We start from the raw sequence: 72,089 nt of genomic DNA, 5'->3' as shown, positions 1-72,089 counted from the left end.
ATATATATTTTTTATAATAATATTTATAAATTATTATATATTTTATTTTGTATAAAATGGAATTTAAATATTTTATGAAATTATTAAAATTTTAAAATATGAATTGTTAATCAAAATAATTTTTATGCAAAATATATTAAATATTCATTATCTGAACATATTTATATAAATCCTTAATTAAATATAAAATATATATTTTTTATAATAATATTTATAAATTATTATATATTTTATTTTGTATAAAATGGAATTTAAATATTTTATGAAATTATTAAAATTTTAAAATATGAATTGTTAATCAAAATAATTTTTATGCAAAATATTAATTTAAATATGTAAAATTAAAAGGGTTAAGATTTTTTCGAAAAATAATGATCAGTTTTGAGACGGGTTGGGATAAGTTCGGGTTTTGATAATATTAATTGGGTTCGAATTTAGATATGGTGATTTTTATGGATACCCTACTCCTTGCCATCCCTAATTTTGATAAGCTTGTAACTTACTATGTATATTTCATTTTTGTCAACTCTAAAGAGAGAATTAAATGATTTCCTATCTCTTGTACTTGCAGGGATGACTCTTGTTTGTAATCCTATGTATCACAGTATCAGATCAATCCTGTGTTTGTCCCCTTTGGCAGCATAAGGGCATCGTTGAATTCCTTTCTTTGACCAAAAAAAAAAAAAAAAAGGAAGGAGAAAGAGAAAGAGAAACAAAGAAGCTGATTTCATTTCGTACCAGTAAGCAGTCCACACCAAAAACGTATGGACTATTGCATCCAAAATTCCATTTCTTGCAGTCATAAGCCGTCTCAAAGAGCATACATGCATCAGGTTGGTTTAAGCCAAAAAAAAAAAGTCTAAAAAAATTTTTCCAGCCAACTACGATGGTGGAATACCGTGTGGTTAGACTAGCCAGCTGCGTGTTTATTGAATCCTATAGACTTTCGTGTAGGCTTCTTCAATGTGGAGAAGGTCTTATTTTAGGAAAGTGGTTGTTCTTCAGGCCGCTGGTCTATTTCAAAAGATAAGCGTAATGACGAGTACCATATACCATGGACCATATTGGTAAGACAAAATTTAGTAACTTGCATGGAACCAGCGTACTAATGGTCGCCGGCCAGGAACCATTGCGCATCCGGACTTCTCAGCAAACTTGCGTTCCAGTGACAAAAGTAACTCGCAAAAATATTAATTAATTTATTAGCACATTACTCATTAATTAAAATTCAACAATTGGCCTCAAAAATGATTCTGATTGATGTTAATGGTGATGATCTCGTTTATTACTCCATCTCTTCTCATTTGTTAATCAAGTAGTATGAATTTTTCTTATTTATACCCAATTTATCATTGACCTAAGATACATTAGCACATTATTCTCATTAAAATTCAGCAATTAGCCTCAAAAATGATTCCGCCTGATGTTGATGTTAATGGTGATGATCTCATTTATTACTGCATCTCTTCTTATTTATTAATTTGGTGGTATGGATTTTTCTTGCCTATACCCAATTCATTATTGACTTAAGATAAGATACAAAATGTATGATAAGACCAACTTATTAAATATATGAATCGCACATATTTACGTTATGAATCCATGATAAATTGAGTTTAGACAATAATTTCTCTTTAAAGTTTATGTCTCTTCAGCCATGCAATTACTCATTAATCTATCAAGTTTCAAAATTGATAGTGGCATAGAGAGAAATAGAGAATGTGCGCATATATATATATATATATATATATATATATATATATATATATATATATATATATATAACAAGCCAGTGAGCAATGATGAGTTAATAAGTTTCTTGATTATTTCAAAACAAAAAGAGTTTCTTAATGAATACAATATTAATTATTAGTATTACAAAGATATTAGAAACTAATAAAATCTCATCGGAACAGGAGACGAGAGACCAAAGGAAGAAAAAGCTAGAAATGATAAATAAACAGAAAGAAGCCTTGGGCATTTTATTTAATGTATCACACAAATTATTGTGCGTTGTGCAAGAAAGATAATCTTGAAATTGGTAAATAAAAAGGAATGGAGTCTTGTACGTAGTTTCTTAATTACAAGTCCAGCGACCGACTCCAACATAAAGAAAAAAAGTAATTAACTAGCTATGGCATAAGCCAATAATAATATAGTGCATGTGATCACAGGGCCTGCAGCAAAAGCTTTCATTTACGGTTAGCAGACATTCCAACTGGAGCCATAGGATGTGGGTATGGAGGCGGAGGAGCCATAGCCCGGCGGCCAGCATAGTTCATTTCATTTTGCACGCATGGACCTCCAGGTGTGGGAACATGAGTGCAGCCGCTGGGTCCAGAAGGAGGAACTGGAGTCACTAGAGACTCTAATAACCCGACGACTTTCTCCGCAATCAGAACTCCTTCTGTATGAGGAAATGGAACTCTAATGGCTTCGTGAGCTTGCATGCTCATCAGAAAAACCAGAGTTGTCGCCAAAATAAGAAGATTCAGATGCCTCATATTGTTTCTTGAAACGACAAGCAAAAGTTCGATAAATATTGAAGAGGCTAAAGCTAATTAATGAACAATGAATTGCATATGGTTGAGGAGAGAAACATGCATATTTATAGCTGATTATAGGGCATGTTCTTATGTACAATTGTTTTGACTCGTGACCTTTTTGAAAAAATAAAATTGAATGAACCTTGAAGGAAGGTATGAAATTGAATCTTATTAGTCATAGTCTGTGGCGTATACGAACTTATGTCAACCCTCAAGTCTGCTTGGCTTGTGTTTTGGGCGGAAAGAATAATTAATGTATGAATACCAAGTTAATTATTATTATTATTTCTTTGGTTTTTTTTTTTTTTTTGTTCGATGTTTGAAAAGCAGATTATCGTTAACCTGATTTTTTTTACTTGAAAAATTCTTAAAACGCGTTAAAACGATGTATGTTTGAATTATCAACGTCCAACACAATGACTGGTCGGTGCTTCTTGTTGCTCTTGGCTCATTAGTTGTAGGAGGGCGTAAGAGGATGTGTAGTTTGTAGGGCTTGCTCTGAGCCCCCTTTTCAATTTCTCCCTGCCAAAAAAAACTATTAACTCAATCATAACCAATGAGTTTTTATTTTTAATGTCTTATAATTTATTTTTTAAGAAAATAATATAAATCTGTAATCTATAATTAACCTATCATATCTATAATTTATCTATAATATATATAAATATTTATTATTTAACATTCAATTTAATTATTCATAATTATTTTTAGTATTTTAATTAATCCTAAATTCTATTACTTAAATTCTATTATTTGGTGGAAAGAAAAATTCTAATTTCATTTGAATTGGCATTAAATTAATTGATTGTTTTATACATTGTAGTTCAAAATTAATTGATTCATACCTAGTGAATTGCAGTTCTACTCTATGAAATGTGATAATTTAACTAGAATTTACATAAATTTAAAATTATTCCATAATATAGTTGTATTAAATTATTTCTATGCACTCACCAACTCCTCTCTGATCCCCCTTTCCAGTCACATTCAAATTCCTTTCATCTTTCATTTTTTTTTTTTAATTACTCACTAAAATTAGGTCTGTGAATTTTAGGGTTTTAACGGATTACGAAGAGAAGATGGTTGTTATGATCATGATCAGTGGACCCATTAGAGGTAAGGAAGTTACAATTTCTTGATATTCAAATTTCTTTTATTTTTTATTTTAACAAAAAAAAAGGGCAGTACTAGATTTAGAATTCTTTCATTTAATATTCCAAAATCCTATTCTTATTAGGGGTGAGCAGATTTCGGTTGAAACTGAAAAATAGAACTGAACTGAATTAATTCGGTTCAATCGGTTCGGTTTGATTTTATATTATAAAAATTTTAGTTATTTCAGTTCAGTTCGGTGTTAAAGAGAAAAAAAATTGATTAAACTGAACCGAATTGAATAGTAATTTTATATATTCAAATCAAACCAAATCGAATTGAATCAATTTTTGAATTGATTTATTTTTATGGGAAATTTATGAATTATATTTAATTATATATATAAATTATTTAATTTTATTTGTAACACCCCAAGATTTTTAAATTTTATTATTTTATGAGCATTATTGGTATTTTAATTTTATTTAAATTTTAGAAAATTTTTTGAGATTTTTCGGATTTTGAAAATCGGGTTCGATTTTCTGAAAATATAAACTTTGATGATTTTTAAAAATTAATTTAAAGATCACGTGGCAAAACTAAAAATATATTTGGAATCTACGAATTTTTCTGAGTTTTCTAGAATTTTTTTCGGAATTTTTGGACCTCGTTTTCGGTCCCGAGGCAGAGTAAAAATTCAAAATTTTGTATCCTGAATCGGACTGGCCGAATCGAACCGGACCGGATCGGACCGGCCTTTTCTTTTTCTTCCTTCTTCCTCCCGCGCGCGTCCGACCTCCTCCCCTTCTCTCTCTCTTTTCTCTCTCCTCCCTCCTCCCCTTGCCGCGCCGCCACCTCCCCTGCCTCCCATTTCGGGCCGACTCTCACCGCCCCACCACCTGCGACCCAAACGGCCAGAAAACGCGAGCGAACGTCCCTCCCTTGCGCGCATGACCATTCGTCTTTCCGGCCAAAATCTGGCCGATCCAGCCACCAATCGGACCGGGTCTTGTGTTTAAACTCATCTACTCGTCGAGAGCTTTCCATAGACACCAAGAACACCGAAATCCATCGAGCGGTTTGTCCAATTTTTGCCCGGGAAGTTTTAGCCCATTTTGACTTTCGGGCTAGATTTCTCGCAAACCGTGAATCCCACGAGAAAACTGAGAGTACCAGAGCGCTACACTCTTCGACAGCTTCGCGGTGACATAAATTTTGAATTTTTTCGACACCGTTTTTCGGTGGGTCCCACGGAACTTCGCAGTGTTTTTCCGAGCATTAATTGAGCTTAGAAAATTTCATAAAATTTATGTACTAACCCCTGTGTTGTGGGCTTCGTGTAGGTATCTTCAATTCGCGGAAATTCGACAGTTGTCCGGGTCTGTGAATTTCTGGGCAGACAGATCGGCTACCGGAAAAGTCTCCGAATTGGAACGAGGTTTTGGCTACCCCACCATTGTCAGACGTCCCGAGCGCGTCCCCGAAGTCGAAATCGGCATAGGTAAACCTGAACCTTACTTTTTCGTAATTTTCTAGTGCTTAAATAGGATTAAAAATCCATAAAATATTCATGGTAGCTCAGAAAATTATGATTCTTTTTGCAATAGCCTAGTAATATTGCTAAGGACCGCAGGGCAAAGTTTTAGAATTTTTAGAGCTTATTTGGGCAGTTTTTGCAAAAATGATAAATTATAAGGACTAAATTGAAATTTTACATATTGTGATGGATGACTGATTTGATGGGCCCAGGAGGGGCTGTGTGATGTGCTTGAGTTGTGGATATATGGATTGTGAATATAGAAGTGTGTTTTGAGCTATTTTGCAGGTTGGGTAGGTCCTAGGTATAGGGGAGACTCTGCCGGATTTTCGGCACGACTTAGGACGTATTTGGTCTTTTCATGATTTGTATTGAGTCAATTGTATTAAATAATTGTAATGTAATTGTCAGGTGAGCCGGGACAGCCTTCTTCCTCCGCCCAGCCGCCACAGTGACCGTTGTCATGTCTGTGAGTAAAATATTAATTTTAATTGTAATTTCACTATTATTATATGTTCAAGCATGCTCATGCATCACTTATATGCATATATCTATGTAGATAAACTTTAGGCACAATTTATGTTGCATTCATAACTGTGAAAGTGCCATGTATGTTGCTGTGGTAATTTGGAGCAGTGTGCGTGCGTTGGCGTGCGTGTGATGTGGTGTGGACTATGGATAGGATGGGTAGTCACGGCTTGAGATCTTCGCTGGGACCCGATCCTTCGGGGGGTAGTCACGGCTTGAGTTCTTCGCTGGGACCCCCGATTTGGTTTATTAAGCGAAAGTCCGGCTTGAGTTCTTCGCTGGCACCAGGTTGGATTTAAGAGAGCTGTATAGGGGATCAGCTCCCATATATTATGATTGATATCACTGGGTGTGTGAGTGCTCCAAATTACCTTTTTGATGTTATGATGTGAAAATGTTGTTGATGTTGCATTTCACTCTACAGGGTGCACTAGTTCTAGATAGTTATAGAGATTATGGTTAAAATTGATATTTTACTCTCTGAGTCGAACGCTCACTCCTGTTCAATATTTTTTTTCAGGCCACAGGAGGATATTTTTGAGATTAACCTGCTTTCTTCCTCGCAGGTCGATTATTAACGTTTGCATAAACTTGTTAAATCTTAGAATTTCCGCATGTGTTAGAAATGTTTATTTGATATGGGTCTGTAAACTAAATTATTATTTTGGACCTGTAAACTTAATATTCTATGCATGTTTGATGGATTGGATGAGGGAGCTGAGCTCCCATTTATTTTTATGCTGATGAGTATGTGGAGGGTGAGCTGAGCTCCCCAATTGAGTATTTATTGTGTTTACAGGTCGGGTGAGTCAAAAACTCCCCGTTGAAAGGTCCATTTTATGGCCGGACTCTGTCCGGTTGATTTCTTGAAATTGGGCCCAAATGGGCCTTAGAGTTGGGTTAAGTGAATAGTTAGGCTTACTACGGGCCTCGGGGGCTTTAGGCTGGCCCAGGTCCTAGTGCCGGTCCGGCCCATAGGTTGGGTCATGACAAATGTGGTATCAGAGCTTAGGCTCCAGATTCTTAGGGATTGTTTGTCTAAAGTGTTAGGAAGAGTCTACTAGGAGTCACATGCGGAAAATAGGGTCCATATTCGTCTTGCATTGTCTTCTTTGCTTCTAGTTTCTGCTTCACATAATTATGTATAAATATGAGTCTATAGAGCTGTGTAACATGTTATTTTGAATATTGTGGGCTAATGCTCCTGAATTTCAGGAAAATGCGTAGAAGCAGGAGAGCTGCCACTGCACCAGAACCAGATGTGCTTGACGAGGTGTCAGCACAAGATGAGGCGACTGCCCCGAGGAGGCGGGGTAGGAGGCCTAGAGCTGCTCAAGTAGAAGAGCAGCTACCAACAGTTCAGGATCGGTCTTTTATGGCACAGGGTCCCATGGACCCCATGGCAGCTACTCTAGCTGGGTTGCAGAGAACCATCGACATGATGGCGCAGTATATGGTCCACCCTCTACAAGAAAGATCACCCACCGCACCAAGAGGAGAACCTTACAAACAGATAATCAATTTCAAGAAGTTGGTGCCTGGTACTTATGATGTGTCAGACGATGCATATCGGTTTTTGGATTCCTGCAGACAGGCAGGAACAGAATTGCAGTTGACTGATAGAAGACTTATTAAGTGTGTGCAGCATGTCATGGGGCCTATGCTAAGACAATGGATGAATGACTACATATTACCTCGGATGGAGGGTTTGTCGTGGACTCAGTTTATGGAACTGTTCATCAATCGGTTTGTACCAGAAAGTTTCAGAGATCAAAAGCAGTGGGTCTTTGAGGCCTTAAGATAGAATGGCAGTGCAGAGATGAATATGCTGCACTCGAATTGAGTAGGTATGCCCCTACAGCAGTAGCTACAGAAAATATGAAGGTGAAGAGGCTCTTAAAGGGGCTTGACAGAAGGTATGCGAACTTGGCCATGATGTCTGATCAGTCTTTTGATGTGGTGGTTGATCGAGCCAGACAGATTGAGATTAGCTATGCTGTGGATGACAGCGGAAGAGCAAAGAAAAACAGAGCAGAGGGTTCTACCGGTGTTCCCCAAATGGGTACTCCAGACAGTGGTGGCCAGAGTAATTACAGAGGAAAAAGTAGGAACAAGAAGAGTCGTTTTAGACATAAACCTCGAGGTTGGACCGGAGATACAGATCCAAAGGTGGTCACGATTCAGTCTGGTCACAGTGCAGCCTGGTACAGGTTCGGGTTGAGATCCTCCTTGGCACCTTGTGCATAGTGTGGAAGAGGACATTCAGGACCTTGTTTGATGGGTTCAGGAGTATGCTTCAGGTGTGGCCAACCAGGTCACTTTGCTAGGGAATGCCCCGTGTTCAGTGAGCCACAGATGGGGTCACAGGGTTCTGTTGCAAATGTTCCTCGCCAGTTGTATCCGGGTGCTTCCAGCATGGCAGGCAGTCAGTTTAGTGGCCAACAGGGCCAAGGACAAGGGGGACGTGGATTTAGAGGCAGATCAGGAGGTAGAAGTCAGTATCAGGGTTCTGCCACTCAGGGTAGGGGTCAAGCTCGGGTTTTCACCCTGACCCACCAGGATGCTCAAGCTTCAAATGCAGTTGTGGCAGGTATTCTTCTGGTCTGTTCCTATGAGGCTCATGTTTTAATAGATCCGGGTGCTACGCACTCATTTGTCTCTCCTGTGCTTGCCATGAGGTTGGGTAGAAACCCTACAACGTTAGAATGTCCTTTGTCGGTAGCTACCCCACTTAGTGACAACATAAATGTAGATATGATTTTTCCAGGTAGCCCAGTAGTAGTGAATGGAAAGGTCTTCCTAGCAGACTTGGTTCCTCTACCAGTGTTCCTCTACCAGTGATGGATTTCGATGTAATCTTGGGGATGGATTGGTTGGCAACTCATTATGCCACTTTAGACTGTAGGAACAAAAAGGTGCATTTCCACATACCTGGTGTGGAAGAGTTTAGATTTGATGGTGATAGGAGCGTGGCTCCATATAATTTGGTATCAGCAATTAGTGCTACAAAATTGTTGAGGCGTGGATGCCAAGGGTATTTGGCATTGGTGAGAGATACATCTGTAGAAGGTGCCAACATGGAAAATGTTCCTGTTGTCAGAGAATTCAAGGATGTTGTCACACCCTACCCCTCTGTAAGGCATAACATGATCCCGTAGTATACCTAATGAATTACCAACTCCGTCTACTGATAATCCATTAAATACACTACAAGGGATTTTAAAAACTTTTCTTACTTCTTTTACAGTGGTGAGCACTATTTACAGGTGTGAAAGACTTTGGTGAACTGAAGTGAAACAACTAACTCATTTGATTTATTTGGAATATCTGTAAAAATTTTGGCAAGGTGCCATTTGTATTTTGGACAAAGCAGTTCTTGAGAAAACTCAGAAAAAGCACTTCAATATATTTTCAAATCTCAACTCCAACATTTTTATCAACACAACACATTTCTCAAGTCAAATCCACAGTGATTTTCAAAGACTAAGATACAAAGATATAACACAATTTTTACAAGCCAAATAACTCATAATTATTTTACAACTTTACTGTACAACTTAAATTTACAACTGCTCAAAACCAAGAACAAAATATACATACAGTGAATATACATTACAATACAAAATGCCACATATGGTATACTCACTATACCCAAAATCTCTCGCTGGCGGTACTAGCAGCCTAGTCTGCTGCCCTGTCTATCTCTCTACCTGCGACAGCAATAAAGCTATCATTTGAGACAATGTCTCAGTGGTGCACAACATTAACCAAATACAAATTTTAAATCACAATTCATAAATCATATCAATAGTGGATACTTAAAACCATAGTTAAATTCAAGACAATAAATGTCAACAAGAATTTAAACTCCATTTGTTAATATCACAATAATTTTCAATAAGTCAGATCATGGTTGAATTCAATAGACAGTATATGTCAATAAGAGTTTAAATCAATTTCACAATCTCACAATACATAATAACACAATTCGATCAAATAACTGAAGAATACAGTGTTGCCAATCTATAACACAATTTAGGCCATGACACACATTTTTCCATATATGCCGTGTTGTACACCACGACAAGACATGCTCACCCCAATAATCGAAATCAATGAGGGAGGAAGCTAGCTATATAATGAGAACTCATCCATACTCACCTCAGACTGGGAAGTCAAAGAGGGAGGAACATAATCATACTCACCCCAGACTAATAAGTCAAAGAGGGAGGAATAATCACACTCACCCCATTAATGGAGGAGGAACATAATATCCGTGTCATGCCAATTGTGAGTCAAAACAATTCCAAACATTTTATTCAAATGATCCGTAAGAATCCAATAAATTTCCAAAGTTATAATTTCATTCACAAAATGGCAACACAATTCGTAATTCACTTCAATTTACACAAAAACCATTTACAGTGCTTTTCAATCAATAAGTATCCATCAATATCATTCAAACAATTTTTCACAGTTTCAAACCATTCACAATGTTTTTCAATCAATAAGTGTCCACCAAACACATTTCCACAATTTAAAACAATAATATACAAATAGTCATAATTTATTTCAATTGAAAAATTCAAAAGAAATAGCCGTTGTGCACAAACCTCTGATATTTGTCTCTGGTCTTGACTCGATTTCTTTCCCTTTCTTTGAGTCCTTGTTAATCGAGAAACACAATTTGAAGTGTTTCAAGACCAAATTAAATTGTCTCTATCGATGGTGTTTGGTAAATAATGCCTCGAACTCAATTATTCACTTAATCACCTAATATACCGACCCTCATTGCGTTTTAGGTAAATTAGGTTTTAGTGTCGTTAATATGTCACATTTGATAGGGTTTTAGGTTTGGTATGTTTTACCAAAGTCATTTCCTTGCTTAGTGCATTTTAATGCAAATTCTTTGGATTAGGGACACTGGTTTGACCTAACCGGACGATCTAGTTCCCTCGGTTTTCGGTCTCGGTCGAAACTACAAACTTGTAGATCTAGGTCTTATTGCACGCGTGCAAAATTTCAGGTCAATCCGAGTTAAGTAGACCAAGTTATGGTCATTACACTATTGCTGGTCAAGTGGTACCATTTTAGGTCAATTTTAGGTCAAATTGGTCAATTCTGGTTCGGCCAGTTTTGGACCCGAACTTGTGAAAGTTGTTTGACTTGCTTATGGTCATTTCTGGGCTTTGGTGTCTTCATAAGACTTGTAGGTATGGGTCTTAACTATTCTTGGTCAAAATTTCAGGTCAATTGGACCTGGTTTGAGTGAGTTATGGCCTAAACACTCACTGCTGCCCAATTGATCATTTTTCAGGTCCTAATTGCACCTAATCCGAATTGGTCAAATTTTTAGGTCACCTTGCAAGCAGAATTTTGGCATGGTTTCTCAATGAAAGTTGGCACATTTTGTGAATAGTATCACCCAAAATTGATCTCATACCAATTGAGGTTACACATTCAAGGTTATAGGCCAAAATATACACTGCCCTCAATATGCATTTCACACCCAAACTTCAAACACACACTTACCTTTGCAAGGTTCACTTCCATACCCTACCAAACTGTTTTGGCACATTACCAACACATTTTCTACATTACATTAGCATTATTTTGGGCAGATTCCAATCACCATCAACACACCAATTATCATTCACAATCACAATTCTAAGTACCATTACAATTACACCTAAACACTACAAACATTACATACACTTTACAACTTTAATTTACATACTTAACATCAATCCTTCTAGGTCAATATGCTGCCCACACTTCCTTCAATATACACCCTTTCTCAAGTGTCCACAAGCTGCCACAAATCACTCATCAACATCACATTGCCGTACCATAAGTTAATTTCCATCAAAGTGCATAATTCACCATATATACATGCATTAAATCACTAGGTTACTAAATCACCATGAACAACATTATTTCTCAACAATTATATGCACAATTTCCTCATCAAAAACGTGACCATGGCTGTCCAAAATGACAACAACAATAACCCATCAAACTCAAAATTTTCCTTCACCAAACTAATACCCATAACATGCACATAAACTTTAACAAAGAAATTCTCAAATTTATGAACTTACCTTATGCTTGGAGCTTGTTAAACCTTGCTTAAACTTCCCAAAATTGGTATCAATATCTTCCTTGTGGTGTGTAGACCATTTTTCATGAAGGAACCTAAGAGATTGGAGTTGAAAATGGGGAGGTTAAGTGAGCTCATGCAAAACGTCCATGGAGTTTCCTCTCCCTTCACTCACGGCAATGTTGAAATCTAAAATGAGGAAGATGAAGTTCAGCTGCATTTTAAGTGTACACTTGTCCCACTAAGTATTTAATTAATCCCCTTAGTGGTCCACTTAAAATTAAATCATTTTATAAGTTAAACTTTCACTTATTCCACAATTAACCCATGATTTTAGCTATTTTATTTAGGTACCACCAAATTAATTTTTCATTTTATTTTCTAAGTGTAATACTATTTATTTTTAATGGACATTTAGGTCAAAAGACACTTCGGGATGTCAAATGACCATAATGCCCCTGTTCGGGTGGCTTTCCCGATTTTTCGGTAACACCGTATTTTGTCTGTTTTTCGATTTCTCACTTTTCTTTGTACTAATTATTTAATTTTTCTTTGATCTTTCTAATGATATCTATCCTTCAATAAGGTTCTATTTATGTCCTAAAAATGTTTCCCAGGGTTCCCCGCAGTCCAGGGCTAGTCAACGGTCCACGCCGTGACTTCCCGGTGCGGTCACCTATCGCTAGGTTTCCCGGTTCACTTACTCGGTTACATTTCTTTACTATGATTTTTCCTTTGTTTTTCTTTTCTTGTATTTCATTATTTTATGTCTCCTTACTCATTTTGAAGTGTGGTTCTAGGCATCCTAGCTGTCCGGACAACACTGGTCACTGGAGCAGCAGAACACACTACCGAACTTAGGGGTGTTACAATTCTCCCCCCCTTAAATAAATTTCGTCCACGAAATTTTACCCAGTAATCATCTTACAATAGTCATACGTTTATTTTCTCCTTTCTATATGATCGTAAGACTTTTAACAATCTAATGCAATGTTTACTTTGTTTGGATAACACCAATCTCCTCTTACTATTATGTTGTCTAATATTTCAGCTCACGTTCCTTCTTGAATGACCCTTGAGGTCATATTAGAATCATTCCTCAGTCATTGGTCCTTTGACCATTCTAATCCATAGTTTTCCTCACATTCGCAATACTTCTTTGTTATATATGAATCAACTGTTCAATTCTCTACTTTCATAACTCTTTTTATCTGTCAATATTCTATAACTTACTTCCTTTTATACTGAACTATAACCTTTCGATATTCTAACTTTTGGAGTTTTAGATCCCTAAGTAGGATTTTCAACTTAATTCCAACAATAAAATTCTGTCCTAGCATAACTATACCAAAACAGATGCCGTTGGCAACTATTCTCAGCTAGGTGTACTATCGGGTAGTACGTAGCTCTACACAATAATCTCAAGTCAGTACTGTAATCTGCAGCTTACAGTATAAACATCAAGAACATTGCATAGTTACTACGATACATCCCAATAGATCAAACTTTGTTATCTTTTATTCTTTTTGAATTCACTGATATTCGAATCTTATTCTGATTACAATATCCATTAGCAATTTCTAACAGTAACCTCCTTGCCCTCATCTAGAGCAATTCCATTACTGCATCTTACTTTTACGTCCTCTTGCCTTACATTAAGTAGGCTCGCCAATTAGCTTTATAATTTATGGTGTGTTAGAAAATACTTTTCGCCGATAAACTCTTTCAAAAGTAATTTCACTTATTATCACAATCCTTATCTCAAGGACTAATCACTAATGCATCAAAATTTATTCCCCTGTAAGGAATAACAACAGAACATGTAGTTCTAACACTAACATAAAAGTATGCAAACTCCAGGTCAAACAATACATATATATATCTTAGTTGCTAATTGAGAAAGTACCAGCAATGATGTCAAAAGTCTCAGTCTCTTTTACGTCAGTATAGCGTATACTCTAGTTGAAACATCACCTGTTTTGGCTGATTCACGATGAGTCTGACTTCTAGGTGTACTACCCCTACCTCTACCTTTGCCTCTACTAACTGATGGTGAACTCTTTGGGGTAGAAACTTGGGTTAATCCCTTTGGTGTAGTAAATGATCCAGAACGACCTGGATTTACACAATCCTTAGCAAAATGACCAGTCTCTCCACAATTAAAGCATGCTCCTACGGCTCTATAACATACCCCACTATGTGGTTTACCACAAGTTTCACAAAGTCGATCTGACAGCGCATTTCTGGGTTTCTGTTGAGTTGGCTGATCGGATCGAGGTGGTTTATGTCCAAAAGGTCTATCTCTACCTGACTTCTTACTACCTGTCGTATCTCCCAAAGTTTTTCCTCTTTCCAAGAGGACCACTAGAACTCTGTCACGACTTTCCCTCTTTTACGCCCTCTCCGATTTCTTTTTCTCGGGGCCACTTGATTCAATTCTTTCTAATTCTAGTGCTTGAGAAATAAGTTCAGAGAAGTTGTTATGTTTGAATCCGACCACTTGTAATCTGATACTAGGCTTCAAGCCGGTTTCAAACCTCTTACATCTCTCCCTGCTGGTAGAAAGTAGACTTACTGCATAATGGCTTAGGCGGGAGAATTCCCTTTCATACTCAACCACCGATCCGCCTGCTTTGGACTTAGGAATTCTTGCGACTTCCGGTCTACATAAGCATCGGGGACATATTTTTGCCTGAATTCCCTGAGGAAGTCATTCCATGTTAGCACTGCAGGTTCTATCAGACTGTGGGGGATGGTTTTCCACCAGTCATAAGCATCCCCCTGTAGCAAAGATACTGAGTACTCAAATCTAAGCTCCTCTGTGCAATGCAGTTTTTTGAATACCCTATCCATCCTCTCTAACCATTGTTCTGCCTCTAGAGGATCTACTGTCCCCTTGAACTCTGTAGCCCCATACTTCATCAATTTGTCATATTGTCTAGCAAAAGACTGTGGTTGTACCACCGGTGTCTGTATTGGGACTTGAGTTGGCACATTACCATCCATTTGTTGGAACATTGCGTCTGTCACGAGCGAGAAGCTGCGATGCTGCGTGGGTGGTGCTCTTGAACCACTGACATTATGTAGGCATGGGGCATCCCCTTGCACCTCAGCCTCAATAGATTGATCGACTGAACGATCACCCTCTTCCATAGTCAATGCGAGGATTTTAGATCTCCTAAACCAATAACACAAGGAGATTTCCTCCCGTTAGTGCATATTTATAATGTAATGTACTGTATGTATCAAACAATGATATTGAGCAGTTGTCTTGTGAAGAAAGAATATTCAAATGACAGTGAAAAGAATTTAAAAACTTTGCTCGATACCACTAAAACATGTCACACCCTACCCTCTGTAAGGCATAACATGATCCGTAGTATACCTAATGAATTACCAACTCCGTCTCGATAATCCATTAAATACACTACAAGGGATTTTAAAACTTTTCTTACTTTTTACTGATGGTGAGCACTATTTACAGTGTGAAAGACTTTGGTGAATCAAGTGAAACAACTAACTCATTTGATTTATTTGGAATATTCAGAAAATTTTGGCAAGGTGCCATTTGTATTTTGGACAAAGCAGTTCTTGTAAAACCTGTAAAAAGCACTTCAATATATTTTCAAATCTCAACTCCAACATTTTTATCAACACAACACATTTCTCAAGTCAAATCCAGTGATTTTCAAAGACTAAGATACAAAGATATAACACAATTTTTACAAGCCAAATAACTCATAATTATTTTACAACTTTATTGTACAACTTAAATTTACAACTGCTCAAAACCAAGAACAAAATATACATACAGTGAATATACATTACAATACAAAATGCCACATATGGTATACTCCCTATACCCAAAATCTCTCGCTGGCGGTACTAGCGAGTCTTAGCCTGCCTATCTCTCTACTGCGACAAAGAATAAAGCTATCATTGAGACAATGTCTCACAGTGCACAACATTAACCAAATACAAATTTTAAATCACAATTCATAAATCATATCAATAGTGGATACTTAAAACCATAGTTAAATTCAAGACAATAAATGTCAACAAGAATTTAAACTCCATTTGTTAATATCACAATAATTTTCAATAAGTCAGATCATGGTTGAATTCAATAGACAGTATATGTCAATAAGAGTTTAAATCAATTTCACAATCTCACAATACATAATAACACAATTCGATCAAATAATTGAAGAATACTGATGTTGCCAATCTATAACACAATTTAGGCCATGACACACATTTTTTCCATATATGCCGTGTTGTACACCACGACAAGACATGCTCACCCCAATAATCGAAATCAATGAGGAGGAAGCTAGCTATATAATGAGAACTCATCCATACTCACCTCGGTGGGAAGTCAAAGAGGGAGGAACATAATCATACTCACCCCAGACTAATAAGTCAAAGAGGGAGGAATAATCACACTCACCCCATTAATGGAGGAGGAACATAATATCCGTGTCATGCCAATTGTGAGTCAAAACAATTCCAAACATTTTATTCAAATGATCCGTAAGAATCCAATAAATTTCCAAAGTTATAATTTCATTCACAAAATGGCAACACAATTCGTAATTCACTTCAATTTACACAAAAACCATTTACAGTGCTTTTCAATCAATAAGTATCCATCAATATCATTCAAACAATTTTTCACGATTTCAAACCATTCACAATGTTTTTCAATCAATAAGTGTCCACCAAACACATTTCCACAATTTAAAACAATAATATACAAATAGTCATAATTTATTTCAATTGAAAAATTCAAAAGAAATAGCCGTTGTGCACAAACCTCTGATATTTGTCTCCTGGTCCTGACTCAGTATTTCTTTCCCTTTTCTTTGAGTCCTTGTTAATCGAGAAACACAATTTGAAGTGTTTGACCAAATTAAATTATCTCTATCGATGGTGTTTGGTAAATAATGCACTGAACTCAATTATTCACTTAATCACCTAATATACCGACCCTCATTGCGTTTTAGGTAAATTAGGTTTTAGTGTCGTTAATATGTCACATTTGATAGGGTTTTAGGTTTGGTATGTTTTACCAAAGTCATTTCCTTGCTTAGTGCATTTTAATGCAAATTCTTTGGATTCAGGGACACTGGTTTGACCTAACCGGACGATCTAGTTCCTCGGTTTTGGTCTCGGTCGAAACTACAAACTTGTAGATCTAGGTCTTATTGCACGCGTGCAAAATTTCAGGTCAATCCGAGTTAAGTAGACCAAGTTATGGTCATTACACTATTGCTGGTCAAGTGGTACCATTTTAGGTCAATTTTAGGTCAAATTGGTCAATTCTGGTTCGGCCAGTTTTGGACCCGAACTTGTGCAAGTTGTTTGACTTGCTTATGGTCATTTCTGGGCTTTGGTGTCTTCATAAGACTTGTAGGTATGGGTCTTAACTATTCTTGGTCAAAATTTCAGGTCAATTGGACCTGGTTTGAGTGAGTTATGGCCTAAACACTCACTGCTGCCCAATTGATCATTTTTCAGGTCCTAATTGCACCTAATCCGAATTGGTCAAATTTTTAGGTCACCTTGCAAGCAGAATTTTGGCATGGTTTCTCAATGAAAGTTGGCACATTTTGTGCCTAGTTTCACCCCAAATTGATCTCATACCAATTGAGGTTACACATTCAAGGTTATAGGCCAAAATATACACTGCCCTCAATATGCATTTCACACCCAAACTTCAAACACACACTTACCTTTGCAAGGTTCACTTCCATACCCTACCAAACTGTTTTGGCACATTACCAACACATTTTCTACATTACATTAGCATTATTTTGGGCAGATTCCAATCACCATCAACACACCAATTATCATTCACAATCACAATTCTAAGTACCATTACAATTACACCTAAACACTACAAACATTACATACACTTTACAACTTTAATTTACATACTTAACATCAATCCTTCTAGGTCAATATGCTGCCCACACTTCCTTCAATATACACCCTTTCTCAAGTGTCCACAAGCTGCCACAAATCACTCATCAACATCACATTGCCGTACCATAAGTTAATTTCCATCAAAGTACATAATTCACCATATATACATGCATTAAATCACTAGGTTACTAAATCACCATGAACAACATTATTTCTCAACAATTATATGCACAATTTCCTCATCAAAAACGTGACCATGGCTGTCCAAAATGACAACAACAATAACCCATCAAACTCAAAATTTTCCTTCACCAAACTAATACCCATAACATGCACATAAACTTTAACAAAGAAATTCTCAAATTTATGAACTTACCTTATGCTTGGAGCTTGTTAAACCTTGCTTAAACTTCCCAAAATTGGTATCAATATCTTCCTTGTGGTGTGTAGACCATTTTTCATGAAGGAACCTAAGAGATTGGAGTTGAAAATGGGGAGGTTAAGTGAGCTCATGCAAACCGTCCATGTAGGTTCCTCGCCCTTCACTCACGGCAATGTTGAAATCTAAAATGAGGAAGATGAAGTTCAGCTGCATTTTAAGTGTACACTTGTCCCACTAAGTATTTAATTAATCCCCTTAGTGGTCCACTTAAAATTAAATCATTTTATAAGTTAAACTTTCACTTATTCCACAATTAACCCATGATTTTAGCTATTTTATTTAGGTACCACCAAATTAATTTTTCATTTTATTTTCTAAGTGTAATACTATTTATTTTTAATGGACATTTAGGTCGAAAGACACTTGGGATGTCAAATGACCATAATGCCTGTTCGGTGGCTTTCCGATTTTTATTAACAAGTATTTTGTCTGTTTTTCGATTTCTCACTTTTCTTTGTACTAATTATTTAATTTTTCTTTGATCTTTCTAATGATATCTATCCTTCAATAAGGTTCTATTTATGTCCTAAAAATGTTTCCCGAGGTTCCCATGATCCGAGGCTAGTCAACGGTCCACTGTAGTGACTTCCGGTGCGGTCACCTATCGCTAGGTTTCCCGGTTCACTTACTCGGTTACATTTCTTTACTATGATTTTTCCTTTGTTTTTCTTTTCTTGTATTTCATTATTTTATGTCTCCTTACTCATTTTGAAGTGTGGTTCTAGGCATCCTAGCTGTCCGGACAACACTGGTCACTGGAGCAGCAGAACGCACTACCGAACTTAGGGGTGTTACAGATGTCTTCCCTGAAGAGCTTCCAGGGTTGCCACCAGAAAGGGGAATAGAGTTCTGCATTGATGTTGTTCCGGGTACAAACCCCATATCAATGCCACCTTACAGATGGCCCAGTGAGAATTGAAAGAGTTAAAAGAGCAACTACAGGAGATGTTGGACAAAGGTTTCATAAGTCCGAGCACTTCACCCTGGGGTGCTCCTGTTCTATTTGTGAGAAAGAAGGATGGGTCATTGAGGTTGTGCATTGACTATAGACAGCTGAACAAGGTGATCGTGAAGAACAAGTATCCACTTTCTCAGATCGACGATCTGTTTGATCAGCTCCAAGGGGCTAGATTCTTTTCCAAGATAGACCTGCGATCAGGCTACCATCAGTTGAGAATCAGGAATGAGGACGTGTCCAAAACGGCATTCAGGATAAGATATGGTCATTATGAGTTCTTAGTGATGTCTTTTGGACTCACTAATGCACCAGCAGCCTTCATGGACTTGATGAACAGGGTGTTCAAGCCATTTTTGGACCGTTTTGTCATCGTATTCATAGATGACATTTTGGTATACTCTCGGACCGAGGAGGAACACGTGTGGCACTTGAGAATGGTGTTGCAGACTTTGAGGGAGCACCGGCTGTATGCCAAATTTTCAAAATGTGAATTCTGGCTAGAAAGCATCTCATTCTTGGGACACGTGGTTTCTAGTGAAGGCATTCAAATGGATCCCAAGAAAATTGAAGTTGTAACTGATTGGCTTAGGCCTACAACAGTCACTGAGGTGCGAAGTTTTAGGCCTAGTAGCTACTATAGGCGTTTTGTGCAGGACTTTTCCAGGATAGCAGCTCCCCTAACTAAGTTAACTCGAAAGAATGTTCCATTCATTTGGACAGATGACTGTGAGAAGAGCTTCCAGAAGCTTAAGGAGTGTCTAACCACTGCCCCTGTGTTGACACTACCTATGAGTGGTGAAGGATACAGGTGTCTTGTGACGCCTCCAGAGTTGGCCTAGGGTGTATTTTGATTCAGAATGGAAAAGTAGTGGCTTATGCTTCAAGGCAGCTGAAGAGGCATGAGCAGAACTATCCCATCCATGATTTGGAAATGGCGGCTGTAGTCTTTGCACTAAAAATCTGGAGACACTACCTATATGGTGAAGTGTGCGAGATATACACCGACCACAAGAGTTTGAAGTACATCTTCCAACAGAGGGACTTAAACTTGAGACAGAGGAGATGGATGGAGCTTACGAAGACTATGATTGCACCATCGGTACCACCACAGGAAGGCCAATGTGGTAGCAGATGCTTTGAGCAGAAAATCTTCTGGCAGTTTGGCACACATCCCAGTAGAGAAAAGACCATTGATTCAGGAAGTACATGAGTTGATGGATCAAGGTTTAATCCTAGATCTTTCAGATGAGGGGTATTATTGGCTCATTTTTCAGTAAGGCCAGACTTGCGGGATAGAGTTAGAGTTTCCCAGCACAGAGACCAACAATTGATGAAGATCATAGAAAGAGTACAGCAAGGTGAAGGTAGTGAGTTCGGGTTTGCCAATGATGGCGCCCTTATGCAAGGTTCTAGGATATGTGTGCCCGATGTGGACAATCTCAGAAATGAAATCATGCAAGAGGCACACTATACACTGTACAATATCCACTCAGGCTCCACCAAGCTGTACCATGATATGAAAGATAGTTATTGGTGGAATGGCATGAAGAGAGACATAGCAGACTTCGTGTCCAGGTGCTTGACTTGTCAGAAGGTGAAGTTTGAACACTAGAGACCGTTAGGGAATCTGCAAGAGCTCCCTATCCCAGAATGGAAGTGGGAAATGATCACTATGGATTTTGTGACTGGGTTGCCTCGTACCACGCGAGTATATGATTCGATATAGGTAATTGTAGACCGTCTAACCAAATCAGCTCACTTCTTGCCTGTGAAGACTACATATTCGTGTACGATGCGCCCGACTCTACATTCGAGAAATAGTCAGATTGCATGGAGTTCCGACTTCCATAATATCTGACAGAGGGCCCCAGTTCACTTCTCGGTTTTGGAGGAAGTTGCAGGAGGCACTTGGCACACAGTTGAACTTTAGTATGGCTTTCCACCCTCAGACAGACGGACAGTCCGAAAGGACAATACAAACACTGGAAGACATGCTTCGCATGAGTGTTTTGGATTTTGGAGGTCAATGGGATGATCAGCTAGCTTTGGTGGAGTTTGCCTACAACAACAGTTACCATTCCAGCATAGGGATGGCACCCTATGAGGGACTATATGGAAGAAAGTGTAGGTCTCCTCTGTGTTGGATGGAAATGGGAGAAGCGAAGGTGCATGTTGTAGTGCAGTACACTTCAGAAATAGTTCCTTTAATCAGGCAACGATTGAAAATAGCTTTCAATAGGCAGAAGAGTTATGCAGACCCCAGACGGAGGGATGTGGAGTTTGCAGTAGGCGACTATGTATTCCTGAAAGTTTCTCCGATGAAGGGAGTCATGAGATTTGGAAAGAAGGGCAAGTTGGCACCTCGGTATATCGGACCTTTTGAGATTATGGATAGAGTTGGAGCAGTTGCCTACCGGTTGGAGCTACCACCCAACCTTTCTCACATTCATCCCGTATTTCACATCTCCATGCTCAGGAAATACATTCCAGATCCTTCTCATATACTACAGCCAGATGTAATAGAGCTAAAAGAGAATTTGACATTTGAGGAGCAACCTGTAGCCATAGTGGACTATCAAGTGAGACAGCTAAGATCAAAACAGATCTCTATAGTTAAGGTTTTGTGGAGGAGCCAGTCAGTGGAAGAGTGTACTTGGGAGTCAGAACGGGACATGCGTAGCAAGTACCCTTATCTGTTCAATGTATAATCATGCGCTTTATTCTGCCTTGTGTAAAATTCGAGGACGAATTTTCTGTAAGGGGGGAAGAATGTAACACCCCAAGATTTTTAAATTTTATTATTTTATGAGCATTATTGGTATTTTAATTTTATTTAAATTTTAGGAAATTTTTTGAGATTTTTCGAATTTTGAAAATCGGGTTCGATTTTTCGAAAATATAAACTTTGATGATTTTTAAAAATTAATTTAAAGATCACGTGGCAAAACTAAAAATATATTTGGAATCTACGAATTTTTTTGAGTTTTCAGGAATTTTTTTTTCGGAATTTTTGGACCTCGTTTTCGGTCCCGAGGCAGAGTAAAAATTTAAAATTTTGTATCCTGAATCGGACAGGCAGAATCGAACCGGACCGGATTGGACCAGCCTTTTCTTTTTCTTCCTTCTTCCTCCCGCGCGCGTCCGACCTCCTCCCCTTCTCTCTCTCTTTTCTCTCTCCTCCCTCCTCCCCTTGCCGCGCCGCCACCTCCCCTGCCTCCCATTTCGCGGCGCCGACCCCACCGTCCCGCCACCGCCGCCGCCCCAAGCGGCGAGCGAGTGAACGTCCATCCCTCGTGCGCGTGACCGTTCGTCTTCCCGGCCAAAATCTGGCCGATCCGGCCACCAATCGGACTGGGTCTTGTGTTTAAACTCATCTACTCGTCGAGAGCTTTCCATAGACACCAAGAACACCGAAATCCATTGAGCGGTTTGTCCAATTTTTGCCCGGGAAGTTTTAGCCTATTTTGACTTTCGGGCTAGATTTCTCACAAACCGTGAATCCCACGAGAAAACCGAGAGTACCAGAGCGCTCCACTCTTCGAGAGCTTCGCGGTGACATAAATTTTGAATTTTTCCCACACCGTTTTTCGGTGGGTCCCACGGAACTTCGCAGTATTTTTCCGAGCATTAATTGAGCTTAGAAAATTTCATAAAATTTATGTACTAACCCCTGTGTTGTGGGCTTCGTGTAGGTATCTTCAATTCGCGAAAATTCGGCGGTTGTCAGTGCAGTGAATTTACGGGCCGACAGAATCATTCTGGAAAAGTCTTCGAATTGGAACGAGGTTTTGGCTACCCCACCATTGTCAGACGTCCCGAGCGCGTCCCCTAAGTCGAAATCGGCATAAGTAAACCTGAACCTTACTTTTTTATAATTTTCTAGTGCTTAAATAGGATTAAAAATCCATAAAATATTCATGGTAGCTCAGAAAATTATGATTCTTTTTGCAATAGCCTAGTAATATTGCTAAGGACCGCAGGGCAAAGTTTTAGAATTTTTAGAGTTTATTTGGGCAGTTTTTGCAAAAATGATAAATTATAAGGACTAAATTGAAATTTTACATATTATGATGGATGACTGATTTGATGGGCCCAGGAGGGGCTGTGTGATGTGCTTGAGTTGTGGATATATGGATTGTGAATATAGAAGTGTGTTTTGAGCTATTTTGCAGGTTGGGTAGGTCCTAGGTATAGGGGAGACTCTGCCGGATTTTCGGCACGACTTAGGACGTATTTGGTCTTTTCATGATTTGTATTGAGTCAATTGTATTAAATAATTGTAATGTAATTGTCAAGTGAGTCGGGACAGCCTTCTTCCTCCGCCCAGCCGCCACAGTGACCGTTGTCATGTCTGTGAGTAAAATATTAATTTTAATTGTAATTTCACTATTATTATATGTTCAAGCATGCCCATGCATCACTTATATGCATATATCTATGTAGATAAACTTTAGGCATGATTTATGTTGCATTCATAACTGTGAAAGTGCCATGTATGTTGCTGTGGTAATTTGGAGCAGTGTGCGTGCGTTGGCGTGCGTGTGATGTAGTGTGGACTATGGATAGGATGGGTAGTCACGGCTTGAGATCTTCGCTGGGACCCGATCCTTCGGGGGGTAGTCACGGCTTGAGTTCTTCGCTGGGACCCCCGATTTGGTTTATTAAGCGAAAGTCCGGCTTGAGTTCTTCACTGCACGAGTTGGATTTAAGAGAGCTGTATAGGGGATCAGCTCCCATATATTATGATTAATATCACTGGGTGTGTGAGTGCTCCAAATTACCTTTTTGATGTTATGATGTGAAAATGTTGTTGATGTTGCATTTCACTCTACAGGGTGCACTAGTTCTAGATAGTTATAGAGATTATGGTTAAAATTGATATTTTACTCTCTGAGTCGAACGCTTACTCCTGTTCAATATTTTTTTCCAGGCCACAGGAGGATATTTTTTAGATTAACCTGCTTTCTTCCTCGCAGGTCGATTATTAACGTTTGCATAAACTTGTTAAATCTTAGAATTTTCGCATGTGTTAGAAATGTTTATTTGATATGGAATTACGTAAACTAAATTATTATTTTGGACTGTAAACTTAATATTCTATGCATGTTTGATGGATTGGATGAGGAGTGAGCTCCCATTTATTTTATCTTTGATGAGTATGTAGAGGGTGAGCTGAGCTACCTAATTGAGTATTTATTGTGTTTACAGGTCGGATGAGTCAAAAACTCCCCGTTGAAAGGTCCATTTTATGGCCGGACTCTGTCAGGTTGATTTCTTGAAATTGGGCCCAAATGGGCCTTAGAGTTGGGTTAAGTGAATAGTTAGGCTTACTACGGGCGTCGGGGGCTTTAGGCTGGCCCAGGTCCTAGTGCCGGTCCGGCCCATAGGTTGGGTCGTGACATTATTGATTAATGGTTATGAGGTTCAAATCAAAGTCAAAATTAGATCAAATAACTTGAAAATCAAGTATAAATTAAAAAATCAATCAAAAATCAAAACAGATCAGTTTGAACGGAATCAAATCAAAATAGAGTGGTTCAATTCATTTTGATTTTTCATCCATTTCGGTTCGATTCAATTTCTAAAATATATAATTCAATTTTCATAATTTAATTCGATTTGATTCGATTCAATTCGGTTTAAACCGAATGCTCACCCCTAATTCTTATTGACCGGTAGTCTATGGTTCACCATCATATTTTTGCTTGTAGAAGGTTTAGTTTCATAATTTTGCTCATTCTTTTATTGTTCTTTTTTGTGTTTTTCATTATTATTATTATTAGATACCAAATTTAACTCCAATTTTTTTAATTGAATTCTATGAATAGTGGGAATTTACTTTATATGTCTCTTTAATTTCTAATAAACTCAAAGTATATGTAAGTTATGTCATCATAACTTCAGTGCACTATATTTAATATCATATATGGTTTATGGAGATTTTGGTGGGTAATTTAGTTTTATTTTTTGTTGTTTCCTATTACTGTAGATACTTGAAAAAGGATAAACCCCATAGTTTTGCTGGCAGTCTTTACTATTTTAAAGACATAATCATGAAGACAGTCCGGATTGATCTTTGCACTTATTGAGTTTGTAGTATGGTTTTTGTTTGCCTTTTTTGTATATAATTTCCCGACTTTTTTTGTGCTCAACTTAATGAGAATTCATTATAATCAGTACATATTATATAAGGCATTGCTAATACTATTTATAAAAGCAACATAATAAGATTAAATTTAATTAATTATTGAAAATCAACATATCATGATAATATTATATCATATATATATATATAATTATATATAAGAAATTAAATTACGAATATGTATATAAATATAAAACGTACAATTCAAATTAAAAAAAAAAAAACCAGTTATCTTGAAACAAGAACCATGAGGAGGGGAGATGCATTAGCTTAATTAAAAGATAAACTTGCTTAACAGTAGTAGAATTGTGCCACCCACGTTACTAAATGAAATTATAAAATAAAACAGTGATTTCATGTGAAATGTTTTATAATGATAAACCAATTATAGATAAGTATATATAAATGAATTCCATCAAATAATAATAGTTTGATAATGAATTTTTGAAAAATAACTATTCAATCATTTTAAATATTTATTTATATTTGATTGGTTTATCCTTTCATTAAATTGCTGGGTTGAAATAAATAAAAACGGATTTAGAGACACTTGATTTATTACTTAGTTTAAAGGTTATGAAACGTTGAGAGAATGCTGTAAGCAGGCCTTTCCTTAACCTTTGCAAAGTCTAAATGCTATAAACATGGTTAATTAACGTTTTGATTAGACTTTTGCTGTTTGTGATAAAATAAAAATGTACATTTAAAAATAAATTCTTTTTATTATGTCGCCATCAACGCAACTTTGAGCGATTGCGATTACAAAGTACAAACTTTTATTATTATTATTATTTAAAAAAAAAAAAAGACAGACTACAAAACTAAACCACTCAGGCTAAAAAAAGTTACTAATAAGGACTTGACACGTAGCTCAGCTCTTACATGGCCTCCATCCATTACCAATTCCTTCTCTTTCTGTCCGCAGGCAAACGCAGAACCACGTTAACAGCGGCATTCCACGTGTTCATTAACCGTAAACGGCTGATACACGAGAAAGGCCCAAAAAGGCCCAAGTGCTTACTTTCCTTGATCTCTGGAAAGTGCAGCAAAAGCTTAGTCGATAAGCAACAGAAACGCCAACCAAATCATCTCCTCCGGGTCGTGCTTCTCTATGAAGATACGAGACTTCCCATTTTCAAATTATAATTTCCATGTCCATAAAGAGAGCAACAGAGAATTTTAGATGACTTAAGCTTCTTAATTCATCTTGCTCGTTTATTATTGAATTTGTCAATTCTTTCAGACCTTTGATCGCTTGTGTATAGTGAATAGATATTCAGATTGGGAGGCTGGTGGGAGATGGATGTGTATGCCTTGGCTTGATTTGATTGATTTTGATTTTATCTAAATTGAAGAAGAATAGAAATGGATCAATTTCCGTCCTTGTCTTCTTCATATTCGGCGTCTCCGCAACTGCTGTCAATCGACGAGACTGTGACTCTAATTCCCGGCCTCCCAAACGACATCGCAGCCCAAATTCTCTCCATGGTCCCTTACTCTCACCATTCTCGTATCAAATGCACTTGTAAGGCATGGTCCGCCTTCCTCTCCTCCAAAACCCTAATTTCCTTCCGCCATCACCTCCACCATCTCAGTCATCTCCTGTGTATATTCCCTCAGGACCCTTCCATCTCGTCCCCTTACCTCTTTGACCCGCATAATCTCGCCTGGCGTCCGCTCCCACTCATGCCCTGTAACCCTCACGTGTACGGACTCTGCAACTTTACCGCCATATCTCTTGGTCCCAATCTCTATGTTCTTGGTGGGTCTCTCTTCGACACTCGGTCTTTCCCTATGGATCGCCCTTCGCCTTCCTCATCCGCTTTCCGCTTCAATTTCGTCGAATCCTCGTGGGGCCAGCTATCTCCGATGCTCTCCCCTCGCGGTTCCTTTGCTTGCGCTGCAATCCCTAATTTGGGAAAGATAATCGTGGCTGGTGGAGGGTCGAGGCATACGTTATTTGGGGCAGCAGGAAGTCGGATGAGTTCGGTGGAAACATATGATGTTGGGAGGGATGAGTGGGTAGCAATGGACGGGTTGCCCAGGTATAGAGCAGGTTGCGTGGGGTTTTTGGTAGAGAGTGGAGAGGAAAGGGAATTTTGGGTGATGGGAGGCTACGGGGAGTCCAGGACAATTTCTGGAGTGTTTCCCGTGGACGAATATTATAGGGATGCTGTAGTCATGGATGTGAAGAAGAATGGTTGTGGCAAGTGGAGGGAGGTTGGGAATATGTGGCAGGAAGGCGAGAGAGCAAGGCTTGGGAAGATTGTGGTTGTTGAGGACTATGATGGGGACGGGCCTGGTGTTTTTATGCTCGACAATAATGACATTTTCAGGTGAATTCGTCTTTTTTTTAGTACCTTTGTGTTGAAGCCTTTATTTTAATATTTATTCTGTTCTAGAGGCAAGAGTTGCTTCTTATTTGACTCAAGTAGTTCACTTACCGATTAATGTTGCTACTAAGAGTTTTATTTTGTATGTTGTGCTTTGGCTTGCATGTTTTATTTGATCTGGCTATGACTCTTTGTTATTATTTGATGTCGTTACTGGATTCAATTTATTATCATTTTATCATGAAGTAGTGATAAGTACTAGTTTGCTTTCAATACTCTTAGTACCAATGTTGTTTTTTATTCAAATTTTTTGATAGTTATGCTTTTGGTATGGTTATGGACTGGTGTGCGTGTTTCAGGTAATAGTGAACAATCTTACATAATGTGCAACAAAGTTAATAACCCAAGCATTGCTTTACATATTGGGTAAAGCAAGAATAACTCATAATAGAATTTAGAATGCTACATGAGTGGGCTATATCTTTTTTCTCCCTTTCTGTGATGAAGTTTGTTGATTAGCATTTTAATGATTATAAAAAGGTGGGGAATTAACATTTTTTCCTCAAGCCTTTGTTGATGATCACTGTGAGGATAGTTAGCTGGCGACTGTCAGCCACCGGTAAGGCGTCCCCCTGGGGAAGGGGGCAGCGCTGCTATTCATACAGAATGTGTTAGTCCTTTTCGTATTTTCCACTGTACAATGTGTGGTTGTATTTTTTTTTTTTTTTTAAGTTAGGATCATTAGTATCAGGATAACACTAGATAATTTCCGTAATTCAAAAATAAATTCTAAAACCACTCCTGTGGGTTTTCACTTGAGCTCATCAAATTCTTTGAAACTTTAAATACCGTATGCGAGAGGTAAGTTGAGAAATATTGGCGTGATCTATGGTGGATCATACCTTTCATATACATGCAAATTGATAATGTTTAGCTTCAATTATGGATTTTGATGTGAGCTCTCGTCCTTTCCTCTCCTCTGTTTCGAGGTGGTGTTTTAGTTTCTGTTTTCATTATACTGCTGCCTCTTTAGTTACAAAAGTATTAGAATGCTGAAGTTGAAATTCTCAGATTATAACTTTTTACACAATCTACTTGGTGGCAAAATTTGCTTGGCTTTTTATTCTTCAAATGTCTTTAGTAGTAGATGATTTGAGGGTTTTTATCCAATTGTATAGTAAATTATGTTATTACGATTACATAGAACAACGGCAAGGATTATGTGGGTAGCGCGAGTCTCAATTGAAGAATTTTAAGTTTTTTTTGGGGAAAAAAAAATCTGAACTGAGAACATAACTGCTTGGAAAACTGAAGATTAGGTAAAAGTTTTTTTAATTTTTACACACCTAAAAGTCCTCTGGCATCGCCTGGGGCTGAATTGCTTGCTTAACATGAAGAAGCTTTATTTTGAAAATTATCATATCATTTTGATAAACTGAAATTGAAGGAAATTATATGGATATAGATATGGTGTTCCAAACCCAACTTGGACCCTGAGTCCAAGTACAAAACAAATAAGATTAAGTGGTTTGATGCAAGACTGCTGAGAGCATGCTAATTGCAATGGATTGGATATGTTAATTGTCTCATGGTTACCAGTGAGGCAAATATCTGTGCTGATTTATTAGTCAAGCAAAGTCACTTGCATAATTGGGTTATTCACACATGGGAGTCACGTGTGGGAGACCCTTCTGGTGTCTTTGAGTCAGTATTGCAGGTCAATGTGGTTGCGGTAGGGTTTTGTAGTTAGTTTTCTTGCTTCCTTGATTATACGAAAGACTACAGTACAAATTATGAGACACAGGACTAGCGATTAGTTTTCTTGATAAAGTTACTTATAAGATAGTAGAGGCACTAGAAATTGCTCAATAATGTCCTGAGTAAGACCTATGTACAATCTATACTGTAATATTAATTTCTCTAGTCTCGCATCTTCTCAAGCTTTTCGTTATCTGCATTATACATTGGTTAAACCTTGAATGATGAGGGAAAAGATGAGTGATGCATAATTTATGGTATGGGACTGGTACAAACTTTTCATGTGATTACTTTTCTGTTAGTTATAAATGCTTAGTTTTGGAAGTTATTGGTGATACACAAATTACACATTCATGTTTTTCTGCATTACAGATATGACATGGTTTCAAACTCTTGGCAAAAAGAGTCTGGCGTACCAAGAAAAGCTCCTCGCAACTCCTCATGTGGTTTTGTGGTGTTGAATGGGGAGCTGCTTGTAATGACTTTTCTGAAAGGAGGTGATGCAACAGAAAGTCGAAGGCCACGACAGCAAAAGAGGGTAGGATCACTTCTCATCCAAATTTACAATCCTAGGAAGAAGACATGGAGATCACTCATTACAAAACCGCCATTTCATTGCCTTTTGGATTTTAATACAGCAGTTATGTGCACCATTCAATTGTAGACAACTACATTTTGCTATTATAGAAGTCATTAATACCTAAATAGTTACCCATTTGATGTGACAATTTGTATGTTATATGAACCTTGGTTTTTCGCTTCCCTTATAGCAAATGGTATGGGTTGATGTACAGATAGATAAGGTGTTAAAATTTGATGTATCACATTTCATTTTTAAATGGATGCAAGCGCAATAATTGCAATGTTGTATTTGTTACTTGAACAGAATATCACTTTTGGTATGAATGTTGGCGGCTTGTGCCTGTAAGCGCTTCAATCATGTCTGATAAAATGTATAAAAGAAAAATGAAACGAAATCTAAGCAACATATATATTTACTTCAAGAAAACAAGACATCCATGTTGACATTGGTAGTCATTGTTTGAGGGAATCCTGCCTTGTCATCGGTGGATGGCTGCCAGTAGCTAGGAAACGAAGGGAGCACTTGACAGCACTGGGGAAACATGGGAAGCTCTTATGAATTCACTGGTTCTCAAATCCTGGTGTTGATAGCGAACAAGAACCCCACAAATCTAGATTCCTCGATCCCATGCATAATACATTGTCTTCGTCTTGGCGAACACACTGGCTGTTAATAAACTCTCTGATCCTGCTTGATAAGCCCCTCCAACTTTCTTTAACTCCCAGTATCTTGCATAATGTTTGGTTCATTTCGACCACACTTTAATTGAATTATAGTTTTTTGATTAGACAATTGAATTATGATTAGAATTCATTTGAAATGAATTTCACTATTTGATATTATATTTACTCTACTAATGATATAGAATTTAATTGAATTTCATATAATTCACGCTTTTCTATTTAAAAATTAAAATTTTATTTCGTGGATAAAGAAATTCTTTAACTTTTAAAAATAAATAAAAAAAGATTGAATTATAATTTGTCTCTAATATAAATTTAGTTAAGACCGTACACGAAAATCTTCTAGTACACAGAATCCTCGTCAGCATATTTTTATCTATAGTTCAATCCTTTTTATATTTATTTTTAAAAGTTAAATATTTATTTATCCACAAAATAGTATAAGGGTTTATTTAATCTTTTTTTTTTTGTTTATGTTGAAGGGTTTATCTGGATTTCCAAACATTTTAAGGACTTATGTGACTATTTAGAATAACTTTTAAGAGTCTAAATAGCATTTTGTCCTTTTTTTAATTTATTTAATCTCATGTTTGTAATGAAAAGAAATCAATTTTTTTTGAAATTTCATTTCAAAAGAAATAAAAATCAAATATTAGTTGAATTTTTTTCTTATAAATGATTTTTTCGGTTTAATTGTATTCTTTTTTTACAAATAATTTCATAATCAAAATTATTTGTCCCCAATTTTAAATTACCGTCAAAAGTAAAATTAATAAGTCGCAATTATCTTCTTTGTCAATAAATTTTTTTACCTAATTTCCTATTTGGAATGAAAAAATTCAATCCCTTAAAACTTAAAAAATTTTCAAAATTTTCATTTTTAAAAAAATAGAAATCAAGTATTATTATATGAAAATTTATTTGAATTCTTTTATTTGAATTCTTTTATTACAAATAATTTATTCTGAAAAAAGTGATTTATAGCAATTAATAAACATGTAAATCAATTAATAAATATAAAATAAATTTATATATCTCAAATTTATATAAAATCATAAATAATGTCATTAGGAATTCTTATTAGACCACTTCTAATATTTTTCTTAATTAATTAATGATATTTAGTGGGTGTAGTAAATTATTGTTGACTACATTAATAGTCAAGGTTTCAGAGTTAAAAATTTTAGCTGATATATGAGAAAATGGATGATTGAGTGAATTTTTGGCATGGTCATTTAATTAAAAAATATTGTTATGTAAATTTTGTAAAATTTCTTTTAAATTCCATTAAATTCTATACAAATTGATTTTTTTTTTTATAGAAATAAAGAAAATATTTCGTTGATTTTGCTACACGCTCAAGGAAAAATTATATGCTGCGTGCAATCATATTGGAGAAAAAGACCATGTCGACCCATTACTCCTCAGTATTCAAATCTTCAAAATCAATTCCAGTGTTCTTTAAAAACTGATTGAGATCAGAAACTTTCCTCTTCATTAAAAACGTGAAAATAAATTCCCATTTTCCAGCATTAATTCCATACTCATCAGTGTATGACCCAATTAGTGTATATTGAAAACTCATTCCAGCGTTGAGGATTGTTACCTAGAAATCCAGGGAACTCGTTGCCCATGGAAACCATCCGGTGTTGATAAAAAGCTGCATCGATAAAGTTAAGCTCTTCCATGAAATTGGAAGCCCCCTAATCTGTCACATTGCTCAGTTTTTAGCTTGTTGCTTTGTTGCTTTCTTGAAGAGCTTGGCTTGTTCTTTGAAAGAAGACGTTCCATTCTTGTTGTTATTATTCTTACAACGTAAGATATCTCATTTTGTATGAACCGCCAAAAAGGATCGAAAGACAGACCACAAGATGGCGAAATCGATGGTCTCCACAAGGATCGAAACACGAACACAATTTCCCTGCGAAGAAAGGATGCAAGAAAAATGCAATTTTTTTTTCCTCTTTCCTTTCTTTTTCCCTTACTTTCAATTCTTCTGCTTCACCAAGAATCTTACGTCGTTTTGGCATCTGAGTTGGATAACTGCAAGATCACGGTACGGCGATTTATGTGAATTCGGTGCAGCATTGGAGTCAGAATCGTCCTTCTCGGAATTAGAATGGTAAGTGATTAGTTTTCATAGTAAATTTCTCTGCGAAAATGTGGGTCAAATTTGGCATTAATTTGATTATTGATGATTATACATTGATCTCTGATTTAAAAAGTTGGTTATTTTCTTTATTAGGAGTAAGAATCAGTAGACTAGTTTGCAACATAGGTGAGCAATAATGGTTGAAATGAAGATATGCGCTAAGCATTTAGATGGGTTTGTGTATGAAAATTGTTTTTTAACAATCAGATAGGCTTTAAGGTACTCATAGTTTGATGGTGTCGCCTGAAGATAATTGAAGTTGTTGATGGCAATATCCTATAAGGTAATACTAGTGAGGCTAAGCACAGCTTTGGGCAAATGACACTACCTTAAATTATTACTATCCAATACATATACAAGTACATGCAGGTTTGTTACAAAGTGATAAATATAAGATACATAGGGATAGCTATCCTTATCAGACTTATGTACAGATAGAATTACATGAGATGTATCCTTATCACACCCCCTCAAGTCGAATCACTGGTGTATCGAATTGTAAGCTTCTGATGTTGCAATTCATGGTGAGTTCTAGACACAGCCTCGGTGAGTAAATCTGCGATTTGACGATGGGAGGAGATGTGCTTAACCTGCAGTTCCTTCTTGGAGAGGAGATGTACTTAACCTGCAGTTCCTTCTTGGACACTTTACCACAAACGAAGTGATAGTCGACCTCCATGTGTTTTGTGCGACCGTGAAATATTGGATTTGCTATGAGTTATGTCGCCCCTATGTTGTCACACTACAAAGTTGGTGTTCTACTTGGTAAGTGACCAGTTTAACGCAACGAGGTTTTATTCCAAGTGACTTCTGTAATAGCAAGTCCAGTGGTCCTGTACTAGCAAATCCAATGGTCCTGTACTCAGCTTCGGTGGAAGAATGAGCTACGGTTCGCTGCTTCCTAGAACTCTATGACACTAAATTGTCTCCAAAATATATAGCATACCTGGAAGTTGATGGTAAAAGCAACTCAATTCTGGTCAGTGGTGAAAGTGGAGCTGGAAAAACTGAAACTACTAAAATGCTTATGCGCTACCTTGCTCATTTGGGTGGCCATAATGCCTCTGAAAGACGGACGATTGAACAACAAGTCCTAGAAGTAAGTTGATGATATAACTATGGTTTAAAATAACTAATGCTTTAACACTTCTTAGGGTTTAAATTCATGGAGTGTTTCTATACATTGGTTAGACCTGACTGGTGGTTTGGTGTGGGCTGGTTTCAGATTGGAAATGCAGGTTCTGGTTCTAAGGTTAGGGCTAACCGGGACTGAACCAAAGGTTCCATCCCAGTCCTGGTTCTTTTTTCGATTTGATCCTACTCCGTATGATTTTGATCAAATCAACAGTTGATTTTTTTTTTGTAATTTTTCTTCTTTTTAATGAAAAAACCAGTTTTGGCTCGAACCCGATGACCAGTTCTGGTCCAATTTTGGTTAAACTAGGTTTGACAGGTTTCAGTTCTGGGTCGGTTTCAGTTTCAAACCGGACCCTGGTTTTCTGTTGTTCACTGTAGTTTCAATGTGTAGTATGTTTTGTATCCTTGTATCAATGAGCTGCATGATGTAGACACTCAAGGAATCTAGAACTACATTTATCTAAAACTGTTATAAACTTTCCAACTTTTAAATTTTGAAATATGAAATATGAAATATGATTTTGTAGTACAATACAATATCAACTTTCTTAATACTTGCTATGAAGAGATCTAGAGTCCTTTACGCCTTTTCATTTGTATATTTGAAGTTGAAACAAAGACTACTTGATTGCTTTCTGTTATCTGATTTACATTATTTGAATTTTAGCTTTGGCAAATGTAGAGATTTTTATTCTAACTAATGTTATGCAGTCAAATCCTGTTCTTGAAGCATTTGGCAATGCAGAGACTGTTAGAAATAACAATTCCAGGTGAGAAACTATCTAGCTCTGCATTGTCCTTTTTCTTTCTTTCTTTCTCTCTCTCTTTAGTTTAGTACTTAGCATGACAACAAGCCAGATTTTTTTTGTTTTGTTTGACAATGACAGATAATTTAATTTCCATTTCATTTCCGGGTAATAATAGTAGATCCTTTTAATGTTATCGTTTTTGTGATCTAAAGAAAAGAAGTTGTCTAAAGGATGGGTTTGCATGTAGAAGCACCAAAATGGTTTCAATACTGAAAACTTTTATATTTTCATGCTTTCTAGTTGAGTTGTGTTGAGAATTATGTACTCAGGAGTATGAATATTAAACTAGCAGGCTACATATTGAATTGGGCTTGAAACTAGGCTCCTCATCACCAAAATGGCTAAGCCTTTTTGGTATGCCCTTTAATTTTCTTGTATACTGCCGATGTGGGACTTGTTCCCACAAGTGATATTCCAACACTCCCTATCAAGTGGCAATTGAGACAATTGAACTGACACTGAAACCATGCATTGACCTATTCTGATACCATGTTGAGAACTATGGACCCAAGAGTGTGAATATTAAAATAGCAGGCTACACATTAAACTGGGCTTGAAACTGGGTTCCTCATCACCAAAATAGCCTAAGCCATTTTCGTTTAGTTTGCCAACACTTATATGTCCTTTAATTTTCTTGTACACTGTCGATCTGGGACTTATTCCCACAAGTGATATTAAAACAAGTTGCAAGATAGTAATCAATCTAGAAATAATAGTTATATTTATTTCACTTATCCTGTTTTAAAATTTTCCTACTGTTAAGAGGGCATGATTCAATTTGAACTTTTTTGCTAATTCATTATCGGCAGTTTATAGACACTTACAATTTTTTGACTATATTGGCACAGCCGTTTCGGGAAATTTGTTGAAATTCAATTTGATGAGAGTGGAAGAATATCAGGGCAGCCATCAGAACTTACCTTCTTAAGAGATCTCGAGTTTGTCAAATTTCAGATCCTGAACGCAACCATCACTGTTTTTACCTTTTATGTGCTGCACCACAAGAGGTATATATAACCTATATATATGTATATATTCCTTAATTAAACGCTTTAGTCCCTTACTCCAGCTAATAGATTTTGAGTCTTATCAAGGAGATTGAGAAGTATAAGCTGGGAAATCCTAGATCGTTTCATTATCCTAACCAATCCACTAGCTATGAACTGGTTGGTGTTAATGATGCCCATGATTATCTCGTCACTAGGAGAGCTATGGATATTGTTGGAATAAATGAGGAAGAACAGGTCTGGGCTTTCTATGTCTATCAAGTTTTATGCTTTTCATGTTATGTGTTTTTTTATATTTTTCTAATTTAGATTTTTTATTATAATTTATATAATGAGAGTGATATTATGTCCTTGAGGCAGGGTTTGTGACTGCTATTCCTCATCTTGGTAATATTGATTTTGCAAAGGAGGAAGACATTGATACATCAGTTGTAAAAGATGAGTCCAAATTTCATCTTCGAATGACAGCAGAGCTTCTCATGTGTGACTGAAGCCTTGAGGTCACAGTTAGATTTATAATTCGTACATCAATGGTGGCATTAATAAGTCTTATACTTATTTCAGGTGTGATCCTCATTCATTGGAGGATGCATTATGTCAGCGTGTAATGATAACCCCAGAAGAAATTATCAAGAAAAGTCTAGATCCTCTTGGTGCAGCAGTAAACAGGGATGGTTTAGCCAAGACAATATATTCTCGGTTGTTTCATTGGTAAGATGCCACTGTCTGGATTTCTTCTTTTGTAGTGTAATAGAATACAACAATGTTTCATATTTTCTAAATTTTCTTTCTAAGGATCAGCTTTTTTTGTGTTAAGGTTAGTGGATAAAATTAATGTTTCCATTGGGCATGATCCCAACTCAAAATATTTGATAGGAGTGTTTGACATTTATGGTTTTGAAAGCTTTAAAACTAACAGGTAATGTTTGTCCAAACAGGTACTTGATGCACAGATGTGTCCCTATATGTATATATATATATACCAAGATCCTTTCCAATTTACCTATCATAGAAATCCTCATCTTGGGTAAGTTATATATATATATGCACATAATATGTTAAATGTGAAAATTTTCACGTTTAACATATTATGTGTGTAATAGGAGTGTTTGACATTTATGGTTTTGAAAGCTTTAAAACTAACAAGTAATGTTTGTCCAAACAGGTACTTGATGCACAGATGTGTCCCTATATGTATATATATATATAATATATATACTTGATGCACAGATATATCCCTATATGTATGTATATATATATATATATATATATATCTATAAGAAGAGATGAGGATTGATATGATAGGTAAATTGGAAATCTTGGTATCTCATTGACTGACTTGTGACAGTTTGGTGTCTTGTAGGATCATTGGAAGGTCTTCTTTGAGTTATATATATATATATATATATATATATATATATATATATATATAACTTACCCAAGATGAGGATTTCTATGATAGGTAAATTGGAAAGGATCTTGGTACACCATCTTGACTTGTAGCACAGTTGGTGTCTTGTAGGATCATTGGAAGGTCTTCTTGACAACTGACATATGTTGCTTCATTAAAAATCTTAATATCCCAATGCAAGATCACAGTATGATCTTCTGGTTTTAGCCCCTGTTTGGCCCAAAGCTTTGTTATTTGTAAAGTGTCTACATCATTTCTAGTATGGTTCATAATTTATCATAGAAGTGAAGAAAAAGAACAAATTTTCTGAAATGCAAAAATTAGTTTCTTGGAACAAAAGTACACCATGTTCCAGATCTTTTTTTAATCTAAAGTTAATACATGTACTAACATCCTGGATTGATCATTCGGAATCGTAGTTTCTAGAATATATTTTCTTGCCCAACTTGTGATGAAGTGCCTTGAGCTTTACCTCCTAAACTGATGGAACTTGGGACCAAAAGATGTGACTATAAGTAGTTATTGGTATAATGAATTCTAATACTAAATTTACCTAATGAAGTATTGTAAAATTCAGATCTTTAATTTAGATTTTTTAGTATAAGGAAGTTTAAGAATTTTATTATTATTTAGGAATTTGTATTTTGTTTTATCTAGGAAGTTTGAATTGGTTTAGGATTCCTATTAATATTTGTTTAAGTGTCATCTTCTTTAGTAGGATTAACAATTCTATTATAAATACCTGTGTCCTCTAGGTATTTTGGTAGACTTTTATTATTGAAAATTTGAGAATTGTTTCTTATCCTTACATCAATTTAATGTCAAAATCAGTTTGATCTGTTGCTTGTGAGCAATTAGAACCCAATCTAAGTTGTTGGTTTCCTTCCCTTAGTTGACTATTCTTTCTTCTTCTTCTTCTTCTTCTTATTATTATTATTATCAAAAAAAAAAAAACCTCTCCACTACCATCACTACATAGAGCCTCTCGACAAGGCCAACCATTGTCCTTCACTATATCAACACTCACTGGTCATCAAACCATAGCAACTCCATTGCCAAACCCTTTCCTGGCATCAAATTATCCTCTTGAAATAAGTCTAGAAACCAGATATTTCTTGAAAACTGAGATTTGATTGGGTCAAATTTCAACCAAATGACAACCCGACCAAAACTTAATAGATTTCATCGTCTATACCTTACTTGTGTTTTTCCATTCACCAATGATGTCATTGCTACTGTTCATAGTTAGGTGCAAGGCGCACGAGGCTCAAGAGTTTGTGCCTAGAAACCCTCTAGACGGGCGATATGCAAAAGGTGCGCCCAGGCACAAGGTGTGCCTTGGCGCTCCCCAGTGAGGTCAGCCTAAGTGAATGAGAAAAAAGAAGAAGAAGAAGAAGAGTAGGAGAAGAGACGTAAGTGGCTGCCTACTTCTCAATGTAGGCTGCTAAGTGGTGAATGTCTTCTATTGATATTTACTAGGCTAATGGTAATCGGCTTTCTTAGTATTTAGATCTTTTATTGGTATTTAAATGGGTTGGTGGTAATGGGCTTATTAGTGTTTAGAGCTTAGAGCTCTAAATTGAAGTGTAGGTTATTGGGCTAAATCTAATTTAGTGCTAATATATTTTATTAGTATTTTTTTCATGTATTTTTTTATTTAATTTTTCATAAGTTAGAAATATTAAAAGTAAATTATTTTTAAATGAATAAATAATTACTCATAATAATTTTAGAGAATTCGATTTAAATAATTATGATATTAGTTATGTTTAGTAAAATATTTATTAAATTAAATATACAGTAACAAATTAAAATTTTAGTACAATAGAAAACTAAAATTATAATTTTAATATTATATTTTATTAAAAATAAAACTCATATAAGCATTTTAATGATAATTTTTACTCATGTATGTAATTTAATAGAAAATGATAGTGGTGTGATAAAATAAAAATAAGTAATAAAATAAATAATATATTGCATATACTTTTATATGTAATTAATATTATCTTAATTAAATTTATAGTACTTATATAATTTATTTTTATGAATTTTTTTTTCAATTTTTGTGCCTTGCCACTCTCAATTGCGCGCTTGCGCCTTGCGCCATGCACCTATCTCCAGGACCCCTCGACGCCTTGGTGCGCCTTGAGCTTTTAATAACTATGTTACTACTGGAGCTCATTGAGTCGTATTTTGACCCATATAGTCTCCTGCCTCATTCCAATAGTGTAATACTTATTGGAGCTTCGTTGAACGCCAACCAACGTGTTCCTGCTATCAGATTGCACTTTAGACCACTCATGCACTTCACAACATCAGGTCGGGTAGACATCGGGTCGGGTAGACCTAGCCATGGCCTTGCTATGGTCTGATTGCAAGTTGAAACCACTAGCCTTATTAAGGTAAGAGGCAAGGTGAGGCGCCATAGTCTAAATTGCCTAGACTATATATATATATAGTCAAGATCGAATTGCACATTTTTTAGTTAAAATCACTACCTTAACAATTCTACCAATATTCGGTGGATGTCTAGATCTACCACTGGGTGACCAACCAAGCATACAAAGAAAATACTCAAGTTAAAATTAAACAGAAAAAAAATGCAGATGGCATGAGTGAGAGAAGAAGAGAAGAGAAAAGAAGAAAAAAAATTACAAAGAAAAAAAGTCCAGATGCTGTGCAGATGTCTATATCAAATTGCACATTTTGTAATTAAAATCACCACCTAATAATTCTACTAATATTCGGTGGATGTCTAAATCTACCACTCGGTGACCAACCAAGCATACAGAGAAAATGCTCAAGTTAAAATTAATCAGAAAAAAAATGTGCAGGTGGCATGAGTGAGAGAAGAAGAACAGACAAGAAAAGAAGAAAAAAAATTACAAAGTGCAGATGCTATGCAGATGGCGTGAATGAGAGAAGAATAGGATAGGAGGAGGAGAGAAAAGAAGAAAAAAATTACAAAGAAAAAAAAGGGCTTGTGCAAGTGTTGTTTACTTGTTTTGCTGCGCCAAGTGAGAAGAAGAGAAGAAGAGGAGAGGAGAGAGAGGAAAGAAGAAAAAGATGAGAGAAAGGGAGAGGAAGGATGAGAGAAAATTACCTGTGCAGGTGTTGTTGTGGTCTGACCTTGTTTTCTAGCTGCTAGTGGTGTCAAAATGAGAGGCTAGGGTTGGGCTTTTTTTAATCTTTTTTTTTTTTAAAAAAAAAACAGAATATGTTAATTATATGCATGAGACAGCACCTCCCAATACCTGGCATCTCTTGCCTTTTCGAGTTCGGGCGCGCCTCAGAATGGAGACGAAAATGGAAATTGAAGATTTATTTAATTCTCTTGTTCTTGGTGAATAGAAGAGTCTTTCAATTGTAGTTGTGACTGATTTTATATGTTTAGATGTTTCCAAGAATGTAAAGAAAAGAATGATGTTTCAATCTTATTGCAACCATCCAAGAAGATAGATTTGCTTGTTCTCCTAATTTAGTTCTTGATTATTCAACACTATAAAACTCAAGGTCGAGTTTTCTCCAATTAGGGGAGAATGTTGCAGTCAAGGAAGATTCAATTAGGAATTATTTTTATTTAATTTTGATTGTAAAATTAAATTCTTTAATATAGATGTTATTAATATTAAGAAGTTCAGGAAGTAGTATTTTATTTTTATTTAGGAAAATTAGTTGGCTTGGAATTCCAAATCCTGGTAGTAGCAAAGTTAAGTATTCTACTGTAAATGCCTATGTCCTTTAAGTATTTCGATAGACTTTTATTATTGACAATGAGAATTGATTTTAAGAATTAATACAAATTTTGAGAATTGTTTCTCATTCTTTTTGTGTGTTCTATTGTGTTCTACATCATTACCTCTTTTGGCTATATACTCATTCTAACTTGATTACGTTTATTATCGTGGACAGTTTTTAACAGTTTTGCATTAATTTAACAAATGAAAAGCTGCAACAACATTTCAACCAGGCATGAGGGTAGTCATATTTGACTACTTTGGAATGCTTATGTCTGTCACTGTATAATCTTTGTGGTTGTGGTGCCATTCAGCATGTGTTCAAGATGGTTCAACAAGAGTATATAAAAGAGGAAATTGATTGGAGCTACATAGATTTTGTTGATAACCAAGATATTCTGGACCTTATTGAGAAGGTTTCCACACTATTCTTTTTCACCTTCTATTGGATAGGTCTCATCGCAATTTTGTTACAATTTTAACTGAAGCAAAGGTTCTGTTTCTGAAACTTTATTCTGGTTGTGGTGCTTCTTATAATGCAAAGTGCAGTTAACCAATAAGTTGGTGATTTGGTGGCTGGACAATTTAAAATATATTTTATATGATGTTCTCAAATATAAAGACATTTACTGTTAAAAGTCTTAAGACTTGCAACCACAAGGGTGCAGGTTCAAGTCTTGAGAATACTCACTACTGCAAAAATGCTCAAGGGTAGGACTCCTTCCAAATTCTCCCTTGAGGCCCCATTTCATTGGGACCTTAACCGGGTGATACCTTTACCATGCTGTCAAATTGCACATTATTTTCCATGTAAATTTTATTCTACCTGTTCTTGTTATATTTGGACCATCTATATATTTTTGTTTAGATTTCTACTTCATCAAAAGGTACAGGGCATAAGTTTCAACAAAAAAAAAAAAATGCAGTCAGTAGCTTTGGCATTAACTTTTTTTTTCTGATCTGGATGTATGGATAATTTCTTGAAATGATGCATTCTCTGTATCAATATTGTTTTATTCTATGACTGAATTGCTTAGTCAGCATTTCACTTTTAATGGATGAACTACAGAATTGGTTTTCATGCACAGATATCTAATTCATAGTGCTTTTGCAGAAAACAGGTGGGATCATTGCCCTGCTTGATGAAGCATGGTATGATAAAATTCCTTTGTCCTTGGGCTGTGATATTTAAGGGATCTGTTTTAGGGAGTTTAAATTTTCTTTGTCATTCTCCAGTTAAAAGGTATTTCCGAGAAGGCTCTGGTGTTTTTTTTTGTTTTTTAATTGACTGGATGTGGTGAACGTTTCTTGCTTGCAGTATGTTTCCAAAGTCAACTCATGAGACATTTGCAGAGAACTTGCAAAGATCACAAGCAATTTTTTAAGCCAAAACTCACTCACACAGATTTTACCAGTAGAAGTAAGCTGCTGTGCCTATATTTGGCCGTGTGATTTAGTGGATGCATCTAATATAAGTTCAACCTCATATGAGAACGAGTTTAATAACCGTTAGATCAAAGATCAAATATTTGTATTGAGATCTGTGCAAAATTAATTAAAGTATATATAATGAATGCGGTAGGTGACAACCAGCGTAAAAATTTCGTCACACCCTATGATATGGATTCAAATGATATAAATGTTGAGGCGTCCTCTACTAATGATGTAGTTATAAATATGCAAGGGTGTTGTGGTGTTAAGTGAGCAAGGGTTCCCACATCATGGACGAGTGTGGGTAAAGAAGTTAGTCCATAAGACAGATAATAGAATAAATAGTGGAACAGAACACAAGATAGACATAGAAAATAATAGAAGATATCATAGAAGGAAACCAATTAGGAAGGAGCAGGATAGGAGGAGGATCAGGGTTGGTACTTGGAATGTTGGATCACTTACAGGAAAATTAATGGAGCTTGTGGATACCTTGGAAAGGAGAAGGGTGAATATTGCTTGCATTCAGGAGACTAAATGGGTAGGAGAGAAAAGTAAGGAAGTGGGTAATTACAAATTGTGGTTTGGAAAGGAGAGAAACAAGAACGGAGTGGGTATAATCATAGACAGGACATTGAAAAAAAGAGTAGGAGATAGAATTATACTAGTAAAGCTAGTACTAGACGGAGAAACAATAAATATAGTTAGTGCTTATGCCCCACAAATAGGACTAGAGAGTAAACAAAGGTTTTGGGAAGATATGGATGATTTAATGCAAAGCATACCGAATGAAGAGAATGTTTTCATTGGTGGAGATTTAAATGGACATGTAGGAAGTGATAGGCAAGGTTATGAGAATGTTCATGGAGGTTTTGGTTTAAATGAGGAGGGCAAAAGCATAATGGATTTTGCTATGGCATACGACCTAATACTAGCAAATACCTACTTTATAAAAAGAGAGTCACATTTAGTGACTTTCAAAAGTGGGCAACATAGAAGCCAAATCGACTTCCTCTTAACCGGAAGACAAATAGAGCTCTATGCAAGGATTGCAAGGTCATTCGGAGAAGCTTTAACAAGTCAACATAGGTTGGTGGTCTTGGATGTCAAGTTTAGGAACAATTCAAGTAAGGTCAAGAAATAGTGTAGCTCGAACAAAGTGGTGGGAGTTCAAAGGAGTAAAGCAAGTGAAGTTCAAAAATGAGCTTCTGAGTCAAGTATGGAAGCTAGATATTGAGGCCAATGATATGTGGATACTGTTGGCATCAAAGATTAGAGAAGTAGCTAGTAATGTACTTGTGGAGTCTAAAGGACTTGGACCACCCTCAAAAGAGAGATGGTGGTGGAATGAGTAAGTACAAAGAAGAGAAAAAGGGAATGGTATAAGAAATTACCTAAATGTGATAATAATGAGGCATATGACAAGATAGCAAAGAAAGAGGCAAACCTTTGAAAAGTTAGATGAGAAACTTGGAACTAAAGAAGGGGAGAAAGATATTTATAGATTAGCAAGGAGTAGAGAAAGGAAATGTCAAGATCTCAATCAAGTTAGGTGCATTAAGGATAAAGAAGGAAAAGTGTTGGTGAAAGATGAGGACATTAAAGAAAGATGGAGAAATTATTTTAATGATCTCTTTAATAATAGTCAAAATGGAAATAGCATGAATATAGATTATAGAACAATAGAAAAGAATGTAAATTATACTATAAGGATTAGATATTTATAAGTAAAGGAAGCACTAAAGAGAATGAAAGTAGGTAAAATGAAATACCAATTGAAGTGTGGAAGTATTTGGGAGATATGGGAGTGGCATGGTTAACTAAATTATTTAATAAGATTCTAAACTCAAAGAAAATGCACGATGAATGGAGGAAGAGTATTTTAGTACCTATTTTTAAAAATAAGGGAGACATACAGAGTTGCTCAAACTATAGGGGAATTAAACTCATGAGCCATACTATGAAGTTGTGGGAGAGAGTTGTGGAGCATCGACTACGTCATGATACTTCTATCTCTCTCAATCAATTTGGTTTCATGCTCAACTATGGCGATATTTCTCATTAGAAGCTTGATGGAGAAATATAGAGATGGGAAGAAAGATCTACACATGGTTTTTATTGATTTGGAGAAGGCTTATGATAGTGTTCCAAGAGAGGTCTTATGGAATGCGTTAGAACAAAAGAGGGTATCTATTAGGTATATACAAGTATTGAAAGATATGTATGAAGGAGCAACTAGGGAGGACACAAGAGATTTTCCGATCTCAATTGGATTACACCAAGGATCAGCAATAAGCCCTTACCTTTTACATTAGTTTTAGATGAAACATATACAAGAGAGTATTCCTTGGTGCATGATGTTTGCGGATGATATTATAGATGAGACACGAGAAGGAGTCAATAGGAAGCTAGAACTTTGGAGAAGTACTCTAGAGTCAAAGGGTTTTAAGTTAAGTAGAATACATGCATTGCAAGTTTGAAGGCCAAGTGATAGGGAAGGAGTTAGTTTGAATGGCCCAAAGTAATCACTTTAAATATCTAGGCTCAGTCCTCCAAGTAGATGGGGGATGTGAGGAGGATGTTAGTCATAGGATTAAAGCCGGATGGTTGAAGTGGAGACGTGCCACGAGAGTTTTATGTGATCGTAAGATTCCCAATAAATTAAAAGGAAAATTTTGCTATGCTATATGGTAGTGAGTGTTGGGAAAGAGTCCTACGCATCTAAGATAAGAGTTGCAGAGATGAGAATGTTAAGGTGGATGAGTGGCCATACTAGACTAGATAAAGTCCGTAATGAAAGTATTAGAGAAAAGGTAGGAGTGGTGCCAATTGAAGATAAGTTGAGAGAAGGGAGATTGAGGTGGTTTGGTCATGTGAAGCGTAGACATACGGAGGCTCCAGTTAGACAAGTAGAGCACATTAGGCTAGAGGATAGAAAGAAAAAAAGGGGTAGACCTAAATTGACTAGGAGGAGAGTAGTACAGCATGACTTAGAAGCATTACACATTTCTGAGGATTTAACCCAAAATCGTTCAGAGTGGAAAAAGCGAATCCATATAGCCGACCCCAAATTTTTGGGATAAAGGCTTAGTTGAGTTGAGTTGAGTTGAGTATATATAATGAATGCAAGAAGTTAGATGCAAATATTTAATCTAATAATTGTTAAGTTCATCCTCACATGAGCTCGAACTTTTCATAGCTGTACCTTTATTTTATATTGTTTATAACTTTTTTTATCATTTCATGCATTTCAGGTTCAATATCAGTCTGATCAATTTTTAGACAAAAACAAAGACTGTTGTACCTGAACATCAAGATTTGTTGAGTTCTTCCAAATGCTCTTTTGTTTCAGGCCTCTTTCATTCATTTTCTGAGGAGACAGCCAAACCATCAAAATTCTCCTCCATCGGATTGCGATTTAAGGTATCTTCTTTGTCTTCATCTTTTAGACACATGGTGGAACTTTTAGTACAGTAATATACACATTGGAAGGTAATTTACTAATTTATTTATGGGTCAGGCCATGTTATTTTGCATTAAAAATTTGATATTGTAACACTCAGAAAACATAAAACCTGATGTTATGATCTAATTTGTGCAGCAACAACTGCAGCAGTTAATGGATACTCTAAACTCTACAGAGCCCCACTACATTAGATGTGTTAAACCAAATAACACTTTAGAGCCTGCTATATTTGATAGCATCAATGTCATGCAACAACTACGTTCTGGTGTAAGTAAAATTTGGAGTGTTGTTGAACCCTAGCTTGCTATGAGTTAATTGTTTTTTCATTTTATGGTATTGTTATTTTTCCAGGGAGTTCTAGAGGCAATCAGAATCAAATGTTCTGGATACCCTACTCACATGACTTTTTCTGAAGTCCTACACCGGTTTGGAATGCTTGCACCAGAGATTTGGAGGGGGAAGTAAGTATTACTTTCTGTCCTACCCTGAATAGAAACAGTTTTTACATTTTTGCTTTTCCAATTTCAAAGTTCTCCTGAAACTCATTTGCACTTCTGAAATTTTTTCATATATGACCAGCTATGAAGAGAAGGTAGCATGCAAATGGATTTTTGAAAAGATGGAGCTTACTGGGTATCAGGTAATATTAGAACTGTTACCAGCAAAAAATACTATATCAATTTTATCTCTGTCACTGGAAATTATGGTAATCCAGATATGCACACTGGCCTCAGTACTTCTTATTCACCTATATTCTTAATGCCAAACTAAGAATTTTGTTTGTTATTGATACATGATTTCCAACACAGTCTCTTATTGTTTACTTCATTTTTGTTCTATTGAGGAAGTATCATCCACCTACTACCCAAAATTTTGCTTCTCTTTTAATAAATTTCTTATCACAAGAAATGACTAAATTTTACGTTTGCCGTCAACCTACCACAACCCTCTCCTTTATCTGGGTTTGGGACTGGTTATGTTTTGCTAAATTGACATAGGCAAAGAGAAGGAAGTAGTATTCAGGATTTACAAGTTTTCGATATTGAGGTGGGCTTAGTGTCTAACAAAGCTTAATGGTGAAAAAGGATCCATGTAGCTGAGCCCAAATAGTTTAGGATTAAAGCTTAGTTGTTGTTATTGTTTTAATATATCTCTTCATTTATCAATATTCAAAAGAGACAGGAAAAAGGAGGAAAGAAAGATTTAAATACCTACTAAGAACTCATACTTTTGAATGCCATTTATCATTTACATCCTTTATATCCTTCCCATCTATATTTTACAATCCACAAATGGTTTTGCAGTTGGGAAATACAAAGGTTTTCCTAAGAACTGGTCAGATGGCTGAGTTAGATGCACATAGAGCAAGAGTACTTCGCAGCAGCAATAGTTTTCCAGAGGCATGTTAACACTCGTTTTACTCGTAAAAATTACATTCTTAAGCGGCAGGCTTCTATTCATATACAGTCTCGATGGAGAGGTTAGTCCATTGACAATAATGAAGCCTTTTTTTTCTTGAAAATGTAGGTGAATTTCTCAGCTGATGCATTTTGAAAGAATTTGTTCTTTTCCATGATAATTTGGTCACATTCAACCTTTATGTTTAAATGATCCTTAAGGCATGCCTTGGGCCAAGTGCCTTAGCCCTTGAAAGGCGGGTGACGTTCAAAGGCACATGCCTCAAGCAAAACACAAGGCACACACCTAGGCTAAACATTTGGCAGAAATTTCAGCAAAATTTTCTTAATTATCTCCTAGAGATTGAGCTGTATATATCTATGCACAGACATTGTACATGTTTAAAGAAGGTATACAAGATTAAGCTCATTACAAAGAAAGATGCTAAAATTATGCTTTTCAACAACTCAACTCAACTAAGCCTTTATCCTAAGAATTTGGAGTCGGTTATATGGATTCTCTTTCTTCATTCTAAACGATTTTGGGTTAAATCCTCAGAAATGTGTAATGCTTCTAGGTCATGTTGTACTACTCTCCTCCAAGTCAGTTTAGGTCTACCTCTTCTTTTCTTTCTATCCTCTAACTTAATGTGCTCTACTTGTCTAACTTGAGCTTCCGTATGTCTACGCTTCACATGACCAAACCATCTCAATCTCCCTTCTCTCAACTTATCCTCAATTGGCACTACTCCTACCTTTTCTTTAATATTTTCATTGCGGATTTTATCTAGTATAGTATGACCACTCATCTACCTTAACATTCTCATCTCCGCAACTCTTATCTTAGACACATACGACTCCTTCAGTGCCCAACATTCACTACCATATAACATGACCGGTCGTAAGGCTGTACTGTAAAATTTTCCTTTCAACTTATTGGGAATCTTGCGATCAAATAAAACTCTCATGGCATTTCTCCACTTCAACCATCCGGCTTTAATCCTATGACTAACATCCTCCTCACATTCTCTATCTACTTGAAGGATTGAGCCGAGATATTTAAAGTGATTACTTTGGGGCGGTACCACTCCATCCAATCTAACTCCTTCCCTATCACCAGTTCGGCCTTCACTGAACTTACAATACGTGTATTCTGTCTTCGTTCTACTTAACTTAAAATTCTTTGACTCTAGAGTACTTTTTCAAAGCTCCAGCTTTCTATTGACTCCTTTTCATGTCTCATCTATTAGAACTATATCATCTGCAAACATCATGCACCAAGGCATACTCTCTTGTATATGTTTCGTCAATTCATCTAAAACTAATATAAAAAAGTAAGGGCTTACAGCTGAACCTTGGTGTAATCCAATTGAAATAGGAAAATCTCTTGTGTCCCCTCCCATTGTGCGCACAATAGTAGTTGCTCCTTCATACATATCTTTTAACACTTTTATATACGTACCTAATAGATACCCCCTTTTGTTCTAATGCTCTCCATAAGACATCTCTTAGAACACTGTTATAAGCCTTCTCCAAATTGATAAAAACTATATATAGATCTTTCTTCACATCTCCATATTTCTCCATTAAGCTTCTAATGAGAAAAATCACTTTCATAGTTGAACGACCGGGCATGAAGTCAAATTGATTGGGAGAGATAGAAGTGTCATGACGTAGTCGATGTTCCATAACTCTCTCCCACAATTTCATAGTATGGCTCATGAGTTTAATTCTCCTATAGTTTGAACAACTTTGTATGTCTCCCTTATTTTTAAAAATAGGTACTAAAATACTCTTCCTCCATTCATCAGGCATTTTCTTTGAGTTTAGAATCTTATTAAATAATTTAGTTAACCATGCTACTCCCATATCTACCAAACACTTTCACATTTCAATTGGTATTCCATCGGGTCTACAGGCTTTACCTACTTTCATTCTCTTAAGTGCTTCCTTTACTTCTAAAGATCTAATCCTTCTAGTATAATTCACATTCTTTTCTATTGCTCTGTAGTCTATATTCACGCGATTACCACTTTGACTATTGTTAAAGAGATCATCAAAATAATTTCTCCATCTTTCTTTAATGTCCTCATCTTTCACTAATACTTTTCCTTCTTTATCCTTAATGCACCTAACTTGATTGAGATCTTGACATTTCTTTTCTCTCCTTATTAATCTATAAATATCTTTCTCCTCCTCTTTAGTTCCAAGTTTCTCATATAACTTTTCAAAGGCTTGCTCTCTTGCTTGACTAATTGCCTTTTTTGCCTCTTTCTTTGCTATCTTGTACTGTTTATATGTCTCTTTTTTATCACACTTAGGTAATTTCTTATACCATTCTCTCTTTCTCTTCACTGCCTTTTGTACTTTTTCATTCTACCACCATCTCTTTTTTGAGGGTGGTCCATGTCCTCTAGACTTTTCAAGTACTTTCCTAGCTACTTCTTTAATCTTTGATGCCATCTGTATCCACATATCATTGGCCTCCACATCTAGCTTCTATGCTTCGGACTCGAGAAGCTCATTTTTGAACTTCACTTGCTTTACTCCTTTTAACTCCCACCACTTTGTTCGAGCTACATTATTTCTTCTAATCTTACTTGAATTGTTCCTAAACTTGACATCTAAGACCACTAACCGATGTTGACTTGTTAAAGCCTCTCATGGAATGACCTTGCAATCCTTGTATAGAGCTCTATTTGTCTTCCTGATTAAGAGGAAGTCAATTTGGCTTCCATATTGCCCACTTTTAAAAGTCACTAAATGTGACTCTCTTTTTATATAAAGTAGGTATTTGCTAGTATTAGGTCGTATGCCCTAGCAAAATCCAGGATATTTTTTCCCTCTTCATTTCGACTGCCAAAACCAAAATCTTCATGAACATTCTTATAACCTTACCTATCACTTCCTACATGTCCATTCAAATCTCCACCGATGAAAACATTCTCTTCATTCGGTATGCTTTGCATTAGATCATCTATATCTTCCAAAAACTTTTGTTTACTCTCACTATCTGGTCCTATTTGTGGGGCATAAATACTAACTACATTTATTATTTCTCCTTCTAGTATTAGCTTTACTAGTATAATTCTATCTCATACTCTTTTCACAGCTATTACAGCATCTTTCAATGTCCTGTCTATGATTATGCCTACTCCATTCTTGTTCCTCTCCTTTCCGGTAAACCACAGTTTATACCCTGAATTACCCACTTCCTTGCTTTTCTCTCCTACCCATTTAATCTCTTGAATGCAAGCGATATTCATCCTTCTCCTTTACAAGGTATCCACAAGCTCCATCAATTTTCCTATAAGTGATCCAACATTCCAAGTACCAGCATTCTCCTCCTATCCTGTTCCTTCCTAATTGTTTAAAATTATGCTTTTCAACATTAGACTAAAATTCCTTTGATTTTGGAATGAGATTGATTAGTTCCTAAAATCTTGTTAATCATGTTGATTTTCCTTCTTCAGGTTTCATATGATCTATTCGTTATCTGTTGACATTTCTATTTCTAAATTTACTATTAGCTAGTTGTCATGAGTTGACTTTCCTTTTTCCACTTTTTTGGTTGCATCATTTTCCAAATTTAATTAAACTTTATCTTTACTGTCCAATTTTTTCCCTTTTCTCCTCTATTTTTTCTTTTTTCTTTTTTGTATATGCCTTTTTGTTCCTATCTCTTGTCTAATTGCTTTTGTTCTTTTGGATTTTTTAATTGCTTTTACCTTAATTTTAATAGAAGAAAATGCTATCTATTAACCTAGCTTGTTTGAATTGATGTCATATTGTTTATTTGACCATAATCAATTTGCAAAGGAAAGAAAAGAGGTTAGATTGATAACATACAACACATTTCTTCTGTCACAATGAAAAAACTAAGTTACTATTGATGATGAGTATATTCTTATAATTCTTTTTTTTTTTTTTTTTGGGTGGGGGGGGGGGGGAGTGGAATTTTGACATATATATTTTAGTTTTTTAAATATGAATTGACATATATAGTATAGTTGTGTAATTTTTTTTCTTTTGCACCTCATGCCAATCAGGTGCATGCTTGCACCTTGCACGTGGACTACGGGAACCCTTTGAGCCTTAATGCACCTTGCACTTTTAATAACTATGTATTCTAGGGCTTTGATCAGTTGGTCACCGTTGTTTTTTTTTATACTTTCACGTTAGTATTGCTTTTATTTCAGGAAAACAAACTCGCCAATTGTATAAGGAAATGACACAAGAGGCAGCAGCTGTCAAAATTCAGAGGAATTTGTGTAGACAATTGGCCAGAAGGTCATATAATGAGATTAAGTCCTCTGCTGTTGTCTTGCAAACAGGTTTACATTCAATGGCTGCACGTAGTGAATTCAGATTTAAAGAGCAAAATAAGGCAGCAACAGCTGTCCAGGTAAATATGTAGCTCATTTTTTTTGTCCCTTCCAATGACATACCTAGTTATTTTTCATGTTCTGCCAAAATGATCATTACATAAAAGAAATATTTGCAGGCCTATTGGCGCTCCCATAGAGCTGTTTCATGCTATAAGAATCTTAAGGAATCATCAGTTGTTTCACAATGTAGTTGGAGAGAAAGAACAGCAGAGGGACACGCTATGCTCTTAAAAATGGTAGGCCTCGATATTAATAGCTGAATTGTTTTGTTATCTTGGCTTTCGGCAAACTATCCAATTGTAAACAAACATGCATATGATTGGTATCTTTCACTAGTGCTTGTCTAAACATTTATCACTCCTACTGTCCCATGTTTTTCTAGGGCTTGTGAAGTATCTACTAATCTTATGTTGAGATCATAGTCTAGTCCAAGTGTAAAACATAACCTTTGAGATCATGTCTCCCTTGCTTCCAATAGCAAAGTAAGCTCAGCGCGTTAAAAGCCCCATTATTTATCCAAATCCACACTCAAAAATACTTTTAAGAACCATTCCATGCAATTATGCTCCAGATAGTGATTTTGATCTTTATCACAAATTTATTATCCAATTCTGAGGATTGAATATGGGTGTTTATACTGGTGGTGCCTTGGGTTGCTGGCGTATTTGCTTACAATGGTTTATTAGTCTCCTTTAGGATCCTTCCATAGCACAACAGCTGTAGAGGACTTCTTTATTTACAGAACTGAGAAGTTTATATCTTAAAGTGGGAATTGGACTTTGATCATTGTGCTCTACCATGCTTATTATCAATCTATTTTTCGTGCTCCTATGTTGCATCCCCATTTCAGTGGCAGCAACATAGAGAAGTTGCAAAGAGATCTCTGGTGGAGATGATATGACAAAATTAAAATGTAACTTCATCAGCAAGAAAAATTTTGCTATTGTATGCAAGTGGTGGTCAGCTGTAAGCAGTATAGTAAGTTGAATTCTTAGGCTCTTTTGTTTGGCCGGAGGAAGGAAAGTGCAAAAGTGAAAGAAGAAGAATAGGTGGGAAACGTATCTTTCCTTCAATCTTTGTGGTTAACATATGGAGAGAAGTAAGAAATTTGATCTGGGACTGAAAATCCCAAGTAATTATGCCTTTAATTGGGTGATACAGTTATGGAAAGTTAATGACGGTGCCATTACCAATCCCCCCAAATTTGACAGATTAAAACAGGAGCCAACTAATAAAACATTGTTCCTTCCATTATCATTTACTTCCGACCAATAAAAGACACCAACTTTCCATCCCATCCTTCCTCCTTTTCCTTTCCACCAAATTTTTCTCTCAACAAAACTTGCTGAGGTTTCTGAAGAATTGGACTTTCTGTTCTTAGTTTTCTTTTTTTCAATACCAATAGAATTCCTAGAAGATTATTGTTGAATTGAGTACCTCATCTCATTAAGAACTAGGGACATATTTCAAAAAAGTAAGAATGAACAGGTAAGGTTATGTTACCAATTAACAGTACTAAGAATTGAGCTGCGTACATTGTAGTATTATGTTTACATGATGACTAGAAGCATCAAACCTCAACTTCTCTGAAATGGATTCTTCAATTTCATTCCCCTCAGTTCTGTGTGCTAATATGCATTTTCAATTCTTTTCAGGAGGTAGAAGAAGATTCACTTGTGGAAAAAAAATGATAAACTTGAAAAACAAGTGGAGGAACTCACAAGCCATTTGCAATCAGAAAAACAATTGAGGGTGAGAGATAATAATGCAGTCAACAATTTTCACTTTATACAAGATATGTTAGTTTGCAGTCTTTGACTTCTCCTCTAGAATGTGGGGCCAGGGTGGACCAACCTTTTTTATATTGTTTGATGGTTTGGCCTGATTGGATGATGCTACTGGTCCCCCTTGCTAAACATCACCTAGGATAAAAATAATGATGCCCCTAATGACTTGAAAGAAAGTACCTTAACAATACTCACCATTGTATAAAATGGCCTCTAACACGTCTTTAAAATCATACATGCAGATTGAATTGGAAGTAGCAAAAGGGCGAGAGATAACAACATTGTTGCATTCCCTGAAAAATTTGCAAAACCAAGTTGATGAAACGAATGCTGTGCTTCTTAAAGAACGCAAGGATGCATATAAAGAAAATGGAGTACATCCTTTCACCACAGAAGATGAGATGTTGATATATCCTATCCTTTTGAGATATTCCATCATTCTTCACATTTTTCAGTTTTAAATAAATGTTGAATTGGAGTGACTGAAAAAAGGATGAGAGATATAAGATATAAATGTGTAGTTAAAATGATTATTTTCAATCAAGAGCAAAGCTGATAACCATTGGGGAGGAAAATCAGTTCTGAAAATAGTTAATCAAGCACAATAAGATTGAGAAATTTGGTTTCTGAGTGAGAAAAAGAAAAAGAAGAAATCAATGTGAATAGATTATATGAATGTGGATAGATTATATGACCTTTCTCATTGTAGAGTCTAGACACCGTCACTAGGTTACATGTAAAACTGTTATTTATTTATTTGTTTTGACATTTCTCATTTCATTAATAAATGGCACTCGTATTCTTATGGTTCCTGAATTCAAAATGACCTGTTCTAACATATGCTGGGCCTCATTTTTGTATTACACAGGCACTATTATGGGCAGAAAAACAAAGAGCTGATAATTCTGAAAGGAAATATGCTGGAGCTCAGGAATTGAGTGAAAAGAGACGTAAGATATTAAAAGAAACTGAAAGAAGGGTTCGTCAAATTCAAGGCTCTTTGAACAGGTAGTAATAGCGTGGAAAACTTTGGGAACAAAATCTTCAAGTTTCATTTCAGATGTTAGTTATGTAGTTCAACATGATGCATCCTTGGCAGTGCCTGCATTGTACATTCATATTTACAGTCTGTTATCTATGGCTTGTTTAGGTACATGCAATAATACATTTACATGAATCATGATAGTTTGTAAAATTAATATCTTGTTTAACTAATACTAGACTTGCTCTAGTGTGGCTTAGGATGTTTTGTTCCATCCCAGACCAATTTACAGACCTGAAAATGATCTTGCACACTTCGTCAAACTCTACTTCTACTTCTAGATGCATTGCTTCAGATGTTCGTGTTGATGTTGCTTCTGATAACTCTGATGCCTTAGCCAGTGACTCTGATTTCTCATTTCCAGCGCCAGTTTTATCTCCAGCCTCAGATGACTTATCTTCTCCAAATGACGTAAAGGATCTTTCAACAACAGAAATTTCAGGTTAGTCTTTGTTTTTTAGATGTAAACTGTATTTGCAATTAAGAATCTTCTGCAACGAAGCACATACTAGAAAGTTATTTGTAATTAATAATTCATTTGGGGAAAGCAATCATATGATTCAGCAATTCATTCGCTATTATAACAATGTCACTAGCTTCATTGATAAAGAAAACTAAAATTCAAATTTCTTGGTTTTGCTCGGACAGAGTGCTGATTGTGATCATGTCTTGTATCTTTCTCTTTGGGGTTGCATTATGCAGGTTCCGAGAAGAGGCATGGTGATAAAGAAGAGGCATTTGATGACTACTTCTAATGTAACTTATTTTTGCTTCTTTTCCTTCTAGATTAGACGTTAACATGGACTTGCTGGCATTATGGAGTAGGCACCCACACTTGGATTGTTACATCATCCATAGCAAGTTTTTCTAAAGCATTAGATCAATTAATGTGGCACTCCCAAAAATAAAAAATAAAAAAGTAAAAAAAAAAATTCTAGCAACTATATATATATTGCTAGTTCACTAACATCCATTGTAGTGTTGCTCATTCTGCTAAGTGCTAAAATGACTGAAAACGCAAACTGCAGTATCATTCAGGCCTCTCAAAATGAGGCTACTCTGGTTTCACATAGTATTTACAACTATCATCGTGTTTCAACTATAAAAATTTAAGGGCATCTGCACTCTTCTATATCCAATTCAAGGACACTTAAGAGGGCCAGGCAAAAGGAAAAAAAAAAAAAAGGGGGGGGGGGGGGGGGGGGGGGGGGGGGTGGTGGAGGGGAAAGAAGCAACAAGTGAACAAGCACTTTCTCTTCCAACATGCTGCATAGCACTAATCTGGCATATCAAAATCAACCTTTCTGCTTTGTTGCATAAGCCTTGAGCATTGAGATCATCTCAAACAAAAGGCATTTTTGAACCTTTAGGTTGCTTCTTAAATCAGAAGCTTTGGATGAAACATTAGATGTTTACGCCTATTTGCAATCCAATGCATAGCATCCATATAACATGGTTAAGGACGCAAGGGAGCCTAACCAAGTACTTAATTTGCTATAGCTCTTATGTGGGATGGAAAATTTATTTCACATAATGTCGAAATATTAATTGGACAATTTTCCTCTGCATTTCCCTTTCACCCTTTGTTTTGTTATTGAGTCTCTTTCCTTCCTCTGTCACCTAACTGTTTGAATGAGGGTGGGGAGGGGTAAATAAAAATAAGAAGAGATAAGTAAGTTATATCCCAATGTTTGAAAATGGGTGAATTAATGGAGGGTAGTCTTATCTTCCCTTATCCCTCAAATCTCGATTTTTCTTACATTTCAAATTAGGGTGTAAAGAGGGGCAAAGAGGAGAAAGTAAGAGCTATAACTATTTTTAATTTTGCATCCCTTAAATTTACTCTTTTTTCACCTCTTTTCAAATATAAAAAATTATATTACCTCTTCTTTTTGCCTTTCTATTAATTCACTCATTGTGAAACATAATTTTTTTTTTTTATTATAATCCTCGTTACCCTTTTTCCTCCTTAACTTTTCTTATCTTTCTATTGTTTACCCTTTCTTAAAATATTAAAAAGAGCGCCCTTAATTTGTAGCCGTTATGATCCCTTATGAATTAAAACTTAACAAAACTCCGGGATTCCTTTACGTGAGGGAATAAAGGATTTGAAAAAAGTGGTAAATTAAAATTAAATAATTTTTTCTTAGCGAACCATTCCATTTAACCGAGGGCAAGAGGGTCACTTACAATTGGCTTGTAAGGTGAGCAATACATGATCTTATGCAATCATATTAGGTTTAGTATAACAATCCCTCCTTCCTACTCAACTTAATTCTGAATTCTTACGGTTTCTCGTATATCTGATCTGCGATTGATATGGAATCAAAATATGAGAAATTGAGGCTTCTTCAATTTATGTAACTTTTTGGTGCTTTCACTGATCAAGTTATCCCATCTCTCAATTCTTTGTTGAGCGATGCTTGGGAGGAGTGGGATTTTTCTTTCCAAGTGTTTTAAGAGGCCGACTCCTGACCAACTAGCCTTGCTAGATCTTGTTTTCTTTGCTCAACATATCATGCAATTTTCTCAGCAAAAAAAGAAAAAAGAAAACACACAATAATCAATCTTTTACAATTTGGAGTTAATTAATCCTCCATTGCCAATCGCATCGATTTGTTAGCAAGATTAATTAATTACCTTATTCTGTGTTGGTATCTTAAATTTGATTCTCTATCATGGAATAGGATCCTATCAACAGCAAAGACACATGTGCTTGGTGTACACAAAGACACACCCTCTTTAGTTTAGTTCCCTTTGTCTTGAAAAGAAAAGTTACTTGACATGTAAATGTTAAATATTGATGCAAGCTAACGTCCACTAGATCTCCCCTACATTTAGCAAAAAGGAACAACACTCACTCTCTAAGTTTCTATATTGCTTTATCTAAGCAATAGCCATACATGGTAGCAGACATTTGCAGGTGAGTACAGTTGATGGGATTCAGTTTCTAGCTCTCTCAACTTTCTGAATTCAGCTTCATTAAGAAGCAACCCTTCATCTCACAATAACTCGTGTGAGTTCTCTCCTCTCTTCTTTTTGAGCTTCATATAGATTTTGTTCTTGTTGTTTTCATCTTTTTAGGTTGGATTGAATTCCTCAACTATAGTAACCATGGAGAGGACTTGCTTCGGCAGTGAAGGAGACAATTCAAGTGGTTTTTTATGGCCTCAAAGAAACTACACATGTAGCTTTTGCAAGAGGCAATTCAACTCAGCTCAAGCTCTTGGAGGTCACATGAACGTCCATAGGAGAGATAGAGCCATGTTGATACAGCTACCTTCATGGGTTTTTGAATGTCCAAACCCTAACCCTAATTTTTCTTCCTCTACATCTTTATCTTTATCTTCATCTCGCAGTACTTCAGCTAAGTTGTTGTCATACCCTTGTACTCCTCACCATTCCTTGCTCTCCCCATCCTTCACTTCTTTCTCCTCATCACCGTCTTACCAGGATAAGAAATCCACTGCACTTGAATGTCCTCAACGTGAGTCTTCTACTCCTTTGAGTGAAGATTTAAAGAAGAAGAAGAAGAAGAAGAGCATGAGAGCTGTGGTTGAGGTTGAAGAATTCAACAAGGGTTTTGCACAGAAATATGAGCTTGAGGTTTTGAAGAAAAGTGAAGTTATAAGCTTGGACTTGGAGATAGGTTGTAAAGATCCAAAGGAGGTTTTGGATTTGGAACTTCGGCTCGGTTGTTTCTAGTTTCATTAATGCACGTTAATTGATCTTTGGCTTTGATTTCATTGATTAGCTTCTTTCAGTACTGCAGTCTCAGGCCTCAAAACCACATATAGTCATATACAAGATGCTTTAGAAGTTAGTATTGATTATTATGGGGTGATCAAAGATCAAAGTGAAGATTAATTGCAATTTGCAGAGAGTCTCATAATGAAGATTTCTCACTATTCAACTAGCTGGGCACCCTTCTTAATTAATTAATTATTTTTGTCTAGCATAATCTACAATATGTATCCTGTTTGGCTATGGTTTTAATTTTTAGTTTAGTCTTTAATTATCAGTTTTTATATTCTAAATGTTATGATTAGTTTTGGGTGGCATGGTCCTTGTTAAATTAGGTTAAAACAGTAACATTAGTTGAAGATGCAAGTTGTTGAGATATCATCATTCATCTCTAGTTACTTGGTACTAAGGAAGATGAAGAGTTTTTTTATTTTATTTTACATGAAGGTTATTTTATTAATTACTTGAATTGTTCTGTCTAAGAAATTACTACAACTCATTTATATATTACTTAATAGCTCATTCTTTACTCTCTTAATTTCTTTAGAAAATTGAAGGATTGAAAATAATAATGAAAAACAAGGGCACTGTTCCTTGTGAATGTATTGTCTGTGTCCTTTTTATGCTTTTCTTTGCCCACTAAACCACAACTGTGTAGGTCTCCTTTAAACTCCTTGATTGATTTCATGCTATGCTTAAACATCCAAAATGCAATGCAAATTATGCGAGTGAGATTGTTGCACGTCCTGATCATGGCCTTAAACGTGCATATTAATTAATTGTAATACAATATATATTAATAAATAATTATACTCATTTATTTGATGTAAATTAAAAAAAAAATTACTACTTGAGAATTATATATACAGAACAAATGAGAGAGAAGGCATTTAATTAAGATGGAGAGAGAGAAGTGTATGATGAAGTGATGCCAACCTAACAGAAGATGAAATTGCCAAATAGGGTTAGGGAAGGACATAAATTGAAGGGGTACTATACAAAGAGATTGAAGAAAGATGAATTGGTGTGTGTTTAGGGATATTGGGTTTCCCCACACATCTGAGCTTTTGCATGTTCCCCACATTTGTCTGTTGTCAGTAACATGATGACCTTTTCCTTTACAAGAAACTCTCTGTCTGTTCTTTGCATTCCAAAACTAGTTAACTTTTTAATTCCATCAATCTCTTTTATTTTTTAAGAGAACAAGCGAACAGTTAAAAAAAAATCAACTGTAGAACATGAGGTCACTCATCAAAGACAAAAGACAAAGTGAAGAAATGAGGTTAAAAAAAATTGACATCTTCGCATTGCAGCAGAAGCTGCCCAACTCCATATTTCTGTGAAAAGAGAGGAGAGAATGGTATAAAGGAAGCTAGCCGGCGTACGTCACCATCCACAGGCAGCAGTTGATGCTTTTCTTTTCTCCCTCTTAAAATTATTTTCTTCATTGTTTTAATTTATCCATAGCTAAATCTAATTGGTGGGACTAAATTTAAAATAATTAATGAGCTTGAGCTTGAGCTTGAGCTTGAGCTTGAGCTTGAGGTGGTTTGAAATTGAGAAATGAGAAAGGGCCACTTCCATCTTTTACAGATTCAGAATTCATAGTTAGGAAAGAAGAGTCAATTGGATCCCCACAAACAAATGCCATCTACCCATTTAAAACATGGGCCTAAATACATCAAACCACATAATCAATTTCATTTTATGGGCCTACAATTCCAAGTGGATTGATTGCATTGCACCCAAAAACAAATCCACTTTCTATGATGACCAAAACAAAACTCCACTTCCATTCTTTGATCGCGTTGCCTATGTACACCCTTTTTTTTTTCCAAGTAATATTGGGTATAGAACTCAAAATGTGGGTAATTTTTATAGCTGATTCTTAAATTTTATCTTTTATTTTATTTTATTTGTATTCTTTAATTTTAATTTATTGTTAAAAAATTTTTAAATTTAAATTTTATTTTGCAAAAAATTCTTTTAACTTACAATAGTAGGTTTTAGATTAAAAAAAAAACTCTCTAAATTATAATATAACGTTTACAAATATATTTTTAATACTTTTAATAAAAAGTAAGTTCTCTCTAAGAAGTAGATTATTTTGATAGCATTGATAATTTTATAATAGGTCCAAATAATAATAGAGACAGATAATAATTTATAATTTTTTTAAGTTTAAGAGAAAATAATGTAAAAAGATAATTTTATTATTTTTTAATATGAAAACTTGTTATAATATGTTGAAAGAATTTTTGTGAAAAAAAAAAAAAATTTAAAGATTTTTAAATAAAAAATTAAAATTAATGGATTAAAGTAAAATACATAGTGAAATTTAGAGATGAATTATAAAAATTACCCCCTTAAACTGTAGCGCCAGCATCGCTAATGATTAGGCTAATACTTTTGTTAATTACAGAATGTTTTTAGTTTTTAAATGGACTCTGAGACAAGTACGGCTGCTTAATTTTCATAGTTTAGAGTAAGCATTCAAAATTCAAAGGATTGACCAGAAAAATGGAAACCCATTCAATTCAGATTGACCAGACAAATGGAAACCCATTCAATTCTGATCTCCACTATTTTTTTTTTTTTTTTTTTTGAACTTTCAGTTCTACACTACATTTGGCATCACATAACTGATTTTATGCTATGTTCATGTCCTTTAGAATTTGACCCAACTGGTCAGTGGATTTATGTTAATGACTTTTCCCTTTTCTAATATTGATATCCTTTTTAATGTACTGTAATAATGAAAGTTCTAAATAAAAAATTAATTAAGATGAGTTTAATTCTTTCTCATTGAATTCCAACTTAGACTTTATATTCAAGATTTTATATTTTTTTTTATAAAAATGAAAAAAAAAATCATTAATCAGAAAAAAAAAAATATATATATATATATATAGACATATTATATTTTTGAATAAATGAAAGTAACTGATCATATAAATAATATAAAGAATATGGAGGATTTAATAAAATTGATAAAGTATGTTGATTAGCCAATAGAAGAGTTATGCATTTCTCTTTTAACTCTATTTTTTTTTTTTTTACAAGTCTCATCAAATAACATTTAAATTTAGATCTCCTATTGAAATAAAGATTTATATCTCGTAGAATACTCTTTCTTTAAAATTAAAGTATATCAATAATAAAATACATATATAATAACTCAATTAAAGAAGAGAAAACACCATAAAAATTTAAGATCTACTAGCAAAAATAAATATGAAAATTTATTCATTTAAAATCTATCAATAATGATACATCTAAAAAGAAATGCTCAAAATTTGTTTCAAATGAATACAAATCTGAGAATTATTAGAAACCAAAAAATAAATAAATAATAAAGAGAGAGAGAGAAGGATTGCCACCAGCAAGAACACTTACCTATAACCACTCAAAAAAGAGACCAAAGGGAATGAATGAGAAAATATAAAAAATATCAAAGGAATAAAGGAGATGAAAGGGAATTAGAATTGTCTTTAAACTTTGACCCAACATTTCATAATTTAGTGTACAACTCTAATACACTAAATTAAAAAAAAAAAAGGATTAGCAATCGAACAAATTGGTTGCTAATCAATTTATCAATTGATTCAGTCGGTTGCAATGAGTATGGTTCTAAATAACAACCGACAATCAAATCGATTGCAACTAGCAACTAACAACTAAATCGATTGCTAAATTAATTAAACTTAAAAAAATAAAACTTTTGATAAAAAATTATTGGTTGCTAGTACCAACAGATTTAGCAACTGAAATCAGTTGCTAATAACAACTAAAACATAATCAGTTACAAAAAAATTTGACGTCTTTAATTTTATAATTTTACAACCATTTTGTAATTCGGTTACTATTTACAATTAATTTAGCAATCAAAAAATCGGTTGCAAATTTTAAAAAAATTATAAAAAATTAAATTTTCAATAAAAAATAAAAAATTCAAATAAATAAATTTTCCAAAAATTAGTAAAATAATAAATTATCAATGAAAATTAGTAGTAAAATTAATATAAAAATATTATAAAAAAATTACTAATAATAACTATTATAAAAAATATTAACAAAAAATTAAATATTAAAACATATTTATAAGACAAATTACTAAAAACAATTACCATATATATATATATATATATTATAACAAAAAATTTCTAAAAATTAATACTATAAATAATTTACTAACAAAAAATATATTTGCATAAAAATTTTTATTTTATGCAAAAGAAAAATAAATTAAATAAAAAAATAAGAAAGAAAAAGAAGATGAAGAAGACAAAAGATGAGAAAGGATGACGAAGAATAAAATATATGAGAAAGAAAAAGATGAAAAAGAAAATAGTTAAAAAAATGATGAAGAAAATAGTTGAGAAAGAAAAAATAATAAAAAAAATATGTTAAAAAAATATGATAAATAAAAAAGATGAGAATAAAAAAGACGATAAAGAAAATGACAGAAAAGGGAAGAAAGAAATAAAAAATGTGTAGTGAAAAAAAAAAGAGTGGTAGAGGAAAGAAAACGAGTAGAAGTTTATACAAGTAAATTAACAACCGATTGTCGATTGTTAATTTTTTAAAAAAATTAAGCAGAATTTTTTTTTTTTAGGGAGGGAATTTTGTAACCGATTTGCAATTGATTTCAAAATTGGTTCCTAATAACAACCGTTTTTAATCAATTACAGAAATCGGCTGCTAACAACAAACGATTTACAAATCAATTGTAAATCAAAATAAAAAATAAAAAATATGCGAGAATTTTTTAGGAAAAAAATCAGTTGCAAAATCGATTTAAAAAATCGGTTGCTATTAATAATCGACTCGCTAATCGGTTGCAAATAAAAAAAAATGAGTGAAAATTTTTAGAGAAAAATTGATTGTGAAATCGGTTGCTATTAGCAAATGATTCACAAATCAGTTGCAAATCAAAAAAAGAAAATAGTAAAATTGGGAGAAATTTTTTGATGAGAAAAATTGGTTGTAAAATCAGTTACAGTTAGCAACCGATTTGCAAATTGATTACAAATCAGAAAAAATAAAAAAATATTGGGCATAAATTTTTAGAGAAAAAAATTAGCAATAAATTTACAATTTATTACAAAAATCAGTTTAGCAACTAATAACAATGGATTTTAGCAATTGATTACAAAGTGGTTGCTAATTTTTTAAACCGATTGTAAATCGGTTGCTAATTCTGAAGCCAATTAAAATAATTCTTTAATTTATCAATCAATTTTAAAATCGGTTGCTATTAGCAATAATTAGTCGCTAATAGCAACCAATTTTAAAATCGGTTACTAATTATATATTTAAGATTTTTCTAATGTCAATTAGCAATTGATTTAGCAACCAATTATAAATCGGTTGCTAATAACAATCGATTTGGCAGTCGATTCTTGAATCGGCTGCTAAATTTTTATAAATTAATTATTTTACTAAAAAAAATTGAAATCACAAATTGATTGCAAAATTAGTTACTAATAGCAATCATTTCAGTAAGTTATAATAATTGGTTGCAAAACTAATTATTTTTTTATGTCATTTGATATAAAATTCTTAAAAAAAAGGTTAAAAATTAAAAATGTACAGAGAATAGGAGTATAAAAGAGATTAGAGGAAAAAAATTAATATTATGAAAATTTCATGAAACAGCTTAAAAAAAAAGAACTATTACATTCCCTTACTCCCATGCCATTGAAAGACCTTGTACAAATTAAATTAAAAATAATAATAATAATAATAATTATACAAAGCACCAAAATATTAATTTGTTCATGTATGATATCTTTAGCAAAGATCGAAATTTTTCATGGATAATTGTCACAGTAAGATTTATGTATTGAATTTAAAGTTTCTTCCTTCAAAATAGTTTAAGTGAATTTAATTTGATTTCTCATGATATATAATTCTTTTTATTTTCTTGTTTGGGAAATCCAACAAACACAACATATGCAAAAGAAAAAAAAAGTTGAAAATCCTTTTCACCTACACCTTAAACAATTAACCATTCATTAACAACTGGGGAAAGGAAAATTAATCAAATTAAGAAAAGGACGAATGATTTGGTAGAGAAATAAAATTAGTTGCAGCTGCTTTACTACTCACGTAGTTGTCGTCCTTGCTCTTCCATTCCACGTCTCTACCCCTTTCTTTTTTCCCTGTAGACTAAGTCAAGTACAAATAATGGCCTAAAAAACCCTAAATTTTTATCACACAATTATAATCCACTCGAAGACAAAATCATACCATCACGAAAATTAATCTTTGCTAATGATTTATGTGTCATGTCTGCTTCTGATCTTTTGAACCACTATCCTGCCCTTTTTATCTGTCCCCACGTCACCAAAACCTATATATTAAATTTATTATTAGAGAAGGTAACTTTTAATTAGAGAAAAAAAAAATCATCATTCATAAAAAATTTGGTATACTAATAAAGAAGTTTTTGGCCTGCACTACCCTATCTGTATCTGTTGTGTGTATTACTGTAGGGATACAATTAAAGGGAAAAAGGGATATTATATTTAATATATTAGTAAAAAAATATAAAATTCTTTATAATTAAGCACATTTTCTAGCTAGGTAGATTCCAATTTTATAAACTTCTCAAGAAATTAAGCTTCGGATGATTATGATCAAAAGGTTGGAGCATGCAAATTGATTTTAGAATTTTTCTTTTTTAAAGGAAAAAGGCTAAGAGAAGAATATATATTTAAGAGATGTTGATTGTGATAACATAAAGTTGATGTGTTCTGTATTATAGTTATGGTTTAAAAGAGGATAGAAAAAAGCTGATACTTGAAGACAAACAGAAAATCCAAAAATGCTCTCTGTTCCTCATTTATCATCATGTATCAGGTAGGAAGGTTCCTCCATCTTTCCTCAGGAATAATGTGATATGCAAGCTCTAATTATAGCATCTCATTTCATGATTATGAGCTAATAATTTTTATTTATACCATATGCTTGTTTAATTTTGGTAAAAACTTGCTTTTGTGTCTTCTGTGGCTTCAGTAATGACTAAATTAGTGTGTGGATATATCATTTTTATTATTAATTTTCATTTAATCAGTGAGCATATGGGTTCAATAATAATACCCATGAATTAACTAATCAACAATAATATATTTCGTTATAAATACTTTAAAAAGGAAAACTTTTATTGAAACTCGATTTACTGTGAATTCAAAATAAAATATGAATGATGATATTTAAAAAAAATAAATGAAACTTATATATTTTTATTTTAATTTTATGATAGATAAAATTTAGGTAAATATTTTTATAAAAAATATCAGTAAGCTTTAAAATGGATATGTGCGCGCGCGTGCAAGGAATGTACATATATATGATGCAAAAGTGATGGGAGTGGCTAATATATATATATATATACTGTGAGCTAAGAAATGAAGCTTTCCTTCATGTATTAATAGTATATATATTTCGCATTGTCCTCATCGCAAGTCGGCAATCTATGTGAATAGGTTTACCAAATAATGATAAATATAATTAGGTTTAATATATAACATTGGCCATAAATTTTCTACCAATTATCTTTAATCTGCTTTTATATGTTCATTGGAATCTCTTATCAGATTCAGAGAAAAGTACCATATAGAAATAATAGACTTCATGTAAATCATACAAGCATATATATATATATATATATATATATATATATATATATATATATATATATATATATATATATATATATATATTGGTGTTTATAAAATGTAAATTTTTACTCATAAAATAATTAAATATAAAAGGAGATAAAAATGACAAAATAAAGACCGTGTTAAGAAAGCCAACAGAGATGAAAGGAACAAGAGCTCTAAGAGGGAGACAAATCAAGGGGAGTTATGTTTTTTTATTTATTAAAGGAAAAAAAATGCTGTCTTCAAATTGAAAATTAAGCCGGCTATTTCAGAAAACCTCTCTCCGCAAAAATCTAAAGACTTTTCTCTGAATCCACACCTTCACTTGAACTCACACTTAGGTGTTGCCTATGTCCCTTATTTGTCTTTCTCTCTCAACCTGTTCTCTAAACCTTCATCTTCCCACCTATAACAATCTTTTTGTGTCTTCCTTACTCATCAAGCATAACCCACTTTTTTCCTATATATCTACTCGTTCTTTTGAAGCTTCCCTAGCTATATATCATGGAATCAAACCTTCATGAAGACTCCAAGAGCTCCAGCGAAGAAGAAACCGATCGATCCGAGCAAGCAAATGATGATATGGGCACAGGTCGCTCCTATGAGTGTGTTTTTTGCAAGAGAGGCTTCACTACTGCACAGGCTTTGGGTGGACATATGAATATTCATAGGAAAGATAGAGCCAAGCCAAGGCCTAGCTCAGTCATTCCTTCAATTTCCAGCAAAGTTGATGACGATTATTATGCAAGTTTAAGAGGCTATCCACCAATTCAGAGCTACCCACCTCACTATTCCACCGCTCATCATCACCATCATGAGGTACTTAGAAATTATCAAACATTTTTTCCAGCAGCGTCTACATGGGATTTTAGACCCCCACATAGCGACGATTTGCATGTGCAAAGCCCTCAGCTTTTGAATCCTTTCGAGGAGGATTGGCGAAGGAGTCTAAGCCTGCAAATTGGTCCATCCCATGTAGATGATAGTAAAGGAAAAACAGAAGACGGCAGCGAAGCAGACGAGTTAGATTTGGAGCTGAGACTTGGTCATGATCCATAGTATTTATTATTCTATCAGGTATTTGATGAGGAACTTGCATATATGTTAATTATATATATAGCTGTATTTGATATATTATTGTACAGCTATGGATTTTTCGATGCTTCAAAAAAATGGGGGAAAATGTGGAAAATTATTATGTTGCTTAATTTATAAGTGTATTTTGGCATATCTTTTTGGGGCAATTCTGCTGGGAAGACGTATATGGTAGGAGAGGCAAGTTTTCCACTTGTACGTTCAGGAAGAAAGACAATAAATTATAATAAAAATTCCTAGTTAAATTGCAGATTTTGAAGGAAGTTTTATCAGTCTCCTTCATCCTCTATGGAACCCTATATTGATTTAGGGTTATATGAGATGTTCTTCTCTTTGCAAGTGTTGTCACTTTTCCCTTCAATTTTAAGTTGGAATTCTGCTTATATATATTGATCTAATTAAGCAAGATTTTGCATCATTGCATGCTTGATGATGAGGTTGATTTTTCTTCTATGATTTGATAATATAGACAAACCATTAGATGTGATGATCATGAATACAAGTGTGTGTATATATATCCTCTTTCTGTATGATTAATTAGAAACCCTAATTGCTTATTTCAAGATGGAAGAAACGCTTAATTAATATCCCTTTCTGTGCTCCAAATGTGTGCAAAATATAGCTTGCTTGTTAATTTATATATGTGTGCAAAATCTTAATTTCTTAGAGGAATATTATTTTGATTTATGTGAATTCTGATACATAACATATATATATATATATATAAACTCCACATATATAAACTTGAATTGAATAGCCTACTAGCATATATAATCATGTTAACAGCAAGACCTTTCTGATTATTTTAGTTCACACTGCAAAGCTAGCATTGAAATCAGAATTTTCTTGCAATATATATATGAAGTATGAATGATCATGGATATAATGGTCAGGAACTCTTTGGAATTGTTTGATTTTAATTAAGTTTAAAGAATAAATTAACAATTAAATATAGTTAATCTTGCAAAAACACAGACAAATGAGATAGTGTCAAAAATCTGGTGGAAAATGTGAGGCTAACTTTAGTTAAAAGTTTACCATAGCTAGATTGAAAACAGTAGTGCTTGAAATTCTTAATAATATAATGATGCATGAGACATTTGGCCTTTTTAGGTGTTCGTTTTTGGCTCTACATAAAACCTTTAATGGTCTAAACTAGCTGTTGTGTAGAACTTCAACTTCACCTTCATCAGGAATTAATTATATAGACAAAAGCATAATGCATGAACTAAACATTTGAGGCATATATTTCTTAAATAATCTTATTTTCTTTTCTAAAATTCTTAATATATATATATATATGGTACTTAATTAAGTTAATGGTTGTGAAAAAATAGTTTTGTCTAGTGCCTTCTTTTGAAACTGTGTTGTGATTTAATGCTTATCAATCTTAAGAATGAAGGTTGCTTCTCCTCTATATATCCTACCATTTTGATGAAATTATTTTTTTGGTTTAGTTTTGCATATATATATATAGAGAGAGATTTCAAGTTTAAATCCTACTATTGCAATTTCTAAAAACTATATTATTTATTGTCCTCTTATTTGGAATGTAGAATTTTACAAGAATTCAATTTAATTGATTTTTTTTTTTTTGTTAATTCTATGTTTGTAATGAAAGTATTTTATTCTTTTTAACTCAAAAAATTTTTTGTTTTTAAAAATATAAAAATAAATATTTGTGAGATTTCAATTGAATTCTTTTCTTGTAAATAATTTATTCCAAACATTTCTCTTAATATTGTAGTGTAACAAAGGTAAATAAATGTAAAGCAACACACAGGCTAAAAAAAGGTCTCTTTAGAATTTATTTGGCATTAACATAGTTTGAGTCAGGTAGAGTTCTAAATTCTTACTCATTGATCTCTTTTCTTTATATTCTGGTATTAGTTGATTAAGTAACTATTAGTAGTCATATATATAGCAAGCCTAATAATACAAATTCATAATAAACATGAGATTTCATTTTTAATTTTCTTTTTCATATTTATATAATTAAAATAAATATAAAAAATATATAATGATTTAATTAATTCAGTCGATAAATGATATGATAGACTACTAAGTCTAACTAAGAATCTCACAAGTTGTTGACACTAATTTGTTAAGTTTGTGCTAATAGTAGAGACTTGATTGAATCTATTGTTTCATTATTAATTCAGTCCCATCATTATTAAATTAATTTCTTAATTAATCACAAATTCTCAATTAAAAAAAAGACAAAATTAAGTTACCAATTTAATTAATTATTCGAGTGGATTATCAAATCCGAAGGCTAATTAAATAGGCAATGTACATACGTGTATAATTATATATAACAGTGTTTTGTTTGTTTAGTTACTCACAGACCAAAATTTTGAGAAATAATTAAACTTAATGGTGCTGGCGAAGGCATTTCTCTTCAGCTTTTTTCTGACGTTTTATTATATATGTAGTCAATCAGTCATTCTCGAGGAAATGCATTACACAACAAACTTAAGGTGCCAAAGTCGTCATGGATTTCCATCCTATTTAATTATAACTATAGGGTAATTAATTAAGTTAATCAACGGATGCTACATATATGTGTGTGAGTTCTTGTGAAAACTTAATTGGGAGTGGATTTATGTTCACGCAATCTTGTTGCTTACAGAAGTCCCGCTTCCATTTTTTTTTTAAATTATTTTTTAATCTTCTAATTTTTTTTAATTATATCATATAAAAAAAATTGGTTAAATCCAACTTAACCCAAAAGCTAATTCAAGAAGTATAGTCGATCCACTACCCGAATAGATATTTGAAGCGTGATCCAATTTCGAGACATGACTTTGGTATTATTTAGAGAAAATGTATTAAGTCTGGTTTAATACTTAAAATTAGTTCAAAGGAGAATAATAGCCCAAATCTTTATTTTTAAAACTCTTACATTATATCCAATTGAATTAAAAAAACAAGATGGAAACTTCGAACAAAAGAGCTAGAATGTGCTCTCCCAATAATCACCATGCAAAATTAGTGCAGGCTAGCAAAAGTATTTTTAGGGCATTATGTCGTTGGAATATTTTTTTTTTTTTGAAATAATTTAATTAGATGTGTAAACATGCAATTTTCCTTTTATTCGTAAATGGAAATTTTATTTATTTATAATCAATTCAGGAAAAATTTAATAAAACAAGTCAATCTAAAGTCCTGATCAAATAGACCAACACAAACATTCACCTAAAATATCAAAAAAACCTGAAAACTTCATATAGATGACTATTGATATTTATTTTCCATTTACCATTGGTATTGTCAATTGCATGTTGATGGGCAAGTAACACGTATAGTTATAATGTATGCATCAATTTACATTTGAATCTTTGTAACAAAAGGCTCCAATACATTTGAAGCCCCAATTATGAGAAGAATCTCCTCTTGGACTTCATGAATTTAAAGTTCCTTCTAATTATAATATCATAATTTGATTGATTCATGATATATATTAGTGGTATAACGCATCTGGTCCGTGTATTGCTTAGAGTGGATTTAGTTCCCATTTGAAAAAAAAAATAATAATAAAAGCTTTTGAATAGGGTAAAAGTATTTTTTCTTAATTTATCATAATATCATTTTATGTTTATTTTACAGTTCATAGAAAATTAATCTCTTTAAAATTTATGACTGTCCCTCTTAACATAGATTAAATTAGCAGTTATTTTAGTATTATATATATATATATATACACACACAGAGAGATAAGACTTGGTCTTGAACAGGCGAGCAGCAACTAAAGAAAATTTTGTTGAGAATGAGTAATTAATTCAGCCTGCAATGCCAAATTACTTGGTAACCGATTAAACAAATAGAAATTTCTGGGAAGGTACCAGGCTAATAAGATCTTAGGTCATAATCTGGTTTTAAGTTGGAAGGTTTGGCTTGGTTTTGAGTTGCATAGACAAGTCTGGGTCTTGGCCAGCTTCATTTCTTAATTTTCTTGTTTTTTGGATGCATATATAAAAAGTCAAATAATTCAGACTTTCTTTTTATTGAAATTTAATTACTTTTGGAGCTGATGTTTCCCAAGCCATAATTAGTAATCAATTCTTGAAAGACTTGAATGGCATTTGCATCATGGTATTCTAACAAAATTATCAAGATTTTTTATTAGGGGTGTTTGCTTTATTCTATTAATTATAATTAAATAATCAAGCTGAGTCGATGAAATTCGATTGTTTTTTATAAGAGTGAGTTTAGCTTGATTATTTTTTGTTAGTAATTTTTTATTTTTAATTAAATTACATTTGATTTAGTAATTAAATTAACCAAAATAGTTAATTTTATATTAATTAATATATTAATTATATCTTATTAATAATATATTATTTACAATTATTATTTTTATAATTTTTTTAATAATATTTAATTTGATTAACTTTATTTTTTTTTAAGTTTAATTAAATTAATATAACTAGAATTAACTCAAATTTTATTTCAAATTTCGATTTGATTAATTAAATGATAAGCCTTCTTTTTATTATTTATATTACTTGCTATTTATGTGATCTTTGTCTTTGAACATAAAAACCCAAAATTCCATTAATCATGTGATTCTATATACAGCCTCCTATGTAATATTTCTTATGTATTAAACAAAAAGTCTTCGGGTTCACGGCAAAACTAAAAGGTAGAAATGTACCGTAAAGTCTTTCTATTTAAATTTAAATTTAATTAATAATTTTAATATTTAATTTAAATTTGATTCTGTTGTAAAATCAATTATTATCATTTAAAAAATGCCAATTCATTATATTTTATATATTTTTAATTGATATTTTATATATAAAATATATTTTTTACTAATAATTTATATTTTAAAAATTTAATAATTTTATAAATATTTAAATTATATTTATATAATATATTTTTATAAAAATAAATATCTTATATTTAATTAATTATTTATATAAACATATTCAATTAATAGTTATTTAATCTATAAATTTGAATATAATATAAATATTATTTTTAAAAAAATTAATGTGTCCCAAATTCAAATATGTATTACATTTTATATTGAATTGAATATCTGAAAATATTATTACACTTGTAGCCATCCATCCATACAAAGAAGAAAGGGATTATCTCTATTCCCACAAAAAGACAAGGAGAAGATCACAAATATTTTATTTTATTTTATTTTTCCTCTATCACATAATTAATTA

The 72,089-nt window shown here is 34.3% G+C and overlaps 3 protein-coding genes and 1 pseudogene across 3 annotated transcripts; all 4 read left to right on the top strand.

Annotated features, from left to right (window-relative positions):
• The first annotated feature begins 26,184 nt into the window (after positions 1 to 26,184).
• Positions 26,185 to 30,244, top strand: LOC110644872 (F-box/kelch-repeat protein OR23). Its single transcript, XM_021797830.2, has 2 exons — positions 26,185 to 27,612; positions 29,740 to 30,244. Exons 1-2 carry the CDS (start codon positions 26,642 to 26,644, stop codon positions 30,029 to 30,031), a joined length of 1,263 nt encoding a protein of 420 aa, XP_021653522.2. The 5' UTR covers positions 26,185 to 26,641; the 3' UTR covers positions 30,032 to 30,244.
• Positions 30,245 to 33,516: 3,272 nt separating this feature from the next.
• On the top strand, positions 33,517 to 55,272 carry LOC110644863 (myosin-9-like; annotated as a pseudogene).
• Positions 55,273 to 57,089: 1,817 nt separating this feature from the next.
• On the top strand, positions 57,090 to 58,351 carry LOC110644879 (zinc finger protein 11-like). Its single transcript, XM_021797835.2, has 2 exons — positions 57,090 to 57,323; positions 57,485 to 58,351. Exon 2 carries the CDS (start codon positions 57,515 to 57,517, stop codon positions 58,103 to 58,105), a length of 591 nt encoding a protein of 196 aa, XP_021653527.2. The 5' UTR covers positions 57,090 to 57,323; positions 57,485 to 57,514; the 3' UTR covers positions 58,106 to 58,351.
• Positions 58,352 to 66,077: 7,726 nt separating this feature from the next.
• LOC110644876 (zinc finger protein 10) lies at positions 66,078 to 67,255 on the top strand. Its single transcript, XM_021797834.2, has one exon. It carries the CDS (start codon positions 66,316 to 66,318, stop codon positions 66,868 to 66,870), a length of 555 nt encoding a protein of 184 aa, XP_021653526.2. The 5' UTR covers positions 66,078 to 66,315; the 3' UTR covers positions 66,871 to 67,255.
• Positions 67,256 to 72,089: the final 4,834 nt, after the last annotated feature.

Source organism: Hevea brasiliensis, chromosome 2 (assembly GCF_030052815.1).
Source record: "Hevea brasiliensis isolate MT/VB/25A 57/8 chromosome 2, ASM3005281v1, whole genome shotgun sequence".
Lineage (NCBI taxonomy): Eukaryota > Viridiplantae > Streptophyta > Magnoliopsida > Malpighiales > Euphorbiaceae > Hevea > Hevea brasiliensis.
The sequence above is the reverse complement of the archived record's forward strand: the minus strand, read 5'-3'. Positions and strand labels throughout refer to the sequence as shown.

Coding starts and splice junctions, on each gene's coding strand:
- LOC110644876 (XM_021797834.2), top strand. CDS start 66,316: ATGGAATCAAACCTTCATGAAGACTCCAAGAGCTCCAGCGAAGAAGAA.
- LOC110644872 (XM_021797830.2), top strand. CDS start 26,642: ATGGATCAATTTCCGTCCTTGTCTTCTTCATATTCGGCGTCTCCGCAA. Junction 27,613..29,739: donor GACAATAATGACATTTTCAG/GTGAATTCGTCT, acceptor TCTGCATTACAG/ATATGACATGGTTTCAAACT.
- LOC110644879 (XM_021797835.2), top strand. CDS start 57,515: ATGGAGAGGACTTGCTTCGGCAGTGAAGGAGACAATTCAAGTGGTTTT.